The following is a 72,089-nucleotide window of genomic DNA, read 5'->3' on the forward strand; positions in this document are numbered from 1 at the left end:
AAAGTGCTTTTTGAACCAGACTGTAAACATGTTAACATGTTTGGCCAAAGAACTGCAGAGTTTTGCACTTCCACATTGGCTTCTTTCTTCAACACCGGAGGCTGCTTCTCAGCTTAGCTGCTTTGATAAAATGGGTAATTTGGTAATATGATTTGCATATGGAAAAAGCCTTTTGCCATTCTCCCGCTAACACACCCACACTCAATATCAGCAGTGTGAATCTGAACACATTAGCTCTCATCTATTTAGAGGATTAACAGCCAAGAGTTTAGACGTGATAATCAACAGCCTGGTTTTAAAGCTGTAAGTATCTTGACTTTATGACGGCCAGGGAAGACATGAGATGCAGTTTAATGATTCATGATTCATGATTTTTTATTTTTTGTCAAGACCAGGGAAAGAGGGCAAGCTTTAAATGCAAACTTTTAAAAATCCAGTCAAATGTTTTTTGTCCTAGATTGACTTAAGTGTTGACATCGAAATGTATTTTCTATTATAAAAAAAATACTCCCAGTTTGTATTCATTCATGGAATCATTTTACATTTCTAAAAACAAAAAAGACCATTTATATATGTTTTTCAGTATTTTATGTCTTACATTTACAAACTTCTATACAAGGGTGACACATGTTTTATTTATCTGTCTGAAGAATGCCGTGTATCAATCACTGCTGCTTTAACAGAAATCAGTACAATCTTAACAATCGATACTAAACTGTAAAAGTAACTGACAAATGGTCTGCATGTTGAGTGCAAATTACAAATGTTAGAGCTGCATTTTGGACAATAATTAGACATGGGGCAGTTCCTTGAATTAAGAGGTACATTGAGAGTTGCAGTTGACCAGAGGAAATGAAAGAAAGTCATGAATCACCTCCTAATCAGCAAGGCACAGAAGTATTTTGCAATTTTCAGAAAGATTCTTGTGCTGAAGAAAACAGGACCTCACAACTTTCTGCCCGTCAAAGGGAAAGGTCACTGTCGAATCCTAAATTTCTGTCTGTTGGCAAGACATTTGCTGATCTATTCTTGGTTTTTTTTACTGCCCAAAGATGACAAAAACAGTCTTGCTTCCCTTTATCAGAAGTGTGTTTTGGTTGTATCTACCAATTTTATAAACTTGAGGCAGTCTCTGAGAGCATCAAGGCGTTCAGGAGTATTGTGTGTTAGTGGAGGTTATAACTGTGTTTTCCGCATAGCGAAGAAAAGAGACACACCCTGGACGGATTAAACTACCAAGTGGAAGCATTGGACGAGGGGTTCAAGAACTGCGTCTAGGGGTAACCCACAGGTAATGACAATGATTTTACCAATGGTGACTGATGTAGTTTAATTAGATAAATACATTTTTTTTTACTTGCAAAAGAACAAGCCCATGATAACTCTGAACCATTGATAGTTCCCAGAGAACAAAAGCAAACCATCTTAAGTCTTTAGACACTGCTTGTTTTTAGTTTGATATGGTTTCTGTTGCCATTTCTATTCAGCACACGCAGCTTCAATTGTTCATGATTCATGATGTACCCACAGCTTGGGAAAAAACTAACTAAAAGTCAAAGGTACAGCTTTTCGGCAGCAATACTTAAATAACAATTTTCGCAGCATCTACCGCTTTCTGCTGCCAGTGATCATCAGCTGTTTTTGAAATTGGGTATATGTTGCACTGGGCTCATTAGCATGGAAAAATGCTAATATTAAATGTAAATTGTTCTCGATTTAAATTCATGCAAACTGCACAAGATCCCTTAGACATAATTTGCTATGCAGAGCAGTTTAGGGGAGCAATAAACCATTTACATGTTCTCTGACGATGAGCAGGGCTTTTGTTATTTGTTTAGTTGTTATTTACTCACGTTGAGCAGCCATAAATGCTTTGTCATACCTGGCAACTTAAAATAACTAAAACCTTTTTTTGATATACTGTACACATTGACCATACCAGTTATCTCCTTTTTCAGAAGTAAAGATGGATCGTTTCATGTCATTGATCTTCCTCTTCTTCGGTAAGTTCAGGGGCTTTATTTACCTAATCTAATTGTTCAGAGTAACTGATTGGTTTATTGATTTTAGATTGTCCACATATCAGCACCATGATGTCCTGTTACTTCTCAGCCAACAAGTACATCAGACTTTTGTTCAATATTACGATCAAATTTATCAATCAATTTTAATATAGCTCCAATCCATAACAAATGTTATCTCAAGACACTCAAGACATAAAAGAGCAGGTAAAAGATGCTACTCTACTCTTATATTATCTAAAAAGACCAACAACAGCCTGCTTTCGTTGGATGCTTTTAAGAGGATGTCACGTATATTGGGAAACAAGTAACTGGAACCCAATTGCAGAAAAGAAAAATACTTTTTAAAGAGGTTAATCTTTAAAATCATTAATAAAGGTTGAATAAATTAATAATTTAAAGTAGACTCTAAGTAAATTTGAGATTCTTTACATCAGGGGCGTGTCCAGACTTTTTGGACTGGGCTGGGCCAATTGGTGCACTGACTTGGGCCTGAAGTTTGTGCACACAGCTGAATGAAGAGCATTCCTTTACCCCTCCTGTCTGCACTAAATGCATCAACTTTTAAGTAACACAAGATAATATCAACATATACATCTTCTTACCTTAATTCTTCAAGGACTCAAAACAATATGTATCTCCAAAGTCACAATTTAAAGTATTGTAAATTGTTAACAAACATCTGCATACAGAAATGAGCTATGAATATGAGCCGCCTGTTGCAACACAGCCTGAAGAGAGGATCTCAACACCTCAGGAATGGCAAATAGACAATAATAGTAAAGGATTATTGTAGATACTGTAAAAACTCTCCACCTCATGTAAGTTAACCCATCTGTTACATAATGACATATTTTATCATCATGTTTATCCCTCAGCATCTTTGCACTATCCACCACTGTACTATTGTCTCATTTCACTAACAAAGACCACACCAAGAAAATATTGATTTAGAAGATTTTCTTACAATATGCATGATCGAAACGATGAGCGAGGTTGGATGATCAGAAGATTGAGGGTGGATGAATGAAGGGGATGAAGGTTAGGGTGGAGGGAAGAAGGGATGAAGGTAATGGTCGAAGGGATGGAGGTAGGTGGGGTAAGAGTTGAGGGACAAAGAGATGGAGGTCAGGGTGAAGATATGTGGGATGAGGGATTAGGGTAAAGGTAGAGGGATGAATGGATAAATGTAAGAGGCGGGAAGTAAGTTGAAGGATAATGGACTTGTAGGTACGACGTGAGGAAGCCAGAGGGGTCGAGACTCTAGGTGGTGAAGCCTTCTCTTCGTTGCTGTCTGTATGGACACTGTGGTTCCTTTATTTAGATGAAGAGAGAAGTGAAAAATCACAGAGGGGTTTGGGGGGAGGGATGTGAAATCAGCGACATAGGAATGGAAGTAATTAAGGCGTGCTCACATACATATGAAACAGAAATGGGTTGTGTTGGAGGCGTGGTCTTTGTTACTGAACCAAATTTAAAAAATCTATATTTAGTCTTGATCATATTAGTCTTTGCTTATGTTGTGTTTATTGTTTATATTTAATGTTGTACTTTTTGAAGATAGAGAGCACAGTTCACACAAGTCAAATTACTTGTGTGTGTGAGCATACCTGCCAATAAAGCTAATTCTGAATATAAGTTGTGACCTCATTGCTAACCCTGAGCAATGTTTCCTGATCCGTACTCACTGTCTGGTCAGTGGGTCAAGGATCTGTTGCAGGACACCTTCGTAAAGCTTGAGGAGAAACCCAGCATCTAAAATACAGAGTTTAACTTCTGAAACACTGCAGCGTGGTGTCTGTAACACCAAGATTGTCTGCAGACTTGTTTTTAAGGCAGTTGTTCTACAAATTATTATAACCTTTCTTTAAAACGGACAAAATATCTAATGATCATATATATGCTCTCTGTCATTATTTCCCAGGACTTTGCATTTCCTCAAACAAAGGCCTTCGTCAGTTCCATTACATCGATCTAAAGTTGAACTGGTTGGATGCTCAGCATTATTGCAGAGAGAAATACGACGACCTGGCTACCATCCAAAGCATGGAGGACATAATCCAGCTGAAAAACCAAGTTCAAGTTTCGGGACTCACATGGATCGGACTTAGAGATCACCCAAATTCTTGGTTCAAAGTCATGGGCATTGACGCCAATTCCTGGAGATGGTCGGTAACCGGTGAAACGAGCCAAAATGGTTACCAAAACTGGTTTTCCAATAAACCAAATAATATGTATTTGGAGTACTGCATTGTGATAGATGGTGCCGCAACATGGAATGATGTGAACTGTGACACGTTGCTGAGTTTCGTATGTTATACTGGTAAGAAAATGTGTTTTGTTTTTTAGTTACTCTGACCCTCTGACCTTACCAATCAATTAATCAGGTAGTCCATTTACAAGGATATTAAATAGTGATGCACTCTTAAAAAGCATCATCCAAATAATATCTGTAGAAATACTCACTTGTTATTTTCAACGTTAAAGATCCCATATCTAATTTCAATTTCACCCTTCATGTCGTCAGTCTGTGAAACCTATAGAGAAGCTTTGCATGATTTGCAGCTCAAAATAAAGGCTTTATTTATCTAATACTGGTGCCAGTAAAAACCCTCATTTTAGCCTTTGCCATAAACAGTTTGTTTCAGCCGATGTCTCTTTAAGACGCCCCTCCCATGCAACCTCCACACAGAAAAGACACGACGACCGTGCAGTACTGATTAAAGTTGATCCGCCTCAATTAATGCAACTTTCTGTCCAAATTAATGAATTATTGAACCTTATAATAGGCTAAGCCAGTGCAGGCATATGCTTACCAAGCAAAAAACTCCTCATCTACTGCTTGGATTGGTCTGTACAGAGTGCCATGGGCTTGGTCTGATAACAGCAGCAGCTCATTCACAAATTGGAATAATGGAGAACCAAATGGTAGATATGAATACTGTGCGGTTGAGATTCCTGGACATCTGTGGGGAGATTATACCTGTGCAGCTAACCTCTCTTTCATCTGCCAAGAAGGTAATAGTTCAATACATCACAAATTAGGCAATATACCTCGACAGAGAGAGATGCAGAACTTGATATCAGCTTTGACTTAGTTGTATGCAAGACCACAGGTTGAGAGCCAAATATAATCAGAACAAGCTTAAATTCAGGGCAACATTACAACTGGAGTAGGACATTGCTTTCAGAAGCATGAGTCTCGCTGGCTGTGTTGTCCGAGCTGTATAAACATGGACGGGACAGCCGGCTCCTCCCCTGGGGTATTAAAGCTGTTTTAGTCAAGGACTAAGGAGAAAAGAGAGGATAACAAAGCCTACTCACTGCTTATTTGTCACATGCGTGTAAGTGAGGGGCGTGGCTTTTGAGGGAGCACAGAGGGGAGGGGGGGTGTGTAGACGGAGCACTGAGGGAATGCTACTTTCAAAATCATGCTAGTTTTTCGAAAATTGGCAACCCATCCTTTAATAGATGTTGTATAGCTCATTTTAATGGTTTTTATCTAAATGTGCTTCTCTTTGATTTGTCATTATATGTTTGTTGATTGTCCAGATCTAGAATTTAAGTCTGTGATAGGGATGGAATTAAGGACTGCCGCTGACATGACGGATCCAGCTATCAACGCAAAGCTTCTGGCTCAGGTGAACCTCCCTTTTAGTTTCTCCAGTTTCTCTACAGTGGGTTCATCACCAGGGTTATGAAACTTCCAAATTGTCACGCTTCAATTCAATTCCTGGGTTCACGATTCAGTTCAGAATTGACTTTCACTTCAAACTGATTCCAGATTCACAATACAGTCCCTATTTGTTACAAAGAGGTTCTTATTTTAGGGTCGAATTCAGTCTGCTGTGCACTTCATTATTTGAGAGTCACATTATTATTTCAACATAAGAAGCTCAATAAAATGTGCTCAAGATATTTCAGCTATTATATCTGTTACGTTTTTATCGGCTGAACACACAGATGAGAGCCTAAAAGAAAGATAAAAAAAATGTATTTCTCACTTGCAGAATATGAATACAATCTGTGGGCTTTACACAGCTAATTAAATATCTTAAGCTTGCCAGTGACATAGTGATATTGTTGATGGCGCTACTCGAAACTTGCTTTCAATGAAAACAGGATGGACCGAATGCCCTGCTGCTCCATACTAAGTAGAGGCACTATGTTAGTATGACAAACAAAGCCATACATTACAGACGCTGAGAACTAGTTAATGTCAACAGCTCAACTGTCTAGCCAGGACCGAAACACCTCCTGCTGCATCAGTGTACCAAGGAACGTGGAGAGGGTGCACGGAGGGAAATGCTAGCAGGCGCGTTTGTTGTGCTCAAACTGGCTTATGCTGAAAACATACTTGGGACAAGCATGTTTCTGAATTTTGTTTGTTCTTCCTCAGCTGGATGTGGAATTGAAAAGGTATGGACTGCCTCAGACCAAACTGAGATGGAAGATTCAGCCCAAAAAACAGAAAAACAACAACAACAAAAAAGAACTTCAGAGCATTGGGGGTTCTTAATTTCTTTTCCCAGCCAAACACAAAGTCAGACCAAGGCCGCCCATAAGGAGGGAAAGAGGGGAAAGTTTTCTGGGGCCCAGTTACAGACTGCATACTAAGTAAAGGCAGCAGGATTTAAAAAAGTGAATAGCAAAAGAGTTTCTAAATCAAGTCAAACTTCCAAAACCATAATGACTCATAAAGAATGCTTACATTTGAATTCAAGACGTTTCCAACATCAAAAGGTTACCTCTTCTCGATACCACATTTTCATATGGAAATAGAAGCCTTAAAGAAACATCTAGATGTTGTGCTTAGTTGGTTGTTATTGTTGTTGGGTGTCTACATTTGGGCTTTGGTCTCTGTGTAGTAACGATGGTGTCTTGTAAGCCTGTTTGGGGCTGGACACATTGTTTATGAATGACACAATAATCAAATCAAATTAGAAGCTTTCCAAAAGTGAACCTGCAGATGTGATTTGTTTCCAGCATTGGGCAATGGCTGGTGATAACCATTAATAACAGAGAAATATGCAGTTTTGTTGTTTTGATTAACAATAAAATCAATCTGGTAGAGTTCACATTTACTCTTATTAAAGTTAGGAGCCCCAACTCAGAAATTTCTTCTTTTGTGGTACTTTAGATACGTTTTTGTCCCCTAACCCATTCCCCTGTTGGGTAGGTTTCCTTTGGATGATCAGTTAGATCCTAATACATCCCATTTTTTTCTGTACATATTCCTTGATGTAATTGTTTTTATTCAATGTTTTAATTCCTTCCTAAACTTGTCAAGATGTCAATGACCTATCACTTACAAATAGTTGTTTTTTAGAGTGATATCTACTATTAGCCTAAAGTAAGCACAAGCTTAGGTATTTATATATATTTAGTTTTTTTTGGGCCTTTTTGCCTGTATTGAATAGGACAGCTGAATAGAGACAGGAAATGTTGGGACGAGAGGGTACGGGATGATATGCAGCAACAGGCTGAGGCCAGATTCAAACCCATGGCGTCTGCGATAAGGACTACAGCCTCATAAGCGGCCGGCGTCAAAAGCTGCTAGGCTATCGGTGATTCAGATTGGGGACTTTGTAATGTATAATTATTTTGGTGTAGGATCTGGTGGTGGCAAAATAATTAACAGGGATTTTAAGTTTTAATGTTATTATTATATCAGATTTGCATAGCTGAATGTATAGTTTGATTTGTCAAGACCGCCCTCCTTAGTTACTGTTACTAGGTTAGACAAAATCTCTTGTCACCGGGCTCCTTCCCCTTTAAAGCGATTGAAAATACCTCAAGATTTGACCGACTCTTAATTGTTTGAAATTGATTTGATTATTTTAATCATTATAAACTTGTCCTCAGCGAAAGAATAAGGACAGAGATACATTAGGGTGTATAAGGATAACTCAAATTCTCTAAACACTTAAAAAATTATTTAAAATGTGATCAATGTCTGATGCTAGTGATGCCAGCTAACGTTTGCTGACTTACCTCTGGACTCCATCAGGGACCATTTCCGGAGCAAGGGGTCTGAAATATCCTCTATATACAGCAGCATCACTTGGTGTTAAATGCTACAGATCCATGCAGAAAAAGACAAAAGCCTCATTTTGCGTCTCTGGAAGTGTCTGCCAATGGAGCTGTCACCGGGCAGAACTGCTCATGTACTGCAGGGTAGATAACTGAATAAAGCAAACAAAATTGTTCATTATTACAGACTGTAGCTGGACGTACTTTATTTTTTAAAATATCTGTCATATAACCAATGACAAAAACAAAAATCCTTCAGGTCTAGGGGGAAAAATACTCTTGCAGACACACAGAGCACCTTTTAAAAATGTTTATTAACTGAATTAAGGTCACAATTTCACTGCATCGAAAAAGAAAAGACTCGGCCCAGTCAAAAGTTTGTCAAACCAGAAGTAGCCCAGCAACAGTTGCTATGAGAGGGAGCTCTCTGACTGGTGGTCAGCGGACCAATCAGAGAGCCGACAAAGGGTAAATTCTGTGATTGATGTTTTGCCGCAATTTGTGCTTTTGTTTGATTTCCTTTGTAGGAAGGATCTGGAGCAATCAGTACAATAAGATAATAGTTCTGTTTGCTATATATTTATCGTGTTACCTTGCTGTATTTAGTTAATGTTTTGCCAAAGTTGAATTTGTGTAGAAATAAAGCATTAAGTTGTTTTGATGTGTGTTAAACAAAATAAGTAATGGTCATACAAAAAGACAATCACTTGTTTCTTTTTTTCATTAGGTGCAATAGTGTGACAAACTGGTGACATATAGATGACAAATGAATCAAAATAAAAAACAATTTAAAAAATACTAAGACATCAACGGGCACACATCTGACAACAACCAGCAGAGACATTACAAAACTATACGAAATACCTAAAAAAAGGATACAAGAAGTGAAAGAAACAATAGAGAGAAAGGGAGACGGGGAAGGAGAGATGGTGCTTTGTAAGGGGGGCTTGAGAGGGAGAACAGAGTTGAGTAGAGTGTATGGTATGTGTTGAATATGTTGATGTTTGATCAATGTTGTGGTGTGAGAGGTGAGAGTTTGTGTAATGATTGTGTTTTAGGGGTAATTGACGGCAGCCAGAGTTTTGGGTTTGATTTGATTTGAGGGGAGGTTGGAGGGAGAGACAAAGTTATTATTTTTCTTTTCTTTGGTCGGGTCCTGCAGCAGCAGCACCCAGACCCTCAGGAGGGGACTTGTCACTGGCAGGACCCGACCTGTTCAAGAGGGTAGGGGAGGGAAGAGCCACCAATCACTTGTTTCAGCGTCTTTCTCTTCCATGACTGTCTCTAATGAGGGAGAAGCTCAAGTCATGCTGCCTCTTAAAGGCTGTTTTTTTTGTTTTGTTTTTTGCCACTGTAACTTTCCTAAATGTAGCTTAGTGTTCATCATGGATTAATGTTGGGTCTTGACTGAAAATTCTCAACGTACAAAACAAGTAAAAAAAAAACCCCAATTTGAATAGGAGTTTTCTATCTCAGGAATAAAACTGACACATTTTTTTTATGAAGCTCAAGATCTATTCTGACAGATATGAGCTTGCTTCTTTGAGAGGGGTCTTGGGGGGGAAATCTAGCTATTCTAACATTCAAATAAGGCTTTTTGGAGCAATTTGAGATTAGATAATGATAAATGAGGACCTTGTTTTGATACTAAATAAGAAGCCTACTCTGTTGTTAACTTTTAGCAGCCTAAAGTATAAATAACACAGAATTACCCTCAAACAAGTTACAGAAGTTAGAGTACAAACATATCAGACTTTAGTCTGGAGTAACAAATGAAAAACAGTTACTTTGCAAAAATTTACCTTTTACAGAATATTATTATTATTATTTTTAATGAATTAATGTGTTCCTCATTTTGTTGTCATTGCTAGAGTTGGAGTTAATCCTACTTGAGTTATTTAGACACATATAAGTGGATACCTGGTGAATTCCCAGGGCATATAATAAAGATATTTTGACAAATAGTGTATTCATCCTATTTTGCATTATAAATCTGAATCTGAGAAGTAACTAGCAAATAAATTTAAGAATTTCTATAAATTCAGTGGATTAAGAAGTATATTTTTAAGGACAAGAAGGCTTTTTTATTTTTTTTACATTTGGACAGAACTTATGCAAGTATGTATTTTATAACTTTCACCCACTCAGTCGTTAAAAGTAAACTAGTGCCAGATTGTTAAGCTAATATAACATGTAAGAATTGTGTCATCAAACGGTCCAGTTTACAGGTGATTCATGTTGCGCGGTGCTCTGTGTTGGTAATGTGCTGTATCACCTGTTGTTTACGCGCGTTCCTAAAGGAGGTTGTCCAGTAGCGGAGCACTCGGCGGCTGTCTGCTCTGCCAGCACGTAATAAAACTTTAACGGTATACTCCGTCATGTTACGGATTGTTATTTCCCTGGTATTTTTTTCTTTGGTCGGGTAAATAAATTGCACACCGGAGCCTAAAAAAAAGTGACGGGCAGTGCACGCTGATGCTCGCTACCAGAATAAAAGCCTCCTACACAGAGCGGACTTCACGTAGCAGATAAAAGTTCTGACTACATTGAAATGCCACACAGACACAAAACTACACTTGTGTTACAGGGTTCAGATAAATGCCTGACATTTAAAACAGCAGTTTGCATGTTTGTCACTAACCCACATTCTGCTCGACTTTTTTTGTTTGACTGACACTGACTGAAAATATTACAATTTTGAAATTGACGGAAATCCGTCGTAGTGACGGAGAACTTTAATCCCTGTATACAAATAAAATTAGATCAATTGATTTGTTGTTTTTTATTACGTTTTTGATCTGTGTTAAAGGAGCAATGTGTAACTCAGACACCTAGTATTTAAAATGGGTACTGCAGTCAAAATTCAAAACATTGGAGACCCCCCGGCCCCTCCTCTCTAGAGTCGATGTTCACACAGGTTGCCATGTCATGGACTTGTAAGCTTCAGTGTTTAGCCAGCTCTGCATTGGTCTGTAAACCTTTCTGCCTTCTAACCTCTCTCCATTTTTCAAAAACATCTCCAACATTGATCCTAGTTTGAGCACGTTTCTGCTCGTGGAGCTTATTAGAAACATGCAGAGGCTTTTTAGGTCGGGTACAATCACTTCTATCTGAACCAGTTCTCTTGTTCACTTCCATCGCTGCAACACCTGTTGGTTTGACTTTTTCCGACGACTCCTCCATTGTTGGGTGCATCACTGATGACGACGAGAAGGAGTACAGAGGACTGTTAGAGAGCTGTCTGCTCCCTATTCCTGTTCCCGCAGAGCGCTGTCTGCCACCAGTTCCGGCAGGGCGTCGTCTGCTCCCTATTCCTGTTCCAGCAGAGTGCTGTCTGCCCCCCGTTCCTGTTCCAGCAGAGCGCTGTCTGCCCCCCGTTCCAGCAGAGCGCTGTCTGCCCCCCGTTCTGGCCCAGCGCCGTCTGCCCCCTGTTGCGGCAGAGCACCGTCTGACTCCTGTGTCTGTGTGGGAGGTTCTGCCCACTCCCCTGTCTCTGTGGGAGGCCCTGCCCACTCCTGTTTCCTGGTTGGAGGTCCTGCCGGCCCCGCCCACTCCTGTGTCTCTGTGGGAGGCCCTGCCAACTCCTGCTTCCTTGTTGGAGGCCCTGCCAACTCCTGCTTCCTCGTTGGAGGTCCTGCCCACTTCTGTGTCTTCGTCAGAGGCCCTGGCCACTCCTGCACCCTCGTCAGAGGCCCTGGCCACTCCTGCAACCTCGTCAGAGGCCCTGCCAACTCCTGCGCCCTCTTCTGAGGCCCTGGCGACTCCTGCGCTCTCATCTGAGGCCCTGGTGACTCCTGCGCCCTCGTCGCCGTCGTCTGAAGTCCAGCTGACTCCTGCGCCCACGTCAGAGGTTCTGCTGACTCCTGCGCCCTCGTCAGAGATCCTACTAACTCTGCCCACACCTGTGTCCTCATCCGAGGTCCCTGTGGCCTGTCGGAGTCCAGAATGAAACCTCCGGCCTCCCCCCTGAACTAGTCTGCCCGTTCGGTCGGCCTCCCGGCCGTCCACCAGAGCTGTTCTGAGTTTGGTCGGCCTCCTGGCCGTCCACCTGAACTTTCCGGGCTATGTGCCCTGCCTCCCGCCTGACGGTCCGGAGGCAGATGGTCCGGTTTTCCCTTGTGTGTTTCCTAGTTTAGTCTTCAGTGTTTCCTGTGTTATTTTGTAATTTCAAATCCTTGTGACCCTCTCTGTTCTAGTGTGTCTTGATGTTTAACAGTGTCTTCAGCGTTTCATGTATTTGTCACAGTTGTCCTCAGTGTTTCTTGTCCTGCCTCTGTGTTTCCCTCCAGTGTTGATTGCCCTCATTGTCTTCACCTGTGTCGTTAGTCTCACCTGTGTCTGATTACCCCATGTCTATTTAGTCTCTGTGTTTCTTGCCCTCTGTCAGCTCATCGTTGCCCTCTGTCGTTTGTCGGTGTTGTTTGGAGTTATGTCAGATGTTAGTTTTCCTAGTGCTCCCAGTGATTCCTCGTGGCTACCTTTTATTGCATTTCGTCTTTTCAAGAAAGTAAATTTTTGTTTAAATAAATATTTTTATTTATTCATTCTGCACTTGGGTCCATTTCCTGATTTTCCACACCCGTGACAGAACTAGTTCTCTTGCCCGCTTCCATCGCTGCAACACCTGTTGGTTTGACTTGATAACTGGTCTCATATATGGCACACAGATCATTCAGGACCAGAATCTAAACTCAGAAGGAGGACATACTGGCTGCTGCATTGTTGTCAGAGAAGCCAGCACTTCAACATAGCATGTTTCTTTAACCCTCCTACAACCCTAGGATTTGTGTCACACCTTTCAACCTAACATCCCAGAGAAATGCTTGAATAAAGACTGCCATAGCAATATTATCTAGTGATGCATAATTCCAATTTTTATGGATACTATTATTAACTGCAGTCCTCATCATGCATAGCAAATATTCATTGTGTTTCTGAAAGTTAACCCCATAAATGCAAGTTTTTGATTTTAAAGTAAGACTTAAATGAGTCAGAAAACAGTGCGTAAGAATCACAGAGTGCAGAGGATCAAAAGGTCCGCTCCAGCAGAGGTTGAAGCAACACCAGCTGGTGATGAGAGGGGGGAAGATCTGGTCTGTCCAATGGGGAACAACCTGGGAGTGGAAGGCAACACGCCCAGTGCATTCTGGATGTTGAAGTATTTAAACTCTTTGGGCAGAAGGGAATTACATAACCCTTTTCTGGAATTTCTCCAGAAAAAGGCTATTCAAAACGGAAAGCAACAACTTGTAGTGTGAGCTGATAAAGAATGTAGCTGTTCCGAACAAAGTGCTTTTTGAACCAGACTGTAAACATGTTAACATGTTTGGCCAAAGAACTGCAGAGTTTTGCACTTCCACATTGGCTTCTTTCTTCAACACCGGAGGCTGCTTCTCAGCTTAGCTGCTTTGATAAAATGGGTAATTTGGTAATATGATTTGCATATGGAAAAAGCCTTTTGCCATTCTCCCGCTAACACACCCACACTCTAATCTATTTAGAGGATTTACAGCCAAGAGTTTAGACGTGATAATCAACAGCCTGGTTTTAAAGCTGTAAGTATCTTGACTTTATGACGGCCAGGGAAGACATGAGATGCAGTTTAATGATTCATGATTCATGATTTTTTATTTTTTGTCAAGACCAGGGAAAGAGGGCAAGCTTTAAATGCAAACTTTTAAAAATCCAGTCAAATGTTTTTTGTCCTAGATTGACTTAAGTGTTGACATCGAAATGTATTTTCTATTATAAAAAAAATACTCCCAGTTTGGATTCATTCATGGAATCATTCTACATTTCTAAAAACAAAAAAGACCATTTATATATGTTTTTCAGTATTTTATGTCTTACATTTACAAACTTCTATACAAGGGTGACACATGTTTTATTTATCTGTCTGAAGAATGCCGTGTATCAATCACTGCTGCTTTAACAGAAATCAGGACAATCTTAACAATCGATACTAAACTGTAAAGGTAACTGACAAATGGTCTGCATGTTGAGTGCAAATTACAAATGTTAGAGCTGCATTTTGGACAATAATTAGACATGGGGCAGTTCCTTGAATTAAGAGGTACATTGAGAGTTGCAGTTGACAAGAGGAAATGAAAGAAAGTCATGAATCACCTCCTAATCAGCAAGGCACAGAAGTATTTTGCAATTTTCAGAAAGATTCTTGTGCTGAAGAAAACAGGACCTCACAACTTTCTGCCTGTCAAAGGGAAAGGTCACTGTCGAATCCTAAATTTCTGTCTGTTGGCAAGACATTTGCTGATCTATTCTTGGTTTTTTTTACTGCCCAAAGATGACAAAAACAGTCTTGCTTCCCTTTATCAGAAGTGTGTTTTGGTTGTATCTACCAATTTTATAAACTTGAGGCAGTCTCTGAGAGAATCAAGGCGTTCAGGAGTATTGTGTGTTAGTGGAGGTTATAACTGTGTTTTCCGCATAGCGAAGAAAAGAGACACACCCTGGACGGATTAAACTACCAAGTGGAAGCATTGGACAAGGGGTTCAAGAACTGCGTCTAGGGGTAACCCACAGGTAATGACAATGATTTTACCAATGGTGACTGATGTAGTTTAATTAGATAAATACATTTTTTTTACTTGCAAAAGAACAAGCCCATGATAACTCTGAACCATTGATAGTTCCCAGAGAACAAAAGCAAACCATCTTAAGTCTTTAGACACTGCTTGATTTTAGTTTGATATGGTTTCTGTTGCCATTTCTATTCAGCACACGCAGCTTCAATTGTTCATGATTCATGATGTACCCACAGCTTGGGGAAAAAACAAACTAAAAGTCAAAGGTACAGCTTTTCGGCAGCAATACTTAAATAACAATTTTCGCAGCATCTACCGCTTTCTGCTGCCAGTGATCATCAGCTGTTATTGAAATTGGGTATATGTTGCACTGGGCTCATTAGCATGGAAAAATGCTAATATTAAATGTAAATTGTTCTCGATTTAAATTCATGCAAACTGCACAAGATCCCTTAGACATAATTTGCTATGCAGAGCAGTTTAGGGCAACAATAAACCATTTACATGAGCAGGGCTTTTGTTATTTGTTTAGGTGTTATTTACTCACGTTGAGCAGCCATAAATGCTTTGTCATACCTGGCAACTTAAAATAACTAAAACCATTTTTTGATATACTGTACACATTGACCATACCAGTTATCTCCTTTTTCAGAAGTAAAGATGGATCGTTTCATGTCATTGATCTTCCTCTTCTTCGGTAAGTTCAGGGGCTTTATTTACCTAATCTAATTGTTCAGAGTAACTGATTGGTTTATTGATTTTAGATTGTCCACATATCAGCACCATGATGTCCTGTTACTTCTCAGCCAACAAGTACATCAGACTTTTGTTCAATATTACGATCAAATTTATCAATCAATTTTAATATAGCTCCAATCCATAACAAATGTTATCTCAAGACACTCAAGACATAAAAGAGCAGGTAAAAGATGCTACTCTACTCTTATATTATCTAAAAAGACCAACAACAGCCTGCTTTCATTTGATGCTTTTAAGAGGATGTCACGTATATTGGGAAACAAGTAACTGGAACCCAATTGCAGAAAAGAAAAATACTTTTTAAAGAGGTTAATCTTTAAAATCATTAATAAAGGTTGAATAAATTAATAATTTAAAGTAGACTCCAAGTAAATTTGAGATTCTTTACATCAGGGGCGTGTCCAGACTTTTTGGACTGGGCTGGGCCAATTGGTGCACTGACTTGGGCCTGAAGTTTGTGCACACAGCTGAATGAAGAGCATTCCTTTACCCCTCCTGTCTGCACTAAATGCATCAACTTTTAAGTAACACAAGATAATATCAACATATACATCTTCTTACCTTAATTCTTCAAGGACTCAAAACAATATGTATCTCCAAGTCACAATTTAAAGTATTGTAAATTGTTAACAAACATCTGCATACAGAAATGAGCTATGAATATGAGCCGCCTGTTGCAACACAGCCTGAAGAGAGGATCTCAACACCTCAGGAATGGCAAATAGACAATAATAGTAAAGGATTATTGTAGATACTGTAAAAACTCTCCACCTCATGTAAGTTAACCCATCTGTTACATAATGACATATTTTATCATCATGTTTATCCCTCAGCATCTTTGCACTATCCACCACTGTACTATTGTCTCATTTCACTAACAAAGACCACACCAAGAAAATATTGATTTAGAAGATTTTCTTACAATATGCATGATCGAAACGATGAGCGAGGTTGGATGATCAGAAGATTGAGGGTGGATGAATGAAGGGGATGAAGGTTAGGGTGGAGGGAAGAAGGGATGAAGGTAATGGTCGAAGGGATGGAGGTAGGTGGGGTAAGAGTTGAGGGACAAAGAGATGGAGGTCAGGGTGAAGATATGTGGGATGAGGGATTAGGGTAAAGGTAGAGGGATGAATGGATAAATGTAAGAGACGGGAAGTAAGTTGAAGGATAATGGACTTGTAGGTACGACGTGAGGAAGCCAGAGGGGTCGAGACTCTAGGTGGTGAAGCCTTCTCTTCATTGCTGTCTGTATGGACACTGTGGTTCCTTTATTTAGATGAAGAGAGAAGTGAAAAATCACAGAGGGGTTTGGGGGGAGGGATGTGAAATCAGCGACATAGGAATGGAAGTAATTAAGGTGTGCTCAAATACGTTTGAAACAGAAATGGGTTGTGTTGGAGGCGTGGTCTTTGTTACTGAACCAAATTTAAAAAATCTATATTTAGTCTTGAACATATTACGGGCCATCCGTACCGTGCCAAAGCACACTTCAACCCTAAAGTCCAGTTCGTTTGGTCAATGTGACCGCTCCGTGTACATTTCCTTGGCTTTGGCACACTTCAGAGAGGTGCGCTTCGGCACGGTACACTTCATGCACGAGCACAAGCACGCGGGTACACAACGCTGATAGCCTTCATTATGGAGAAATCCGGAGTTTCATGGCTGTATCTGACTAAAATGACTTAACATAAGCTACAAAGTAGCTGTCATGTTCTCTGAGTTGTTCTCCGATGTGCGTCCTTCCTCTCTCTCTCTCTCTCCCTCTCGTCTGCTCTCTCATCTGCCTGTTTGTTAACTGAGCACACTTCATAATAATATGAAGCATGCATGCGTTGTATAACAACATTATGTACAAGAGGTAATCGTGCTTAAGCACGGATAGTCCTGTGTAGTGAAACCGCAGGCCGTGCCGGCCAGTGTGGAAAGGTACAGATGGACAGTATGACCTCGCCCTTAGTCTTTACTTATTTTGTGTTTATTGTTGATATTTAATGTGTCTTTTTGTAAAAAATGTTGTACAGAGCACAGTTCACACAAGTCAAATTGCTTGTGTGTGTGAGCATACGTGCGAATAAAGCTGATTGTGAATATAAGTTGTGACCTCTGAGCAATGTTTCCTGATCTCTACTGTCTGTCTGGTCAGTGGGTCAAGGATCTATTGCAGGACACCTTCGTAAAGCTTGAGGAGAAACCCAGCATCTAAAATACAGAGTTTAACTTCTGAAACACTGCAGCGTGGTGTCTGTAACACCAAGATTGTCTGCAGACTTCTTTCTAAGCCAATTGATCTACAAATTATTATAACCTTTATTTAAAACAGACAAAATATCTAATGATCATATATATGCTCTCTGTCATTATTTCCCAGGACTTTGCATTTCCTCAAGCAAAGTCCTACATCAGTTCCATTACATCGATCTAAAGTTGAACTGGTTGGATGCTCAGCATTATTGCAGAGAGAAATACAACGACCTGGCTACCATCCAAAGCATGGAGGACATAATCCAGCTGAAAAACCAAGTTCGAGTTTCGGGAAACGCATGGATCGGACTTAGAGATCACCCAAATTCTTGGTTCAAAGTCATGGGCATTGACGCCAATTCCTGGAGATGGTCGGTAACCGGTGAAACGAGCCAAAATGGTTACCAAAACTGGCATTACAAAGAACCAAATAATATGTATTTCGAGTACTGCGTTGACATAAATGGTGCCGCAACATGGAATGATATGAACTGTGACGCGTTGCTGAGTTTCGTATGTTATACTGGTAAGAAAATGTGTTTTGTTTTTTAGTTACTCTGACCCTCTGACCTTACCAATCAATTAATCAGGTAGTCCATTTACAAGGATATTCAATAGTGATGCACTCATCATCCAAATAATATCTGTAGAAATACTCAATTGTTATATTTAACGTTAAAGATCCCATATCTAATTTCAATTTCACCCTTCATGTCGTCAGTCTGTGAAACCTATAGAGAAGCTTTGCATGATTTGCAGCTCAAAATAAAGGCTTTATTTATCTAATACTGGTGCCAGTAAAAACCCTCATTTTAGCCTTTGCCATAAACAGTTTGTTTCAGCCGATGTCTCTTTAAGACGCCCCTCCCATGCAACCTCCACACAGAAAAGACACAATGACCGTGCAGTACTGATTAAAGTTGATCCGCCTCAATTAATGCAACTTTCTGTCCAAATTAATGAATTATTGAACCTTATAATAGGCTAAGCCAGTGCAGGCATATCTTGGTTACCAGGGTGACAACTTTTGCTCTGTAAGCCCGTCACCTTGATGGCCCAATGGCCTTTTTGAAATTTCAGATATTTTGAACTGGGAGCACTTAAATGCTTTGTGTCCTTAATAGTATCAGAGTGGAGCTTTTCATTAAACATACCTGTCAAGAAGTGGATCGCATTCAATTAAATTATTTTTATTTAACACTTGCTTCACTTTATTGCAGAGACGGGAGGATTGAAAACCTACGTGTACATCTCAACCCCGCTATCATGGCCCGATGCTCGTGACTACTGCAGAGAAAACTACAAGGACCTGGCTCTGATTGAGAGCGAAGATGAAAACACAAATGCTTACCAAGCAAAAAAATCCTCATCTACTGCTTGGATTGGTCTGTACAGAGTGCCATGGACTTGGTCTGATAACAGCAGCAGCTCATTCACAAATTGGAGAAGTGGAGAACCAAATGGTAGAAGTGAATACTGTGTGGCTGAGATTCCTGGACATCTGTGGGCAGATATTACCTGTGCTACTGAGCTCTCTTTCATCTGCCAAGAAGGTAATAGTTCAATATATCACAAATTAGGCAATATACCTCAACAGGGAGAGATGCAGAACTTGATATCAGCTTTGACTTAGTTGTATGCAAGACCACAGGTTGAGAGCCAAATATAATCAGAGCAAGCTTAAATTCAGGGCAACATTACAACTGGAGTAGGACATTGCTTTCAGAAGCATGAGTCTCGCTGGCTGTGTTGTCCGAGCTGTATAAACATGGACGGGACAGCCGGCTCCTCCCCTGGGGTATTAAAGCTGTTTTAGTCAAGGACTAAGGAGAAAAGAGAGGATAACAAAGCCTACTCACTGCTGATTTGTCACGTAAGAGTTTTTAGATCACAGTCATTCTGTGTAAATGTACAAGCAATGTGAAGCTACGAGCTAACAAAAATGTGCAAGCACAAGCCTGCTAACACAAACATGAAATTTTGTGTGTTGCATTTGATATCAGTGTTTCCAACACAATAGACGATACCTGGGCGGGCCGCCAAAGTATATTTCTGGCCACCCAAGTATATTGGCGACCTTTTTTTATTTCATTTTTCATTTATTCATAAAATTGCTGCATGAATGATAGCGCGAAAACGGGGGAGAAATAGAGAGTGCAGGAGCTTGCAATTTGCCTCACGGCTCCGAGCAACAAAACTCCTGTTAAAAAGCAAAATCACAAGAGCAGAATCCCATCACCTTCAAAGAAAGAGAGAGAGAAGGCCCACTGTCCGTACACCCTTCTTGTAAATGCAGCGATTGCTTTGCTCTGATGAAACTGTTGCATCTTATGGCTTTCTTTTAAAAATGTTCATGTACTGCTACTTGCTGCTGATGCTTGTAAATTACGGAATATCGAGTGGAACTTTTCAAAACGCGAGGTGAACTCTGATATAAATACAAACCTAAAATTAAAATATACCCTAAGAGTAGAGTAAAAAAACTAAAATATGTTGATTATGTGAGGGATGGTAATTTCCTCCAGATACACTTTTTAAGATTTTGGTTGAAATTGTCTTTTGGTTCTGACAGAAATTAATAATTAAGCTGCCCTGAAAAAAACAAAGAAAATCTGTCATCTGTAGCAATTGTAAGTCTCTAAAAATTTCGACCATTGTCTGACAAGAGGTACCAATCTGATGAACCAATCAGACGCCTCCCTGTCTCCCTGCTCGTTCTCTACCCATTGCGTGCACTATCCCACACTCAAAAGGTGTCACCGATGACGGCGTTTATACTGTGAGTTAACTTACCGCAGAATGATACATGAGATGATTTAGTTTCTGCACAATGCAAACAATAAGCTGAGGTCCACTTCTGGAGCAAGGTTGGCGCTCATGCGTGTAAGTGAGGGGCGTGGCTTTTGAGGGAGCACAGAGGGGAGGGGGGGTGTGTAGACGGGGCACTGAGGGAATGCTACTTTCAAAATCATGCTAGTTTTTCGAAAATTGCCAACCCATCCTTTAATAGATGTTGTATAGCTCATTTTAATGGTTTTTATCTAAATGTGCTTCTCTTTGATTTGTCATTATATGTTTGTTGATTGTCCAGATCCAGAAGTTAAGTCTGTGATAAGGATGGAATTTCGGACAGCCGCTGACTTGACGGATCCAGCTATCAACGCACAACTTCTGGCTCAGGTGAACCTCCCTTTTAGTTTCTCCAGTTTCTCTACAGTGGGTTCATCACCAGGGTTATGAAACTTCCAAATTGTCACGCTTCAATTCAATTCCTGGGTTCCCGATTCAGTTCAGAATTGACTTTCACTTCAAACTGATTCCAGATTCACAATACAGTCCCTATTTGTGACAAAGGGGTTCTTATTTTAGGGTCGACTTCAGTCTGCTGTGCACTTTATTATTTGAGAGTCACATTATTATTTCAACATAAGAAGCTCAATAAAATGTGCTCAAGATATTTCAGCTATTATATCTGTTACGTTTTTATCGGCTGAACACACAGATGAGAGCCTAAAAGAAAGATAAAAAAAATGTATTTGTCACTTGCAGAATATGAATACAATCTGTGGGCTTTACACAGCTAATTAAATATCTTAAGCTTGCCAGTGACATAGTGATATTGTTGATGGCGCTACTCAAAGCTTGCTTTCAATGAAAACAGGATGGACCGAATGCCCTGCTGCTCCATACTAAGTAGAGGCACTATGTTAGTATGACAAACAAAGCCATACATTACAGACGCTGAGAACTAGTTAATGTCGACAGCTCAACTGTCTAGCCAGGACCGAAACACCTCCTGCTGCATCAGTGTACCAAGGAACGTGGAGAGGGTGCACGGAGGGAAATGCTAGCAGGCGCGTTTGTTGTGCTCAAACTGGCTTATGCTGAAAACATACTTGGGACAAGCATGTTTCTGAATTTTGTTTGTTCTTCCTCAGCTGGATGTGGAATTGAAAAGGTATGGACTGCCTCAGACCAAACTGAGATGGAAGATTCAGCCCAAAAAACAGAAAAACAACAACAACAAAAAAAGAACTTTAGAGCATTGGGGGTTCTTAATTTATTTTCCCAGCCAAACACAAAGTCAGACCAAGGCCGCCCATAAGGAGGGAAAGAGGGGAAAGTTTTCTGGGGCCCAGTTACAGACTGCATACTAAGTAAAGGCAGCAGGATTTAAAAAAGTGAATAGCAAAAGAGTTTCTAAGTGAAGTCAAACTTCCAAAACCATAATAACTCATAAAGAGTGCTTACATTTGAATTCAAGACGTTTCCAACATCAAAAGGTTACCTCTTCTCGATACCACATTTTTATATGGAAATAGAAGCCTTAAAGAAACATCTAGATGTTGTGCTTAGTTGGTTGTTATTGTTGTTGGGTGTCTACATTTGAGCTTTGGTCTCTGTGTAGTAACGATGGTGTCTTGTAAGCCTGTTTGGGGCTGGACACATTGTTTATGAATGACACAATAATCAAATCAAATTAGAAGCTTTCCAAAAGTGAACCTGCAGATGTGATTTGTTTCCAGCATTGGGCAATGGCTGGTGATAACCATTAATAACAGAGAAATATGCAGTTTTGTTGTTTTGATTAACAATAAAATCAATCTGGTAGAGTTCACATTTACTCTTATTAAAGTTAGGAGCCCCAACTCAGAAATTTCTTCTTTTGTGGTACTTTAGATACGTTTTTGTCCCCTTACCCATTCCCCTGTTGGGTAGGTTTCCTTTGGATGATCAGTTAGATCCTAATACATCCCATTTTTTTCTGTACATATTCCTTGATGTAATTGTTTTTATTCAATGTTTTAATTCCTTCCTAAACTTGTCAAGATGTCAATGACCTATCACTTACAAATAGTTGTTTTTGAGTGTGATATCTACTATTAGCCTAAAGTAAGCACAAGCTTAGGTATTCATATATATTTAGTTTTTTTTGGGCCTTTTTGCCTGTATTGAATAGGACAGCTGAATAGAGACAGGAAATGTTGGGACGCGAGGGTACGGGATGATATGCAGCAACAGGCTGAGGCCAGATTCAAACCCATGGCGTCTGCGATAAGGACTACAGCCTCATAAGCGGCCGGCGTCAAAAGCTGCTAGGCTATCGGTGATTCAGATTGGGGACTTTGTAATGTATAATTATTTTGGTGTAGGATCTGGTGGTGGCAAAATAATTAACAGGGATTTTAAGTTTTAATGTTATTATTATATTAGATTTGCATAGCTGAATGTATAGTTTGATTTGTCAAGACCGCCCTCCTTAGTTACTGTTACTAGGTTAGACAAACTCTCTTGTCACCGGGCTCCTTCCCCTTTAAAGCGATTGAAAATACCTCAAGATTTGACCGACTCTTAATTGTTTGAAATTGATTTGATTATTTTAATCATTATAAACTTGTCCTCAGCGAAAGAATAAGGACAGAGATACATTAGGGTGTATAAGGATAACTCAAATTCTCTAAACACTTAAAAAATTATTTAAAATGTGATCAATGTCTGATGCTAGTGATGCCAGCTAACGTTTGCTGCCCATGGCTGCTAGCTATATCTCACCTCTACTGACTTACCTCTGGACTCCATCAGGGACCATTTCTGGAGCAAGGGGTCTGAAATATCCTCTATATACAGCAGCATCACTTGGTGTTAAATGCTACAGATCCATGCAGAAAAAGACAAAAGCCTCATTTTGTGTCTCTGGAAGTGTCTGCCAATGGAGCTGTCACCGGGCAGAACTGCTCATGTACTGCAGGGTAGATAACTGAATAAAGCAAACAAAATTGTTCATTATTACAGATTGTAGCTGGACGTACTTTATTTTTTTAAATATCTGTCATATAACCAATGACAAAAACAAAAATCCTTCAGGTCTAGGGGGAAAAATACTCTTGCAGACACACAGAGCACCTTTTAAAAATGTTTATTAACTGAATTAAGGTCACAATTTCACTGCATCGAAAAAGAAAAGACTCGGCCCAGTCAAAAGTTTGTCAAACCAGAAGTAGCCCAGCAACAGTTGCTATGAGAGGGAGCTCTCTGATTGGTGGTCAGCGGACCAATCAGAGAGCCGACAAAGGGTAAATTCTGTGATTGATGTTTTGCCGCAATTTGTGCTTTTGTTTGATTTCCTTTGTAGGAAGGATCTGGAGCAATCAGTACAATAAGATAATAGTTCTGTTTGCTATATATTTATCGTGTTACCTTGCTGTATTTAGTTAATGTTTTGCCAAAGTTGAATTTCTGTAGAAATAAAGCATTAAGTTGTTTTGATGTGTGTTAAACAAAATAAATAATGGTCATACAAGAAGACAATCACTTGTTTCTTTTTTTCATTAGGTGCAATAGTGTGACAAACTGGTGACATATAGATGACAAATGAATCAAAATAAAAAACAATTTAAAAAATACTAAGACATCAACGGGCACACATCTGACAACAACCAGCAGAGACATTACAAAACTATACGAAATACCTAAAAAAAAAAAAAAAAGGATACAAGAAGTGAAAGAAACAATAGAGAGAAAGGGGGACGGGGAAGGAGAGATGGTGCTTTGTAAGGGGGGCTTGAGAGGGAGAACAGAGTTGAGTAGAGTGTATGGTATGTGTTGAATATGTTGATGTTTGATCAATGTTGTGGTGTGAGAGGTGAGAGTTTGTGTAATGATTGTGTTTTAGGGGTAATTGACGGCAGCCAGAGTTTTGGGTTTGATTTGATTTGAGGGGAGGTTGGAGGGAGAGACAAAGTTATTATTTTTCTTTTCTTTGGTCGGGTCCTGCAGCAGCAGCACCCAGACCCTCAGGAGGGGACTTGTCACTGGCAGGACCCGACCTGTTCAAGAGGGTAGGGGAGGGAAGAGCCACCAATCACTTGTTTCAGCGTCTTTCTCTTCCATGACTGTCTCTAATGAGGGAGAAGCTCAAGTCATGCTGCCTCTTAAAGGCTTTTTTTTTTTTGTTTGTTTTTTTGCCACTGTAACTTTCCCAAATGTAGCTTAGTGTTCATCATGGATTAATGTTGGGTCTTAGATGATAATAATATCATAATGTTTAATATGATATAACAAAGACTACGGTCTAGATCTGCTCTTTTTGTCAAGTGTCACGAGATAACATGTTTTGAATTGGTGATTAAAACAGAAAAAAACATTTTGACTGAAAATTCTCAACGTACAAAACAAGTTAAAAAAACCCCAATTTGAATAGGAGTTTTCTATCTCAGGAATAAAACTGACACATTTTATTTATGAAGCTCAAGATCTGACAGATATGAGCTTGCTTCTTTGAGAGGGGTCTTGGGGGGAAAATCTAGCTAATCTAACATTCAAATAAGGCCTTTTGGAGCAATTTGAGATTAGATAATGATAAATGAGGACCTTGTTTTGATACTAAATAAGAAGCCTACTCTGTTGTTAACTTTTAGCAGCCTAAAGTATAAATAACACAGAATTACCCTCAAACAAGTTACAGAAGTTAGAGTACAAACATATCAGACTTTAGTCTGGAGTAACAAATGAAAAACAGTTACTTTGCAAAAATGTACCTTTTACAGAATATTATTATTATTATTTTTAATGAATTAATGTGTTCCTCATTTTGTTGTCATTGCTAGAGTTGGAGTTAATCCTACTTGAGTTATTTAGACACATATAAGTGGATACCTGGTGAATTCCCAGGGCATATAATAAAGATATTTTGACAAATAGTGTATTCATCCTATTTTGCATTATAAATCTGAATCTGAGAAGTAACTAGCAAATAAATTTAAGAATTTCTATAAATTCAGTGGATTAAGAAGTATATTTTTAAGGACAAGAAGGCTTCTTTTTTTTTTTTACATTTGGACAGAACTTATGCAAGTATGTATTTTATAACTTTCACCCACTCAGTCGTTAAAAGTAAACTAGTGCCAGATTGTTAAGCTAATATAACATGTAAGAATTGTGTCATCAAACGGTCCAGTTTACAGGTGATTCATGTCGCGCGGTGCTCTGTGTTGGTAATGTGCTGTATCACCTGTTGTTTACGCACGTTCCTAAAGGAGGTTGTCCAGTAGCGGAGCACTCGGCGGCTGTCTGCTCTGCCAGCACGTAATAAAACTTTAACGGTATACTCCGTCATGTTACGGATTGTTATTTCCCTGGTATTTTTTTCTTTGGTCGGGTAAATAAATTGCACACCGGAGCCTAAAAAAAAGTGACGGGCAGTGCACGCTGATGCTCGCTACCAGAATAAAAGCCTCCTACACAGAGCAGACTTCATGTAGCAGATAAAAGTTCTGACTACATTGAAATGCCACACAGACACAAAACTACACTTGTGTTACAGGGTTCAGATAAATGCCTGACATTTAAAACAGCAGTTTGCACGTTTGTCACTAACCCACATTCTGCTCGACTTTTTTTGTTTGATTGACACTGACTGAAAATATTACAATTTTGAAATTGACGGAAATCCGTCGTAGCGACGGAGAACTTTAATCCCTGTATACAAATAAAATTAGATCAATTGATTTGTTGTTTTTTATTACGTTTTTGATCTGTGTTAAAGGAGCAATGTGTAACTCAGACACCTAGTATTTAAAATGGGTACTGCAGTCAAAATTCAAAACATTGGAGACCCCCCGGCCCCTCCTCTCTAGAGTCGATGTTCACACAGGTTGCCATGTCATGGACTTGTAAGCTTCAGTGTTTAGCCAGCTCTGCATCGGTCCGTAAACCTTTCTGCCTTCTAACCTCTCTCCATTTTTCAAAAACATCTCCAACATTGATCCTAGTTTGAGCACGTTTCTGCTCGTGGAGCTTATTAGAAACATGCAGAGGCTTTTTAGGTCGGGTACAATCACTTCTATCTGAACCAGTTCTCTTGTTCACTTCCATCGCTGCAACACCTGTTGGTTTGACTTTTTCCGACGACTCCTCCATTGTTGGGTGCATCACTGATGACGACGAGAAGGAGTACAGAGGACTGTTAGAGAGCTTCGTCACATGGTGTGAAAGCAACCACCTGAAGCTCAACATCAGCAAAACAAAGGAAGTGGTAGTGGACTACCGGAAGAAGAAGAGGCCCCCCGCCCCAGTCATCATCCAGGGGGAGGAAGTGGAGAGGGTGGACTCATACAAGTACCTTGGGGTCCACTTCAACAATAAACTGGACTGGTCTCACAACTCTGGCGCCCTCTTCAGGAAGGGACAGAGCAGGATGTTCTTCCTGAGGAGACTCAGATCGTTCAGTGTCTGCAACAGACTCCTGAAGACCTTCTACCAGTCTGTGGTGGCCAGTGCCCTCTTCTTTGTTGTGGCGTGCTGGTGGGGTGGCATCAAGACTGGTGAGGCAAACAGGCTGAACAAGCTGGTGAGGAAGGCCCGCTCTGTAGTGGCTCTGGATCTGGACAGTTTGGAGACAGTGGGTGAGAGGAGGATGAAGGACAACATCTTATCCATCCTGGATAACTCCTCTCACCCTCTACATGGTGAGCTGTGGCAGATGGGCAGCTCCTTCAGCCAACGCCTCATCCCCCCCAGGTGCAAAACAGAGTGCTTCAGGCGCTCCTTTGTGCCCACTGCCATAAGACTGTACAACAACAGCAGCCTATGACAACAATAACAGTCCATCCTTGACACTAAACTTCACCCCCATAAAACACTACCCACATGACCTGCTTCATTATTAGCATTGTATTATTGTATTTTTATTATTACTTAGGTCAATATATATATATATATATATACATATATACTGTACATTCTATATATTTATTATTATACTAGTCTATATTATATAACATTTCATTATATTACACTATATTGTTCATATTGCACTACATTATATACATTACTGTATTGTATTATACTACATTATATTATATTATATTATACTACATTATATTATATTATATTATACTACATTATATTATATTGTATTATACTACATTATATTATACTACATTATATTATATAACTGCACTCTGCATTACTGTGGTACAACACTGCCTCTCTTCTCTGCTGTTTACATTACTTGCTGCTATTTATTTATCATACCAAGTCACTTTAATCACTTGTCATTTTATCTTGTCATTCTCTTCAAATACTGTTTCAATTCTCAATTCTCCCCAGTTAACTTCATCATTCATTTTGTACTGTATATACCCCCTGTTTTTATTTTTATTTTTATTTATCTTATCTATTCTGTTTCATGTGTATTTGAGCTTTCTTGTCTGTGCTGCTGTAACGCCTGAATTTCCCCTCTGGGGATCAATAAAGTATTATCCTATCCTATTATCCTATCCTATAACTGGTCTCATATCTGGCAAACCGAGGGGCGTCCAAAACGGCCGTGTGGGGGTCGCCTTAAATCCGCCTACCTTCTCTGGTCTAAACAAACACAGATCATTCAGGACCAGAATCTAAAGTCAGAAGGCATTGTTGTCAGAGAAACCAGCTCTTCAGCATAGCATGTTACCTTAACCCTCTTAAAGCCGTAGGATTTGTGTCACACCTTTCACCCTAATGACCCAGAGAAATGCTCGAATAAAGACTGCCATAGAAATATTATCTAGTAATGCATAATTCCAATTTAAATGGATAAGATTATTAACTTCAGTCCTCACCATACATAGCAAATATTCATTGTGTTTCTGAAATATAAACCTGTAAATGAAAGTTTTGATTAGAACTTTGAAATTGAGTCAAAATATGTACAGTAAAACACAATAATACAGTGCGTAATAATACAGAATCACAGTGTGCAGAGGAGCAAGAGGGCCACTCCAGCAGAGGTTGAAGCAACACCAGCTGGTGATGAGAGGGGGGAAGCTCTGCCTCAAGCGCTGGTCTGTCCAATAGAGGACAACCTGGGAGTAGTCGAGAAAGGCAACACGCCCAGTGCATTCTGGATGTTGAAGTATTTGAACTCTTTGGGCAGAATGGAATGACACGACCCTTTTCTGGAATTTCTCCAGAAAAAACCTATGCGAAACTGATTTGTAATGAAAACTGATGTTTTTTTAACCAGGCTGTAAACAAACGACATTGGGTGTGTATGTCACTTCCAGGGTGTTTGGTGAAAGAACTGCAGAGTTTTGCACTTCCACATTGGCTTCTTTCTTCAACACCGGAGGCTGCAGCTCAGCTTTGATAAAAAGGGTAATTTGGTCATGATTTGCATATGGAAAAAGCCTTTTGCCATTCACCCGCTTACACACCCAAACTCAATATCAGTAGTGCGTATCTGACCACATTAGCTCTCATCTGGTTAGAGGATTTAAAGCGAAGTTTAAACGTGAAAATCAACAGCCTGGTTTTACACCTGTAAGTATCTTGACTTTATAACAACCAGAGAAGATATGAGATGCAGTTCCGTGATTTATGAGATTTTTTTGATAAGACCAGGGAAGGGGGCAAGCTATAACTGCAAACTTTAAAAAAATTAAGTCAAATGCTTTTTGTCCTTAATTGACTTAAGTGTTGACATTGAACGATAGCTGACACTATATATTTTTTATTACGAAAAAGAATCCCTGTTTGGATTCATTTATGGAATCATTTTGTTTCTGAAAAGAAAACAACATTTATGTATGATCAGTATTTTATGTCTTACATTTACAATCTTCTATACAAGGGTGACATGTTTTATGTCTCTACCTGAAGAATACTGAGGATCATTCACTGCTTCTGAAATCAGTGCAATCTTAACAATCAATACTAAACTGTAAAGGTAACTGACAAATGGTCTGCATGTTGAGTGCAAATTACAAATGTTAGAGCTGCATTTTGGACAAGAATGAGACATGGGGCAGTTCCTTGAATTAAGAGGTATATTGAGAGTTGCAGTTGACTAGAGGAAATGAAAGAAAATCATGAATCACCTCCTAATCAGCAAAGCCCAAGAGTGTTTTACAATTTTCAGAAGATTCTTGTGCTGAAGAAGACAGGACCTCACAACGTTCTGCCTGTCAAAGGGAAAGGTCAATGTCAAATCCTAAATTTCTGTCTGATGGCAAGACATTTGCTGATCAATTGTCGAGTTTTTTTTACTGCACAAAGATGACAAAAACAGTCTTGCTTCCCTTTATCAGAAGTGTGTTTTGGTTGTGTCGACCAATTTTATAAACTTGAACGCATTGATTCTCTGAGAGAATCAATGCGTTCAGGGGTATTGTGTGTTAGTGTAGGTTCTAACTGTGTTTTCCGCATTTCAAAGAAAAGAGACACACCCTGGACGGATTAAACTACAAGGAAGCATTTGTAGGGAGAAGAGGGGTTCAAGAACTGTGCCTAGGGGTATCCCACAGGTAATGACAATGATTTTACCAATAGTGACTGATATAGTTTAATTAGATAAATACCATTTTATTTACTTGCCCATGATAACTCTGAACCATTGATAGTTCCCAGAGAACCAAAGTAAGTTTGATGTGGTTTCTGTTGCCATTTCTATTCAGCACACGCAGCTTCGACTGTTCATGATTCATGATGTACCCACAGCTTGTGAAAAAACTAACTAAAAATCAAAGGTACAGCTTGAAATGTCTGAATTAACTTATTTTACTACTTAAATAACAATTTTCGCAGCATCTACCGCTTTCTGCTGCCAGCGATCATCAGCTGTTTTTGAAATTGGGTATATGTTGCACTGGGCTCATTAGCATGGAAAATGCTAATATTAAATGTAAATTGTTCTCGATTTAAATTCATGCAAACTGCACAAGATCCCTTAGACATAATTTGCTATGCAGAGCAGTTTAGGGGAGCAATAAACCATTTACATGTTCTCTGACGATGAGCAGGGCTTTTGTTATTTGTTTAGTTGTTATTTACTCACGTTGAGCAGCCATAAATGCTTTGTCATACCTGCCAACTTAAAATAACTAAAACCATTTTTTGATATACTGTACACATTGATCATACCAGTTATCTCCTTTTTCAGAAGTAAAGATGGATCGTTTCATGTCATTGATCTTCCTCTTCTTCGGTAAGTTCAGGGGCTTTATTTACCTAATCTAATTGTTCAGAGTAACTGATTGATTTATTGATTTTAGATTGTCCACATATCAGCACCATGATGTCCTGTTACTTCTCAGCCAACAAGTACATCAGACTTTTGTTCAATATTACGATCAAATTTATCAATCAATTTTAATATAGCTCCAATCCATAACAAATGTTATCTCAAGACACTCAAGACATAAAAGAGCAGGTAAAAGATGCTACTCTACTCTTATATTATCTAAAAAGACCAACAACAGCCTGCTTTCGTTGGATGCTTTTTAAGAGGATGTCACGTATATTGGGAAACAAGTAACTGGAACCCAATTGCAGAAAAGAAAAATACTTTTTAAAGAGGTTAATCTTTAAAATCATTAATAAAGGTTGAATAAATTAATAATTTAAAGTAGAATCTAAGTAAATTTGAGATTCTTTACATCAGGGGCGTGTCCAGACTTTTTGGACTGGGCTGGGCCAATTGGTGCACTGACTTGGGCCTGAAGTTTGTGCACACAGCTGAATGAAGAGCATTCCTTTACCCCTCCTGTCTGCACTAAATGCATCAACTTTTAAGTAACACAAGATAATATCAACATATACATCTTCTTACCTTAATTCTTCAAGGACTCAAAACAATATGTATCTCCAAGTCACAATTTAAAGTATTGTAAATTGTTAACAAACATCTTCATACAGAAATGAGCTATGAATATGAGCCGCCTGTTGCAACACAGCCTGAAGAGAGGATCTCAACACCTCAGGAATGGCAAATAGACAATAATAGTAAAGGATTATTGTAGATACTGTAAAAACTCTCCACCTCATGTAAGTTAACCCATCTGTTACATAATGACATATTTTATCATCATGTTTATCCCTCAGCATCTTTGCACTATCCACCACTGTACTATTGTCTCATTTCACTAACAAAGACAACACCAAGAAAATATTGATTTAGAAGATTTTCTTATAATATGCATATCGGAGATCGAAACGATGAGCGAGGTTGGATGATCAGAAGATTGAGGGTGGATGAATGAAGGGGATGAAGGGATGAAGGATAGGGTGGAGGGAAGGAGGGATGAAGGTATGTGGGGTAAGAGTTGAGGGATGAAGAGATGTGGGTAAGGGTCAAGGGATGTGGGATGTGGGATGAAGGTAAGGGTCGAGGGATGGAGGTAGGGGGGGTAAGAGTTGAGGGACAAAGAGATGGAGGTCAGGGTGAAGATATGTGGGATGAGGGATTAGGGTAAAGGTAGAGGGATGAATGGATAAATGTAAGAGGCGGGAAGTAAGTTGAAGGATAATGGACTTGTAGGTACGACGTGAGGAAGCCAGAGGGGTCGAGACTCTAGGTGGTGAAGCCTTCTCTTCGTTGCTGTCTCTATGGACACTGTGGTTCCTTTATTTAGATGAAGAGAGAAGTGAAAAATCACAGAGGGGTTTGGGGGGAGGGATGTGAAATCAGCGACATAGGAATGGAAGTAATTAAGGCGTGCTCACATACATATGAAACAGAAATGGGTTGTGTTGGAGGCGTGGTCTTTGTTACTGAACCAAATTTAAAAAATCTATATTTAGTCTTGATCATATTAGTCTTTGCTTATGTTGTGTTTATTGTTTATATTTAATGTTGTACTTTTTGAAGATAGAGAGCACAGTTCACACAAGTCAAATTACTTGTGTGTGTGAGCATACCTGCCAATAAAGCTAATTCTGAATATAAATTGTGACCTCATTGCTAACCCTGAGCAATGTTTCCTGATCCGTACTCACTGTCTGGTCAGTGGGTCAAGGATCTGTTGCAGGACACCTTCGTAAAGCTTGAGGAGAAACCCAGCATCTAAAATACAGAGTTTAACTTCTGAAACACTGCAGCATGGTGTCTGTAACACCAAGATTGTCTGCAGACTTGTTTTTAAGGCAGTTGTTCTACAAATTATTATAACCTTTCTTTAAAATGGACAAAATATCTAATGATCATATATATGCTCTCTGTCATTATTTCCCAGGACTTTGCATTTCCTCAAACAAAGGCCTTCGTCAGTTCCATTACATCGATCTAAAGTTGAACTGGTTGGATGCTCAGCATTATTGCAGAGAGAAATACGACGACCTGGCTACCATCCAAAGCATGGGGGACATAATCCAGCTGAAAAACAAAGTTCGAGTTTCGGGAAAGGCATGGATCGGACGTAGAGATAACCCAAATTCTTGGTTCAAAGTCAAGGGCATTGACGCCAATTCCTGGAGATGGTCGGAAACCAGTGAAATGAGCCAAAATAGTTACCAAAACTGGTTTTCCACAGCACCAGATAATGTGTATTTCCAGTACTACGTTGAGATAGATGGTACCGCAACATGGAATGATATGAACTGTGACGCGTTGCTGAGTTTCGTATGTTATACTGGTAAGAAAATGTGTTTTGTTTTTTAGTTACTCTGACCCTCTGACCTTACCAATCAATTAATCAGGTAGTCCATTTACAAGGATATTAAATAGTGATGCACTCTTAAAAAGCTTCATCCAAATAATATCTGTAGAAATACTCACTTGTTATGTTTAACGTTAAAGATCCCATATCTAATTTCAATTTCACCCTTCATGTTGTCAGTCTGTGAAACCTATAGAGAAGCTTTGCATGATTTGCAGCTCAAAATAAAGGCTTTATTTATCTAATACTGGTGCCAGTAAAAACCCTCATGTTAGCCTCTGCCATAAACAGTTTGTTTCAGCCGATGTCTCTTTGAAATGAGATGAGATGAGATGAGATGAGATTCAACTTTATTGTCATTACACATATACAAGTATAGAGTAATGAAATGAGGTTTGGCATCTCATCAGAAGTGCAAATAAGCAGAAAGTGCAAGAGTCTGTGCTATGTACAGTAATTGAGTGCAAGAGTCTGTGCTATGTACAGTAATTCTGTGCTATGTACAGTAATTGCAAAATTTACAGATGTAGACAAAAAAAGTGAATTATTAGGTATATCTGGATGGCTGGATTAATGGGATGCAATAAATATAAATAAATGCTATAAATAAGTAATGCTACAAAATAAGTGTGTTCTTAGGATTATAATATACAGATTAAGGTGCAGTGAGCATGCTATACTAATAATATACAGATTAAGATGCAGTGAGCATGCTATACTAGTTTACAGATAATATAAAGAATATGGACATAATATGAACATACTATAATACAATAATACAGATGGATGAGAGATGTGTGTGTGTGACCAGGAGGAGTGGTGGGGGGATGATGGGTGTGAGGTGATATGCAGGGGAAAGGGGGGTCAGCAGGGTGCGGAGAGAGAGAGGGCGAGAGAGAGAGAGACAGAGTTCAGAGTTCGGGGGGTAGAGTTCAGTAGAGAAACAGCTCTGGGGAAAAAGCTGTTCCTCAGTCTGCTGGTTCTGGTCCGGAGGCTTCTGAAGCGCCTGCCGGAGGGCAGGAGGGTAAACAGTCTGTGGGCAGGGTGGGAGGAGTCTTTAAGGATGCCATGAGCTCGCCGCAGACAGCGTGTTCTTTGGACATCCTCAATGGCAGGAAGTGGACACCTTGTGATGCGCTGGGTGGTTTTTACCACCCGCTGTAGCGCCTTACGGTCTGCGACAGAGCAGTTTCCGTACCAGACTGAGACACTGCTGGTCAGGATGCTCTCGATCACACAGCGGTAGAAGTACAGCTGAAGACAGGTGGTGTCTCTTCAGTGTCCTCAGGAAAAAGAGGCGTTGATGAGCCTTCTTAACCAGACTGGAGGTGTTTGTGGACAAGGAGAGGTCCTCTGTGATGTGGGTCCCCAGGAACTTGAAGCTGGAGACACGTTCAACAGCCATCCCGTTGATGTGAATGGGGTTGTGCGTGCTTCCTCTTTCTCTCCTGAAGTCCACAATGATCTCCTTCGTCTTGCTGGTGTTGAGGAGCAGGTTGTTGTCAGCACACCAGGCGGCCAGATGCTGTACCTCCTCCCTGTAGGCCGTGTCATCGTTGTTGCTGATGAGGCCAATCACCGCTGTATCGTCCGCAAACTTGATGATGGTGTTGGATCCATGTACAGGTCTGCAGTCGTGGGTGAAGAGGGAGTAGAGGAATGGGCTCAGCACACAGCCCTGTGGTACGCCTGTGTTGAGTGTGATGGTGGTGGAGCAGGTGTGTCCTGACCTAACATACTGGGGTCTGTTGGTCAGAAAGTCCATTATCCAGTGACGGAGGGAGGTGTTGAAGCCCAGGTCTCCGAGTTTAGTGTTTAACTTGGAGGGGATGACAGAGTTGAATGCTGAGCTAAAATCAACAAACAGCATTCGTGCGTATGTGTTGTTATTGTCCAGATGAGTGAGCACAGAGTGCAGCGCAGTGGAGACTGCATCCTCTGTACTCCTATTGCTGCGGTAGGCAAACTGGAATGGGTCCAGTGTGGGTGGGAGGCAGTTTTTCAGGTGTGCTAGGACCAGTCGCTCAAAGCACTTCATTATGATGGGTGTAGTCGTTCAGGCCTGTCGGGCTGGAGTGTTTCGGCACTGGGACAATGGAGGTGGCTTTGAAGTATGCTGGCACAGCTGCTTGGGCGAGGGACAGGTTGAAGATGTCCGTAAAAACCCCAGTGAGCTGCTCCGCACATGCCCTAAGCACGCGCCCGGGGGTGCCGTCTGGACCAGCAGCCTTTCGAGCGTTGATCCGGCTCAGTGCAGCGTGGACGTCTGTGGAGGTGAGTGAGAGGGGCTGGTTGTCTGCAGGAGGTCTGTTCGTGGTCTGCGTCTCTCTGTTGTCTCTATCGAAACGAGCATAAAAGTGATTTAGCTCGTTCAGGAAGGAGACCTGTGGTTATCGGGGTGGAGTTTCTGGGTTTATAGTCACTGATGGCCTGGATGCCCTGCCACATGCGTCTGGGGTCGGAGTTGGAGAAGTGTTCCTCAACCTTCAGCTTGTAGCAGTGCTTGGCCTTGATGATGCCCCTCCTCAGGTTTGCCCTGGATACGCTGTAGGCCATTGCATCATCTGATCTGAAGGCGGTGTTGCGGGCCTTCAGCAGGAGACGCACCTCCTTGTTCATCCATGGCTTCTGATTTGGGTACGTGGTGATCTGCTTCCATGTTGTAACACTGTCGATGGTGGTGTTGATATAATCCAGCACAGAAGAAGTGTAGGTGTCAATGTCTGTGTGAGAGCCCAAGGTAGCCTGAGAAGCAAACATACTCCAGTCTGTGTGACTTGTCCTGAAGTACAGAGTCTGTCCCCGCTGGCCACACTTTAATCGTTGTCACTGATGGCTTCACACGTTGGATGAGTGGGGAGTACTTGGGGATGAGGAACAAAGAAAGGTGGTCTGACTGTCCCAGGTGGGGGAGGGGGGTCGTGGTGTAGGCTCCTGCGATGTTTGTGTAAACATGGTCCAGAGTTTTGTTTCCTCTTGTATTGCAGGAAACATGCTGGTGAAATTTAGGGAGCACTGTCTTTAAGTTTGAGTGATTAAAATCACCTGCAACTATAAATGCAGCCTCCGGGTGAGCAGTCTGTTGTTTACTGATAGCGGTGTAAAGTTCCTTCATAGCAGCTTTAGCATCGGCATCAGGGGGGATGTAGGCTGCAGTTACAATAGTGGAGCTGAGCTCCCTTGGCTGATAGAAAGGTCTACATTTAACCATGAGAAACTCTTTAAGACGCCCCTCCCATGCAACCTCCACACAGAAAAGACACAATGACCGTGCAGTACTGATTAAAGTTGATCCGCCTCAATTAATGCAACTTTCTGTCCAAATTAATGAATTATTGAACCTTATAATAGGCTAAGCCAGTGCAGGCATATCTTTGTTACCAGGGTGACAACTTTTGCTCTGTATGCCCGTCACCTTGATGGCCCAATGGCCTTTTTGAAATTTCAGATATTTTGAACTGGGAGCACTTAAATGCAAAAAAATCCTCACCTACTGCTTGGATTGGTCTGTACAGAGTGCCATGGACTTGGTCTGATAACAGCAGCAGCTCATTCACAAATTGGAAAAATGGAGAACCAAATGGTAGAAATGAATAGTGTGTGGTTGAGACTCCTGAACATCTGTGGGCAGATTATACCTGTGCTACTGAGCTCTCTTTCATCTGCCAAGAAGGTAATAGTTCAATACATCACAAATTAGGCAATATACCTCAACAGGGAGAGATGCAGAACTTGATATCAGCTTTGACTTAGTTGTATGTAAGACCACAGGTTGAGTGCCAAATATAATCAGAGCAAGCTTAGGGCAACATTACAACTGGAGTAGGACATTGCTTTCAGAAGCATGAGTCTCGCTGGCTGTGTTGTCCGAGCTGTATAAACATGGACGGGACAGCCGGCTCCTCCCCTGGGGTATTAAAGCTGTTTTAGTCAAGGACTAAGGAGAAAAGAGAGGATAACAAAGCCTACTCACTGCTTATTTGTCACGTAAGAGTTTTTAGATCACAGTCATTCTGTGTAAATGTACAAGCAATGTGAAGCTACGAGCTAACAAAAATGTGCGAGCACAAGCCTGCTAACACAAACATGAAATTTTGTTCCAGCAGCTTGCGCTTGTGTGTTGCATTTGATATCAGTGTTTCCAACACAATAGACGATACCTGGGCGGGCTGCCAAAGTATATTTCTGGCCACCCAAGTATATTGCCGACCTTTTTTTATTTCATTTTTCATTTATTCATAAAATTGCTGCATGAATGATAGCGCGAGAACGGGGGAGAAATAGAGCATGCAAGAGAGTGCAGGAGCTTGCAATTTGCCTCACGGCTCCGAGCAACAAAACTCCTGTTAAAAAGCAAAATCACAAGAGCAGAATCCCATCACCTTCAAAGAAAGAGAGAGAGAGAGAGAGAGAGAGAGAGAAGGCCCACTGTCCGTACACCCTTCTTGTAAATGCAGCGATTGCCTTGCTCTGATGAAACTGTTGCATCTCATGGCTTTGTTTTAAAAATGTTCATGTACTGCTACTTGCTGCTGATGCTTGTAAATTACAGAATATCGAGTGGAACTTTTCAAAACGCGAGGCGAACTCTGATATAAATACAAACCTAAACTAAAACTAAAATATGTTGATTATGTGAGGGTTGGTAATTTCCTCCAGATACACTTTTTAAGATTTTGGCTGAAATTGTCTTTTGGTTCTGACAGAAATTAATAATTAATATGCCCTGAAAAAGGAACAAAGAAAATCTGTCATCTGTAGCAACTGTAAGTCTCTAAAAATTTCGACCATTGTCTGGCAAGAGGTACCAATCTAATGAACCAATCACACGCCTCCCTGTCTCCCTCCTCCCTGTGAGTTAACTTACCGCAGAATGATACATGAGATGATTTAGTTTCTGCACAATGCAAGCAATAAGCTGAGGTCCACTTCTGGAGCAAGGTCGGCGCTCATGCGTGTAAGTGAGGGGCGTGGCTTTTGAGGGAGCACAGAGGGGAGGGGGTGTGTGTAGACGGAGCACTGAGAGAAAATTACCAACCCTTCCTTTAATAGATTTTGTATAGCTCATTTTAATGGTTTTTATCTAAATGTGCTATTTTGTATAGCTCATTTTAATGGTTTTTATCTAAATGTGCTTCTCTTTGAATTGTCATTATATGTTTGTTGATTGTCCAGATCCAGAAGTTAAGTCTGTGATAAGGATGGAATTAAGGACTGGCACTGACATGACAGATCCAGCTATCAACGCAAAGCTTCTGGCTCAGGTGAACTTCCCTTTTAGTTTCTCCAGTTTCTCTACAGTGGGTTCATCACCAGGGTTATGAAACTTCCAAATTGTCACGCTTCAATTCAATTCCTGGGTTCACGATTCAGTTCAGAATTGACTTTCACTTCAAACTGATTCCAGATTCACAATACAGTCCCTATTTGTTACAAAGAGGTTCTCATTTTAGGGTCGACTTCAGTCTGCTGTGCACTTTATTATTTTAGAGTCACATTATTATTTCAACATAAGAAGCTCAATAAAATGTGCTCAAGATATTTCAGCTATTATATCTGTGCACGCTGTTGCTCACTACCAGAATAAAAGCCTCCTACACAGAGCGGTCTTCACGTAGCAGATAAAAGTTCTGACTACATTGAAATGCCACACAGACGCAAAACTACACTTGTGTTACAGGGTTCAGATAAATGCCTGACATTTAAAAAAGCAGTTTGCACGTTTGTCACTAACCCACATTCTGACTTTTTTTGTTTGATTGACACTGACTGAAAATATTACAATTTTGAAATTGACGGTTCTCCATCGTAGCGATAATCCCTGTATACAAATAAAATTAGATCAATTGATTTGTTGTTTTTTATTATGTTTTTGATCTGTGTTTCTAGATCTCTGTTCTAGTGTGTCTTGATGTTTAACAGTGGCTGTATCTGAATTGCCAAGTACCTACTCAATCTGGCAGTAGGCAGTAGGCAGTACCTACTATCCGTGCTGTATACTGTTTAGGATCTACTATTCAGTAGGCACGCACAGTAGGCAGATATTTGTTTCTACTTCGTCTGATTCATTCAGTAAGGAAGTGACGTCATTTACGTTACCCGAACCGGCCGCATTCACCCATTTTTTTTTATTTAGCTTTCATCATTATTTAAATAGATGGGGAAAGGTTTTATAATAATGCATTTGTTTTATTTTCTGTTGTTAATTTATAGTAGTGATTTCAGTGGAAATGGATTGTTTTTCGAAAATAAATTATTTTCAGAACATTTTTCATTTTGTCCAGAAACACCGCTAAGGCCGAGCAGTCTCCTTGGACTGGGACTCGGCTGCTATTTTTAATGGAACCCGTGGAGGCCAAAGAAGAAGGACTAGAAACCACGGAACCCGTCATCCTCTCCTTCCTCCACTGCTCGGCACCCCAGAGTCTCTGCCTCAGCCTCAGCCAAAGTCTCAGCTCAGGACTCAACCCGGGCCCAGCTCAAGCCTCAGCTCAAGCATCAGCCTCCCTGTGCCTCAGAGCCACAGCCTCCCTGTGTTCCCGCAGAGTGCCGTCTGCCACCAGTTCCGGCAGGGCACTGTCTGCTCCCTATTCCTGTTCCAGCAGAGCGCTGTCTGCCACCAGTTCCGGCAGAGAGCTGTCTGCTCCCTATTCCCGCAGAGCGCTGTCTGCCACCAGTTCTGGCAGAGAGCTGTCTGCTCCCTATTCCTGTTCCCGCAGAGCGCTGTCTGCCACCAGTTCCGGCAGGGCGCCGTCTGCTCCCTATTCCTGTTCCAGCAGAGTGCTGTCTGCCCCCCGTTCCTGTTCCAGCAGAGCGCTGTCTGCCCCCCGTTCCAGCAGAGCGCTGTCTGCCCCCCGTTCTGGCCCAGCGCCGTCTGCCCCCTGTTGCGGCAGAGCACCGTCTGACTCCTGTGTCTGTGTGGGAGGTTCTGCCCACTCCCCTGTCTCTGTGGGAGGACCTGCCCACTCCTGTTTCCTGGTTGGAGGTCCTGCCAGCCCCGCCCACTCCTGTGTCTCTGTGGGAGGCCCTGCCAACTCCTGCTTCCTTGTTGGAGGCCCTGCCAACTCCTGCACCCTCGTTGGAGGTCCTGCCCACTTCTGTGTCTTCGTCAGAGGCCCTGGCCACTCCTGCATCCTCGTCAGAGGCCCTGGCCACTCCTGCATCCTCGTCAGAGGCCCTGGCCACTCCTGCACCCTCGTCAGAGGCCCTGCCGACTCCTGCGCCCTCGTCTGAGGCCCTGGCGAATCCTGCGCTCTCATCTGAGGCCCTGTTGACTCCTGCGCCCTCGTCGCCGTCGTCTGAGGTCCAGCTGACTCCTGCGCCCACGTCAGATGTTCTGCTGACTCCTGCGCCCTCGTCAGAGATCCTACTAACTCTGCCCACACCTGTGTCCTCATCCAAGGTCCCTGTGGCCTGTCGGAGTCCAGAATGAAACCTCCGGCCTCCCCCCTGAACTAGTCTGCCCGTTCGGTCGGCCTCCCGGCCGTCCACCAGAGCTGTTCTGAGTTTGGTCGGCCTCCTGGCCGTCCACCTGAACTTTCCGGGCTATGTTCCCTGCCTCCCGCCTGACAGTCCGGAGGCAGATGGTCCGGTTTTCCCTTGTGTGTTTCCTAGTTTAGTCTTCAGTGTTTCCTGTGTTATTTTGTAATTTCAAATCCTTGTGACCCTCTCTGTTCTAGTGTGTCTTGATGTTTAACAGTGTCTTCAGCGTTTCATGTATTTGTCACAGTTGTCCTCAGTGTTTCTTGTCCTGCCTCTGTGTTTCCCTCCAGTGTTGATTGCCCTCATTGTCTTCACCTGTGTCGTTAGTCTCACCTGTGTCTGATTACCCCATGTCTATTTAGTTTCTGTGTTTCTTGCCCTTTGTCAGCTCATTGTCATTTGTCGGTGTTGTTTGGAGTTATGTCAGATGTTAGTTTTCCTTGTGCTCCCAGTGATTCCTCGTGGCTACCTTTTATTGCATTTTGTCTTTTCAAGAAAGTAAGTTTTTGTTTAAATAAATATTTTTATTTATTCATTCTGCACTTGGGTCCATTTCCTGATTTTTCCACACCCGTGACAGAACTAGTTCTCTTGCTCGCTTCCATCGCTGCAACACCTGTTGGTTTGACTTGATAACTGGTCTCATATATGGCACACAGATCATTCAGGACCAGAATCTAAACTCAGAAGGAGGACATACTGGCTGCTGCATTGTTGTCAGAGAAGCCAGCACTTCAACATAGCATGTTTCTTTAACCCTCCTACAACCCTAGGATTTGTGTCACACCTTTCAACCTAACATCCCAGAGAAATGCTTGAATAAAGACTGCCATAGCAATATTATCTAGTGATGCATAATTCCAATTTTTATGGATACTATTATTAACTGCAGTCCTCATCATGCATAGCAAATATTCATTGTGTTTCTGAAAGTTAACCCCATAAATGCAAGTTTTTGATTTTAAAGTAAGACTTTGCGTAAGAATCACAGAGTGCAGAGGATCAAAAGGTCCGCTCCAGCAGAGGTTGAAGCAACACCAGCTGGTGATGAGAGGGGGGAAGATCTGGTCTGTCCAATGGGGAACAACCTGGGAGTGGAAGGCAACATGCCCAGTGCATTCTGGATGTTGAAGTATTTAAACTCTTTGGGCAGAAGGGAATTACATAACCCTTTTCTGGAATTTCTCCAGAAAAAGGCTATGCAAAACGGAAATCAACAACTTATAGTGTGAGCTGATAAAGAATGTAGCTGTTCCGAACAAAGTGCTTTTTGAACCAGACTGTAAACATGTTAACATGTTTGGCCAAAGAACTGCAGAGTTTTGCACTTCCACATTGGCTTCTTTCTTCAACACTGGAGGCTGCTTCTCAGCTTAGCTGCTTTGATAAAATGGGTAATTTGGTAATATGATTTGCATATGGAAAAAGCCTTTTGCCATTCTCCCGCTAACACACCCACACTCAATATCAGCAGTGTGAATCTGAACACATTAGCTTTCATCTATTTAGAGGATTTACAGCCAAGAGTTTAGACGTGATAATCAACAGCCTGGTTTTAAAGCTGTAAGTATCTTGACTTTATGACGGCCAGGGAAGACATGAAATGCAGTTTAATGATTCATGATTCATGATTTTTTATTTTTTGTCAAGACCAGGGAAAGAGGGCAAGCTTTAAATGCAAACTTTTAAAAATCCAGTCAAATGTTTTTTGTCCTAGATTGACTTAAGTGTTGACATCGAAATGTATTTTCTATTATAAAAAAAATACTCCCAGTTTGGATTCATTCATGGAATCATTTTACATTACTAAAAACAAAAAAGACCATTTATATATGTTTTTCAGTATTTTATGTCTTACATTTAAAAACTTCTATACAAGGGTGACACATGTTTTATTTATCTGTCTGAAGAATGCCGTGTATCAATCACTGCTGCTTTAGCAGAAATCAGTACAATCTTAACAATCGATACTAAACTGTAAAAGTAACTGACAAATGGTCTGCATGTTGAGTGCAAATTACAAATGTTAGAGCTGCATTTTGGACAATAATTAGACATGGGGCAGTTCCTTGAATTAAGAGGTACATTGAGAGTTGCAGTTGACCAGAGGAAATGAAAGAAAGTCATGAATCACCTCCTAATCAGCAAGGCACAGAAGTATTTTGCAATTTTCAGAAAGATTCTTGTGCTGAAGAAAACAGGACCTCACAACTTTCTGCCCGTCAAAGGGAAAGGTCACTGTCGAATCCTAAATTTCTGTCTGTTGGCAAGACATTTGCTGATCTATTCTTGTTTTTTTTACTGCCCAAAGATGACAAAAACAGTCTTGCTTCCCTTTATCAGAAGTGTGTTTTGGTTGTATCTACCAATTTTATAAACTTGAGGCAGTCTCTGAGAGAATCAAGGCGTTCAGGAGTATTGTGTGTTAGTGGAGGTTATAACTGTGTTTTCCGCATAGCGAAGAAAAGAGACACACCCTGGACGGATTAAACTACCAAGTGGAAGCATTGGACGAGGGGTTCAAGAACTGCGTCTAGGGGTAACCCACAGGTAATGACAATGATTTTACCAATGGTGACTGATGTAGTTTAATTAGATAAATACATTTTTTTTACTTGCAAAAGAACAAGCCCATGATAACTCTGAACCATTGATAGTTCCCAGAGAACAAAAGCAAACCATCTTAAGTCTTTAGACACTGCTTGTTTTTAGTTTGATATGGTTTCTGTTGCCATTTCTATTCAGCACACGCAGCTTCAATTGTTCATGATTCATGATGTACCCACAGCTTGGGAAAAAACTAACTAAAAGTCAAAGGTACAGCTTTTCGGCAGCAATACTTAAATAACAATTTTCGCAGCATCTACCGCTTTCTGCTGCCAGTGATCATCAGCTGTTATTGAAATTGGGTATATGTTGCACTGGGCTCATTAGCATGGAAAAATGCTAATATTAAATGTAAATTGTTCTCGATTTAAATTCATGCAAACTGCACAAGATCCCTTAGACATAATTTGCTATGCAGAGCAGTTTAGGGGAGCAATAAACCATTTACATGTTCTCTGACGATGAGCAGGGCCTTTGTTATTTGTTTAGTTGTTATTTACTCACGTTGAGCAGCCATAAATGCTTTGTCATACCTGGCAACTTAAAATAACTAAAACCTTTTTTTGATATACTGTACACATTGACCATACCAGTTATCTCCTTTTTCAGAAGTAAAGATGGATTGTTTCATGTCATTGATCTTCCTCTTCTTCGGTAAGTTCAGGGGCTTTATTTACCTAATCTAATTGTTCAGAGTAACTGATTGGTTTATTGATTTTAGATTGTCCACATATCAGCACCATGATGTCCTGTTACTTCTCAGCCAACAAGTACATCAGACTTTTGTTCAATATTACGATCAAATTTATCAATCAATTTTAATATAGCTCCAATCCATAACAAATGTTATCTCAAGACACTCAAGACATAAAAGAGCAGGTAAAAGATGCTACTCTACTCTTATATTATCTAAAAAGACCAACAACAGCCTGCTTTCGTTGGATGCTTTTAAGAGGATGTCACGTATATTGGGAAACAAGCAACTGGAACCCAATTGCAGAAAAGAAAAATACTTTTTAAAGAGGTTAATCTTTAAAATCATTAATAAAGGTTGAATAAATTAATAATTTAAAGTAGACTTTAAGTAAATTTGAGATTCTTTACATCAGGGGCGTGTCCAGACTTTTTGGACTGGGCTGGGCCAATTGGTGCACTGACTTGGGCCTGAAGTTTGTGCACACAGCTGAATGAAGAGCATTCCTTTACCCCTCCTGTCTGCACTAAATGCATCAACTTTTAAGTAACACAAGATAATATCAACATATACATCTTCTTACCTTAATTCTTCAAGGACTCAAAACAATATGTATCTCCAAGTCACAATTTAAAGTCACAATTGTAAATTGTTAACAAACATCTGCATACAGAAATGAGCTATGAATATGAGCCGCCTGTTGCAACACAGCCTGAAGAGAGGATCTCAACACCTCAGGAATGGCAAATAGACAATAATAGTAAAGGATTATTGTAGATACTGTAAAAACTCTCCACCTCATGTAAGTTAACCCATCTGTTACATAATGACATATTTTATCATCACGTTTATCCCTCAGCATCTTTGCACTATCCACCACTGTACTATTGTCTCATTTCACTAACAAAGACCACACCAAGAAAATATTGATTTAGAAGATTTTCTTACAATATGCATGATCGAAACGATGAGCGAGGTTGGATGATCAGAAGATTGAGGGTGGATGAATGAAGGGGATGAAGGTTAGGGTGGAGGGAAGAAGGGATGAAGGTAATGGTCGAAGGGATGGAGGTAGGTGGGGTAAGAGTTGAGGGACAAAGAGATGGAGGTCAGGGTGAAGATATGTGGGATGAGGGATTAGGGTAAAGGTAGAGGGATGAATGGATAAATGTAAGAGGCGGGAAGTAAGTTGAAGGATAATGGACTTGTAGGTACGACGTGAGGAAGCCAGAGGGGTTGAGACTCTAGGTGGTGAAGCCTTCTCTTCGTTGCTGTCTCTATGGACACTGTGGTTCCTTTATTTAGATGAAGAGAGAAGTGAAAAATCACAGAGGGGTTTGGGGGGAGGGATGTGAAATCAGCGACATAGGAATGGAAGTAATTAAGGCGTGCTCAAATACGTTTGAAACAGAAATGGGTTGTGTAGGAGGCGTGGTCTTTGTGACTGAACCAAATTTAAAAGATCTATATTTAGTCTTGATCATATTAGTCTTTGCTTATGTTGTGTTTATTGTTGATATTTAAGTCAAATTACTTGTGTGTGTGAGCATACCTGCCAATAAAGCTGATTCTGAATATAAGTTGTGACCTCATTGCTAACCCTGAGCAATGTTTCCTGATCTCTACTCACTGTCTGGTCAGTGGGTCAAGGATCTGTTGCAGGACACCTTCGTAAAGCTTGAGGAGAAACCCAGCATCTAAAATACAGAGTTTAACTTCTGAAACACTGCAGCGTGGTGTCTGTAACACCAAGATTGTCTGCAGACTTGTTTTTAAGGCAGTTGTTCGACAAATTATTATAACCTTTCTTTAAAACGGACAAAATATCTAATGATCATATATATGCTCTCTGTCATTATTTCCCAGGACTTTGCATTTCCTCAAACAAAGGCCTTCGTCAGTTCCATTACATCGATCTAAAGTTGAACTGGTTGGATGCTCAGCATTATTGCAGAGAGAAATACGACGACCTGGCTACCATCCAAAGCATGGAGGACATGATCCAGCTGAAAAACCAAGTTCGAGTTTCGGGAAACGCATGGATCGGATTTAGAGATGACCAAAATTCTTGGTTCAAAGTCATGGGCATTGACGCCAATTCCTGGAGATGGTCGGTAACCGGTGAAACGAGCCAAAATGGTTACCAAAACTGGTTTTCCAATGAACCAAATAATGTGTATTTCGAGTACTGCATTGCAAAAGATATTGCCGCAACATGGAATGATGTGAACTGTGACACGTTGCTGAGTTTCGTATGTTATACTGGTAAGAAAATGTGTTTTGTTTTTTAGTTACTCTGACCCTCTGACCTTACCAATCAATTAATCAGGTAGTCCATTTACAAGGATATTAAATAGTGATGCACTCTTAAAAAAGCTTCATCCAAATGAAGCATGATTTGCAGCTCAAAATAAAGGCTTTATTTATCTAATACTGGTGCCAGTAAAAACCCTCATTTTAGCCTTTGCCATAAACAGTTTGTTTCAGCCGATGTCTCTTTAAGACGCCCCTCCCATGCAACCTCCACACAGAAAAGACACGACAACCGTGCAGTACTGATTAAAGTTGATCCGCCTCAATTAATGCAACTTTCTGTCCAAATTAATGAATTATTGAACCTTATAATAGGCTAAGCCAGTGCAGGCATATCTTGGTTACCAGGGTGACAACTTTTGCTCTGTATGCCCGTCACCTTGATGGCCCAATGGCCTTTTTGAAATTTCAGATATTTTGAACTGGGAGCACTTAAATGCTTTGTGTCCTTAATAGTATCAGTGTGGAGCTTTTCATTAAACATACCTGTCAAGAAGTGGATTGCATTCAATTAAATTATTTTTATTTAACACTTGCTTCACTTTATTGCAGAGACGGGAGGATTGAAAACCTACGTGTACATCTCAACCCCGCTATCATGGCCCGATGCTCGTGACTACTGCAGAGAAAACTACAAGGACCTGGCTCTGATTGAGAGCGAAGATGAAAACACAAATGTTAACCGAGCAACAAAATCCTCACCTGCTGCTTGGATTGGTCTGTACAGAGTGCCATGGACTTGGTCTGATAACAGCAGCAGCTCATTCACAAATTGGAAAAGTGGAGAACCAAATGGTAGAAATGAATACTGTGTGGCTGAGATTCCTGGACATCTGTGGGCAGATTATACCTGTGCAGCTAACCTCTCTTTCATCTGCCAAGAAGGTAATAGTTCAATACATCACAAATTAGGCAATATACCTCGACAGAGAGAGATGCAGAACTTGATATCAGCTTTGACTTAGTTGTATGCAAGACCACAGGTTGAGTGCCAAATATAATCAGAGCAAACTTAAATTCAGGGCAACATTACAACTGGAGTAGGACATTGCTTTCAGAAGCATGAGTCTCGCTGGCTATGTTGTCCGAGCTGTATAAACATGGACGGGACAGCCGGCTCCTCCCCTGGGGTATTAAAGCTGTTTTAGTCAAGGACTAAGGAGAAAAGAGAGGATAACAAAGCCTACTCACTGCTTATTTGTCACATGCGTGTAAGTGAGGGGCGTGGCTTTTGAGGGAGCACAGAGGGGAGGGGGTGTGTGTAGACGGAGCACTGAGGGAATGCTACTTTCAAAATCATGCTAGTTTTTTGAAAATTGCCAACCCATCCTTTAATAGATGTTGTATAGCTCATTTTAATGGTTTTTATCTAAATGTGCTTCTCTTTGATTTGTCATTATATGTTTGTTGATTGTCCAGATCTAGAATTTAAGTCTGTGATAGGGATGGAATTAAGGACTGGCGCTGACATGACGGATCCAGCTATCAACGCACAGCTTCTGGCTCAGGTGAACCTCCCTTTTAGTTTCTCCAGTTTCTCTACAGTGGGTTCATCACCAGGGTTATGAAACTTCCAAATTGTCACGCTTCAATTCAATTCCTGGGTTTACGATTCAGTTCAAAATTGACTTTCACTTCAAACTGATTCCAGATTCACAATACAGTCCCTATTTGTGACAAAGAGGTTCTTATTTTAGGGTCGACTTCAGTCTGCTGTGCACTTTATTATTTGAGAGTCACATTATTATTTCAACATAAGAAGCTCAATAAAATGTGCTCAAGATATTTCAGCTACTATATCTGTTACGTTTTTATCGGCTGAACACACAGATGAGAGCCTAAAAGAAAGATTAAAAAAATGTATTTGTCACTTGCAGAATATGAATACAATCTGTGGGCTTTACACAGCTAATTAAATATCTTAAGCTTGCCAGTGACATAGTGATATTGTTGATGGCGCTACTCGAAGCTTGCTTTCAATGAAAACAGGATGGACCGAATGCCCTGCTGCTCCATACTAAGTAGAGGCACTATGTTAGTATGACAAACAAAGCCATACATTACAGACGCTGAGAACTAGTTAATGTCAACAGCTCAACTGTCTAGCCAGGACCGAAACACCTCCTGCTGCATCAGTGTACCAAGGAACGTGGAGAGGGTGCACGGAGGGAAATGCTAGCAGGCGCGTTTGTTGTGCTCAAACTGGCTTATGCTGAAAACATACTTGGGACAAGCATGTTTCTGAATTTTGTTTGTTCTTCCTCAGCTGGATGTGGAATTGAAAAGGTATGGACTGCCTCAGACCAAACTGAGATGGAAGATTCAGCCCAAAAAACAGAAAAACAACAACAACAAAAAAGAACTTCAGAGCATTGGGGGTTCTTAATTTCTTTTCCCAGCCAAACACAAAGTCAGACCAAGGCCGCCCATAAGGAGGGAAAGAGGGGAAAGTTTTCTGGGGCCCAGTTACAGACTGCATACTAAGTAAAGGCAGCAGGATTTTAAAAAGTGAATAGCAAAAGAGTTTCTAAGTGAAGTCAAACTTCCAAAACCATAATAACTCATAAAGAGTGCTTACATTTGAATTCAAGACGTTTCCAACATCAAAAGGTTACCTCTTCTCGATACCACATTTTCATATGGAAATAGAAGCCTTAAAGAAACATCTAGATGTTGTGCTTAGTTGGTTGTTATTGTTGTTGGGTGTCTACATTTGGGCTTTGGTCTCTGTGTAGTAACGATGGTGTCTTGTAAGCCTGTTTGGGGCTGGACACATTGTTTATGAATGACACAATAATCAAATCAAATTAGAAGCTTTCCAAAAGTGAACCTGCAGATGTGATTTGTTTCCAGCATTGGGCAATGGCTGGTGATAACCATTAATAACAGAGAAATATGCAGTTTTGTTGTTTTGATTAACAATAAAATCAATCTGGTAGAGTTCACATTTACTCTTATTAAAGTTAGGAGCCCCAACTCAGAAATTTCTTCTTTTGTGGTACTTTAGATAAGTTTTTTGTCCCCTAACCCATTCCCCTGTTGGGTAGGTTTCCTTTGGATGATCAGTTAAATCCTAATACATCCCATTTTTTTCTGTACATATTCCTTGATGTAATTGTTTTTATTCCAATCAATGTTTTAATTCCTTCCTAAACTTGTCAAGATGTCAATGACCTATCACTTACAAATAGTTGTTTTTGAGAGTGATATCTACTATTAGCCTAAAGTAAGCACAAGCTTAGGTATTCATATATATTTAGGTTTTTTTGGGCCTTTTTGCCTGTATTGAATAGGACAGCTGAATAGAGACAGGAAATGTTGGGACGAGAGGGTACGGGATGATATGCAGCAACAGGCTGAGGCCAGATTCAAACCCATGGCGTCTGCGATAAGGACTACAGCCTCATAAGCGGCCGGCGTCAAAAGCTGCTAGGCTATCGGTGATTCAGATTGGGGACTTTGTAATGTATAATTATTTTGGTGTAGGATCTGGTGGTGGCAAAATAATTAACAGGGATTTTAAGTTTTAATGTTATTATTATATTAGATTTGCATAGCTGAATGTATAGTTTGATTTGTCAAGACCGCCCTCCTTAGTTACTGTTACTAGGTTAGACAAAATCTCTTGTCACCGGGCTCCTTCCCCTTTAAAGCGATTGAAAATACCTCAAGATTTGACCGACTCTTAATTGTTTGAAATTGATTTGATTATTTTAATCATTATAAACTTGTCCTCAGCGAAAGAATAAGGACAGAGATACATTAGGGTGTATAAGGATAACTCAAATTCTCTAAACACTTAAAAAATTATTTAAAATGTGATCAATGTCTGATGCTAGTGATGCCAGCTAACGTTTGCTGCCCATGGCTGCTAGCTATATCTCACCTCTACTGACTTACCTCTGGACTCCATCAGGGACCATTTCTGGAGCAAGGGGTCTGAAATATCCTCTATATACAGCAGCATCACTTGGTGTTAAATGCTACAGATCCATGCAGAAAAAGACAAAAGCCTCATTTTGTGTCTCTGGAAGTGTCTGCCAATGGAGCTGTCACCGGGCAGAACTGCTCATGTACTGCAGGGTAGATAACTGAATAAAGCAAACAAAATTGTTCATTATTACAGATTGTAGCTGGACGTACTTTATTTTTTAAAATATCTGTCATATAACCAATGACAAAAACAAAAATCCTTCAGGTCTAGGGGGAAAAATACTCTTGCAGACACACAGAGCACCTTTTAAAAATGTTTATTAACTGAATTAAGGTCACAATTTCACTGCATCGAAAAAGAAAAGACTCGGCCCAGTCAAAAGTTTGTCAAACCAGAAGTAGCCCAGCAACAGTTGCTATGAGAGGGAGCTCTCTGATTGGTGGTCAGCGGACCAATCAGAGAGCCGACAAAGGGTAAATTCTGTGATTGATGTTTTGCCGCAGTTTGTGCTTTTGTTTGATTTCCTTTGTAGGAAGGATCTGGAGCAATCAGTACAATAAGATAATAGTTCTGTTTGCTATATATTTATCGTGTTACCTTGCTGTATTTAGTTAATGTTTTGCCAAAGTTGAATTTGTGTAGAAATAAAGCATTAAGTTGTTTTGATGTGTGTTAAACAAAATAAATAATGGTCATACAAGAAGACAATCACTTGTTTCTTTTTTTCATTAGGTGCAATAGTGTGACAAACTGGTGACATATAGATGACAAATGAATCAAAATAAAAAACAATTTAAAAAATACTAAGACATCAACGGGCACACATCTGACAACAACCAGCAGAGACATTACAAAACTATACGAAATACCTAAAAAAAAAAAAAAAAAAGGATACAAGAAGTGAAAGAAACAATAGAGAGAAAGGGAGACGGGGAAGGAGAGATGGTGCTTTGTAAGGGGGGCTTGAGAGGGAGAACAGAGGGTTTGATTTGATTTGAGGGGAGGTTGGAGGGAGAGACAAAGTTATTATTTTTCTTTTCTTTGGTCGGGTCCTGCAGCAGCAGCACCCAGACCCTCAGGAGGGGACTTGTCACTGGCAGGACCCGACCTGTTCAAGAGGGTAGGGGAGGGAAGAGCCACCAATCACTTGTTTCAGCGTCTTTCTCTTCCATGACTGTCTCTAATGAGGGAGAAGCTCAAGTCATGCTGCCTCTTAAAGGCTGTTTTTTTTTTGTTTTGTTTTTTGCCACTGTAACTTTCCCAAATGTAGCTTAGTGTTCATCATGGATTAATGTTGGGTCTTAGATGATAATAATATCATAATGTTTAATATGATATAACAAAGACTACGGTCTAGATCTGCTCTTTTTGTCAAGTGTCACGAGATAACATGTTTTGAATTGGTGATTAAAACAGAAAAAAACATTTTGACTGAAAATTCTCAACGTACAAAACAAGTTAAAAAAAACCCAATTTGAATAGGAGTTTTCTGTCTCAGGAATAAAACTGACACATTTTATTTATGAAGCTCAAGATCTATTCTGACAGATATGAGCTTGCTTCTTTGAGAGGGGTCTTGGGGGGAAAATCTAGCTATTCTAACATTCAAATAAGGCTTTTTGGAGCAATTTGAGATTAGATAATGATAAATGAGGACCTTGTTTTGATACTAAATAAGAAGCCTACTCTGTTGTTAACTTTTAGCAGCCTAAAGTATAAATAACACAGAATTACCCTCAAACAAGTTACAGAAGTTAGAGTACAAACATATCAGACTTTAGTCTGGAGTAACAAATGAAAAACAGTTACTTTGCAAAAATTTACCTTTTACAGAATATTATTATTATTATTTTTAATGAATTAATGTGTTCCTCATTTTGTTGTCATTGCTAGAGTTGGAGTTAATCCTACTTGAGTTATTTAGACACATATAAGTGGATACCTGGTGAATTCCCAGGGCATATAATAAAGATATTTTGACAAATAGTGTATTCATCCTATTTTGCATTATAAATCTGAATCTGAGAAGTAACTAGCAAATAAATTTAAGAATTTCTATAAATTCAGTGGATTAAGAAGTATATTTTTAAGGACAAGAAGGCTTTTTTTTTTTTTTACATTTGGACAGAACTTATGCAAGTATGTATTTTATAACTTTCACCCACTCAGTCGTTAAAAGTAAACTAGTGCCAGATTGTTAAGCTAATATAACATGTAAGAACTGTGTCATCAAACGGTCCAGTTAACAGGTGATTCATGTCGCGCGGTGCTCTGTGTTGGTAATGTGCTGTATCACCTGTTGTTTACGCGCGTTCCTAAAGGAGGTTGTCCGGTAGCGGAGCACTCGGCGGCTGTCTGCTCTGCCAGCACGTAATAAAACTTTAACGGTATACTCCGTCATGTTACGGATTGTTATTTCCCTGGTATTTTTTTCTTTGGTCGGGTAAATAAATTGCACACCGGAGCCTAAAAAAAAGTGACGGGCAGTGCACGCTGATGCTCGCTACCAGAATAAAAGCCTCCTACACAGAGCGGACTTCACGTAGCAGATAAAAGTTCTGACTACATTGAAATGCCACACAGACACAAAACTACACTTGTGTTACAGGGTTCAGATAAATGCCTGACATTTAAAACAGCAGTTTGCATGTTTGTCACTAACCCACATTCTGCTCGACTTTTTTTGTTTGACTGACACTGACTGAAAATATTACAATTTTGAAATTGACGGAAATCCGTCGAAAACTTTAATCCCTGTATACAAATAAAATTAGATCAATTAATTTGTTGTTTTTTATTACGTTTTTGATCTGTGTTAAAGGAGCAATGTGTAACTCAGACACCTAGTATTTAAAATGGGTACTGCAGTCAAAATTCAAAACATTGGAGACCCCCCGGCCCCTCCTCTCTAGAGTCGATGTTCACACAGGTTGCCATGTCATGGACTTGTAAGCTTCAGTGTTTAGCCAGCTCTGCATTGGTCTGTAAACCTTTCTGCCTTCTAACCTCTCTCCATTTTTCAAAAACATCTCCAACATTGATCCTAGTTTGAGCACGTTTCTGCTCGTGGAGCTTATTAGAAACATGCAGAGGCTTTTTAGGTCGGGTACAATCACTTCTATCTGAACCAGTTCTCTTGTTCACTTCCATCGCTGCAACACCTGTTGGTTTGACTTTTTCCGACGACTCCTCCATTGTTGGGTGCATCACTGATGACGACGAGAAGGAGTACAGAGGACTGTTAGAGAGCTTCGTCACATGGTGTGAAAGCAACCACCTGAAGCTCAACATCAGCAAAACAAAGGAAGTGGTAGTGGACTACCGGAAGAAGAAGAGGCCCCCCGCCCCAGTCATCATCCAGGGGGAGGAAGTGGAGAGGGTGGACTCATACAAGTACCTTGGGGTCCACTTCAACAATAAACTGGACTGGTCTCACAACTCTGGCGCCCTCTTCAGGAAGGGACAGAGCAGGATGTTCTTCCTGAGGAGACTCAGATCGTTCAGTGTCTGCAACACACTCCTGAAGACCTTCTACCAGTCTGTGGTGGCCAGTGCCCTCTTCTTTGCTGTGGCGTGCTGGTGGGGTGGCATCAAGACTGGTGAGGCAAACAGGCTGAACAAGCTGGTGAGGAAGGCCCGCTCTGTAGTGGCTCTGGATCTGGACAGTTTGGAGACAGTGGGTGAGAGGAGGATGAAGGACAACATCTAATCCATCCTGGATAACTCCTCTCACCCTCTACATGGTGAGCTGTGGCAGATGGGCAGCTCCTTCAGCCAACGCCTCATCCCCCCCAGGTGCAAAACAGAGCGCTTCAGGCGCTCCTTTGTGCCCACTGCCATAAGACTGTACAACAGCAGCAGCCTATGACAACAATAACAGTCCATCCTTGACACTAAACTTCACCCCCATAAAACACTACCCACATGACCTGCTTCATTATTAGCATTGTATTGTTGTATTTGTATTATTACTTAGGTCAATATATATATATATATATATATATATACATATATACTGTACATTCTATATATTTATTATTATACTAGTCTATATTATATAACATTTCATTATATTACACTATATTGTTCATATTGCACTACATTATATCATATTATACTACATTATATTATATTATTTTGTATTATACTACATTATATTATACTACATTATATTATATTATATTATACTACATTATATTATATTATACTACATTATATTATATTATATTATATTATACTACATTATATTATATTGTATTATACTACATTATATTATACTACATTATATTATATAACTGCACTCTGCATTACTGTGGTACAACACTGCCTCTCTTCTCTGCTGTTTACATTACTTGCTGCTATTTATTTATCATACCAAGTCACTTTAATCACTTGTCATTTTATCTTGTCATTCTCTTCAAATACTGTTTCAATTCTCAATTCCTCCCAGTTAACTTCATCATTCATTTTGTACTGTATATACCCCCTGTTTTTATTTTTATTTTTATTTATCTTATCTATTCTGTTTCATGTGTATTTGAGCTTTCTTGTCTGTGCTGCTGTAACGCCTGAATTTCCCCTCTGGGGATCAATAAAGTATTATCCTATCCTATTATCCCATCCTATAACTGGTCTCATATCTGGCAAACCGAGGGGCGTCCAAAACGGCCGTGTGGGGGTCGCCTTAAATCCGCCTACCTTCTCTGGTCCGAACAAACACAGATCATTCAGGACCAGAATCTAAAGTCAGAAGGAGGACATACTGGCTGCTGCATTGTTGTCAGAGAAACCAGCTCTTCAGCATAGCATGTTTCCTTAACCCTCTTAAAGCCGGAGGAAAATATGTACAGTAAAACACAATAATACAGTGCGTAATAATACAGAATCACAGTGTGCAGAGGAGCAAGAGGGCCGCTCCAGCAGAGGTTGAAGCAACACCAGCTGGTGATGAGAGGGAGGAAGCTCTGCCTCAAGCGCTGGTCTGTCCAATAGAGGACAACCTGGGAGTAGTCGAGAAAGGCAACACGCCCAGTGCATTCTGGATGTTGAAGTATTTGAACTCTTTGGGCAGAATGGAATGACACGACCCTTTTCTGGAATTTCTCCAGAAAAAACCTATGCGAAACTGATTTGTAATGAAAACTGATGTTTTTTTAACCAGGCTGTAAACAAACGACATTGGGTGTGTATGTCACTTCCAGGGTGTTTGGTCAAAGAACTGCAGAGTTTTGCACTTCCACATTGGCTTCTTTCTTCAACACCGGAGGCTGCAGCTCAGCTTTGATAAAAAGGGTAATTTGGTCATGATTTGCATATGGAAAAAGCCTTTTGCCATTCACCCGCTTACACACCCAAACTTAATATCAGTAGTGCGTATCTGACCACATTAGCTCTCATCTGGTTAGAGGATTTAAAGCGAAGTTTAAACGTGAAAATCAACAGCCTGGTTTTACACCTGTAAGTATCTTGACTTTATAACAACCAGAGAAGATATGAGATGCAGTTCCGTGATTTATGAGATTTTTTTGATAAGACCAGGGAAGGGGGCAAGCTATAACTGCAAACTTTAAAAAAATTAAGTCAAAAGCTTTTTGTCCTTAATTGACTTAAGTGTTGACATTGAACGATAGCTGACACTATATATTTTTTATTACGAAAAAAGAATCCCTGTTTGGATTCATTTATGGAATCATTTTGTTTCTGAAAAGAAAACAACATTTATGTATGATCAGTATTTTATGTCTTACATTTACAATCTTCTATACAAGGGTGACATGTTTTATGTCTCTACCTGAAGAATACTGAGGATCATTCACTGCTTCTGAAATCAGTGCAATCTTAACAATCAATACTAAACTGTAAAGGTAACTGACAAATGGTCTGCATGTTGAGTGCAAATTACAAATGTTAGAGCTGCATTTTGGACAATAATTAGACATGGGGCAGTTCCTTGAATTAAGAGGTATATTGAGAGTTGCAGTTGACTAGAGGAAATGAAAGAAAATCATGAATCACCTCCTAATCAGCAAAGCCCAAGAGTGTTTTACAATTTTCAGAAGATTCTTGTGCTGAAGAAGACAGGACCTCACAACGTTCTGCCTGTCAAAGGGAAAGGTCACTGTCAAATCCTAAATTTCTGTCTGATGGCAAGACATTTGCTGATCAATTGTCGAGTTTTTTTTACTGCCCAAAGATGACAAAAACAGTCTTGCTTCCCTTTATCAGAAGTGTGTTTTGGTTGTATCGACCAATTTTATAAACTTGAACGTTCAGGGGTATTGTGTGTTAGTGTAGGTTCTAACTGTGTTTTCCGCATTTCAAAGAAAAGAGACACACCCTGGACGGATTAAACTACCAGGAAGCATTTGTAGGGAGAAGAAGAGGGGTTCAAGAACTGTGCCTAGGGGTATCCCACAGGTAATGACAATGATTTTACCAATAGTGACTGATATAGTTTAATTAGATAAATACCATTTTATTTACTTGCCCATGATAACTCTGAACCATTGATAGTTCCCAGAGAACCAAAGTAAGTTTGATGTGGTTTCTGTTGCCATTTCTATTCAGCACACGCAGCTTCAACTGTTCATGATTCATGATGTACCCACAGCTTGTGAAAAAACGAACTAAAAATCAAAGGTACAGCTTGAAATGTCTGAATTAACTTATTTTACTACTTAAATAACAATTTTTGCAGCATCTACCGCTTTCTGCTGCCAGCGATCATCAGCTGTTTTTGAAATTGGGTATATGTTGCACTGGGCTCATTAGCATGGAAAATGCTAATATTAAATGTAAATTGTTCTCGATTTAAATTCATGCAAACTGCACAAGATTACTTAGACATAATTTGCTATGCAGAGCAGTTTAGGGGAGCAATAAACCATTTACATGTTCTCTGACGATGAGCAGGGCTTTTGTTATTTGTTTAGGTGTTATTTACTCACGTTGAGCAGCCATAAATGCTTTGTCATACCTGCCAACTTAAAATAACTAAAACCTTTTTTTGATATACTGTACACATTGACCATACTAGTTATCTCCTTTTTCAGAAGTAAAGATGGATCGTTTCATGTCATTGATCTTCCTCTTCTTCGGTAAGTTCAGGGGCTTTATTTACCTAATCTAATTGTTCAGAGAAACTGATTGGTTTATTGATTTTAGATTGTCCACATATCAGCACCATGATGTCCTGTTACTTCTCAGCCAACAAGTACATCAGACTTTTGTTCAATATTACGATCAAATTTATCAATCAATTTTAATATAGCTCCAATCCATAACAAATGTTATCTCAAGACACTCAAGACATAAAAGAGCAGGTAAAAGATGCTACTCTACTCTTATATTATCTAAAAAGACCAACAACAGCCTGCTTTCGTTGGATGCTTTTAAGAGGATGTCACGTATATTGGGAAACAAGTAACTGGAACCCAATTGCAGAAAAGAAAAATACTTTTTAAAGAGGTTAATCTTTAAAATCATTAATAAAGGTTGAATAAATTAATAATTTAAAGTAGACTCTAAGTAAATTTGAGATTCTTTACATCAGGGGCGTGTCCAGACTTTTTGGACTGGGCTGGGCCAATTGGTGCACTGACTTGGGCCTGAAGTTTGTGCACACAGCTGAATGAAGAGCATTCCTTTACCCCTCCTGTCTGCACTAAATGCATCAACTTTTAAGTAACACAAGATAATATCAACATATACATCTTCTTACCTTAATTCTTCAAGGACTCAAAACAATATGTATCTCCAAAGTCACAATTTAAAGTATTGTAAATTGTTAACAAACATCTTCATACAGAAATGAGCTATGAATATGAGCCGCCTGTTGCAACACAGCCTGAAGAGAGGATCTCAACACCTCAGGAATGGCAAATAGACAATAATAGTAAAGGATTATAGTAGATACTGTAAAAACTCTCCACCTCATGTAAGTTAACCCATCTGTTACATAATGACATATTTTATCATCATGTTTATCCCTCAGCATCTTTGCACTATCCACCACTGTACTATTGTCTCATTTCACTAACAAAGACAACACCAGGAAAGATATTGATTTAGAAGATTTTCTTATAATATGCATGATCGAAACGATGAGCGAGGTTGGATGATCAGAAGATTGAGGGTGGATGAATGAAGGGGATGAAGGGATGAAGGTTAGGGTGGAGGGAAGGAGGGATGAAGGTATGTGGGGTAAGAGTTGAGGGATGAAGAGATGTGGGTAAGGGTCAAGGGATGTGGGATGAAGGTAAGGGTCGAGGGATGGAGGTAGGGGGGGTAAGAGTTGAGGGACAAAGAGATGGAGGTCAGGGTGAAGATATGTGGGATGAGGGATTAGGGTAAAGGTAGAGGGATGAATGGATAAATGTAAGAGGCGGGAAGTAAGTTGAAGGATAATGGACTTGTAGGTACGACGTGAGGAAGCCAGAGGGGTCGAGACTCTAGGTGGTGAAGCCTTCTCTTCATTGCTGTCTCTATGGACACTGTGGTTCCTTTATTTAGATGAAGAGAGAAGTGAAAAATCACAGAGGGGTTTGGGGGGAGGGATGTGAAATCAGCGACATAGGAATGGAAGTAATTAAGGCGTGCTCAAATACGTTTGAAACAGAAATGGGTTGTGTAGGAGGCGTGGTCTTTGTTGCTGAACCAAATTTAAAAAATCTATATTTAGTCTTGATCATATTAGTCTTTGCTTATGTTGTGTTTATTGTTGATATTTAAGTCAAATTACTTGTGTGTGAGCATACCTGCCAATAAAGCTGATTCTGAATATAAGTTGTGACCTCATTGCTAACCCTGAGCAATGTTTCCTGATCCGTACTCACTGTCTGGTCAGTGGGTCAAGGATCTGTTGCAGGACACCTTCGTAAAGCTTGAGGAGAAACCCAGCATCTAAAATACAGAGTTTAACTTCTGAAACACTGCAGCGTGGTGTCTGTAACACCAAGACTGTCTGCAGACTTGTTTTTAAGCCAATTGATCTACAAATTATTATAACCTTTCTTTAAAACGGACAAAATATCTAATGATCATATATATGCTCTCTGTCATTATTTCCCAGGACTTTGCATTTCCTCAAGCAAAGTCCTTCGTCAGTTCCATTACATCGATCTAAAGTTGAACTGGTTGGATGCTCAGCATTATTGCAGAGAGAAATACGACGACCTGGCTACCATCCAAAGCATGGAGGACATAATCCAGCTGAAAAACAAAGTTCAAGTTTCTGCATGGATAGCTGCATGGATCGGACTTAGAGATGACCCAAATTCTTGGTTCAAAGTCATGGGCATTGACGCCAATTCCTGGAGATGGTCGGTAACCAGTGAAATGAGCCAAAATGGTTACCAAAACTGGTTTTCCATAGCACCAGATAATGTGTATTTCGAGTACTGCATTGGGTTAGATGGTGCCGCAACATGGAATGATCTGAACTGTGACGCGTTGCTGAGTTTCGTATGTTATACTGGTAAGAAAATGTGTTTTGTTTTTTAGTTACTCTGACCCTCTGACCTTACCAATCAATTAATCAGGTAGTCCATTTACAAGGATATTAAATAGTGATGCACTCTTAAAAAGCATCATCCAAATAATATCTGTAGAAAAACTTGCTTGTTATTTTCAACGTTAAAGATCCCATATCTAATTTCAATTTCACCCTTCATGTCGTCAGTCTGTGAAACCTATAGAGAAGCTTTGCATGATTTGCAGCTCAAAATAAAGGCTTTATTTATCTAATACTGGTGCCAGTAAAAACCCTCATTTTAGCCTCTGCCATAAACAGTTTGTTTCAGCCGATGTCTCTTTAAGACGCCCCTCCCATGCAACCTCCACACAGAAAAGACACGACGACCGTGCAGTACTGATTAAAGTTGATCCGCCTCAATTAATGCAACTTTCTGTCCAAATTAATGAATTATTGAACCTTATAATAGGCTAAGCCAGTGCAGGCATATCTTGGTTACCAGGGTGACAACTTTTGCTCTGTAAGCCCGTCACCTTGATGGCCCAATGGCCTTTTTGAAATTTCAGATATTTTGAACTGGGAGCACTTAAATGCTTTGTGTCCTTAATAGTATCAGAGTGGAGCTTTTCATTAAACATACCTGTCAAGAAGTGGATTGCATTCAATTAAATTATTTTTATGTAACACTTGCTTCACTTTATTGCAGAGACGGGAGGATTGAAAACCTACGTGCACATCTCAACCCCGCTATCATGGCCCGATGCTCGTGACTACTGCAGAGAAAACTACAAGGACCTGGCTCTGATTGAGAGCGAAGATGAAAACACAAATGCTTACCAAGCAAAAAACTCCTCATCTACTGCTTGGATTGGTCTGTACAGAGTGCCATGGGCTTGGTCTGATAACAGCAGCAGCTCATTCACAAATTGGAGAAGTGTAGAACCAAATGGTCTAAATGAATACTGTGTGGCTGAGATTCCTGGACATCTGTGGGCAGATATTACCTGTGCTACTGAGCTCTCTTTCATCTGCCAAGAAGGTAATAGTTCAATATATCACAAATTAGGCAATATACCTCAACAGGGAGAGATGCAGAACTTGATATCAGCTTTGACTTAGTTGTATGCAAGACCACAGGTTGAGAGCCAAATATAATCAGAGCAAGCTTAAATTCAGGGCAACATTACAACTGGAGTAGGACATTGCTTTCAGAAGCATGAGTCTCGCTGGCTGTGTTGTCCGAGCTGTATAAACATGGACGGGACAGCCGGCTCCTCCCCTGGGGTATTAAAGCTGTTTTAGTCAAGGACTAAGGAGAAAAGAGAGGATAACAAAGCCTACTCACTGCTTATTTGTCACGTAAGAGTTTTTAGATCATAGTCATTCTGTGTAAATGTACAAGCAATGTGAAGCTACGAGCTAACAAAAATGTGCGAGCACAAGCCTGCTAACACAAACATGAAATTTTGTTCCAGCAGCTTGTGCTTGTGTGTTGCATTTGATATCAGTGTTTCCAACACAATAGACGATACCTGGGCGGGCCGCCAAAGTATATTTCTGGCCACCCAAGTATATTGGCCTTTTTTTATTTCATTTTTCATTTATTCATAAAATTGCTGCATGAATGATAGCGCGAGAACGGGGGAGAAATAGAGCGTGCAAGAGCGTGCAGGAGCTTGCAATTTGCCTCACGGCTCCGAGCAACAAAACTCCTGTTAAAAAGCAAAATCACAAGAGCAGAATCCCATCACCTTCAAAGAAAGAGAGAGAGAGAGAGAGAGAGAGAGAGAGAGAGAGAGAAGGCCGACTGTCCGTACACCCTTCTTGTAAATGCAGCGATTGCTTTGCTCTGATGAAACTGTTGCATCTCATGGCTTTGTTTTAAAAATGTTCATGTACTGCTACTTGCTGCTGATGCTTGTAAATTACGGAATATCGAGTGGAACTTTTCAAAACGCGAGGCGAACTCTGATATAAATACAAACCTAAAATTAAAATATGCCTTAAGAGTAGAGTAAAAAACCTAAAATATGTTGATTATGTGAGGGATGGCAATTTCCTCCAGATACACTTTTTAAGATTTTGGTTGAAATTGTCTTTTGGTTCTGACAGAAATGAATAATTAAGCTGCCCTGAAAAAAACAAAGAAAATCTGTCATCTGTAGCAATTGTAAGTCTCTAAAAATTTCGACCATTGTCTGACAAGAGGTACCAATCTGATGAACCAATCACACGCCTTCCTGTCTCCCTGCTCGTTCTCTACCCATTGCGTGCACTATCCCACACTCAAAAGGTGTCACCGATGACGGCGTTTATACTGTGAGTTAACTTACCGCAGAATGATATATGAGATGATTTAGTTTCTGCACAATGCAAGCAATAAGCTGAGGTCCACTTCTGGAGCAAGGTCGGCGCTCATGCGTGTAAGTGAGGGGCGTGGCTTTTGAGGGAGCACAGAGGGGAGAGGGTGGGTGTAGACGGAGCACTGAGAGAAAATTACCAACCCTTCCTTTAATAGATGTTGTATAGCTCATTTTATTGTTTTTTATCTAAATGTGCTTCTCTTTGATTTGTCATTATATGTTTGTTGATTGTCCAGATCCAGAATTTAAGTCTGTGATAAGGATGGAATTAAGGACTGCCGCTGACTTGACGGATCCAGCTATCAATGCAAAGCTTCTGGCTCAGGTGAACCTCCCTTTTAGTTTCTCCAGTTTCTCTACAGTGGGTTCATCACCAGGGTTATGAAACTTCCAAATTGTCACGCTTCAATTCAATTCCTGGGTTCCCGATTCAGTTCAGAATTGACTTTCACTTCAAACTGATTCCAGATTCACAATACAGTCCCTATTTGTTACGAAGAGGTTCTTATTTTAGGGTCGACTTCAGTCTGCTGTGCACTTTATTATTTGAGAGTCACATTATTATTTCAACATAAGAAGCTCAATAAAATGTGCTCAAGATATTTCAGCTATTATATCTGTTACGTTTTTATCGGCTGAACACACAGATGAGAGCCTAAAAGAAAGATTAAAAAAATGTATTTGTCACTTGCAGAATATGAATACAATCTGTGGGCTTTACACAGCTAATTAAATATCTTAAGCTTGCCAGTGACATAGTGATATTGTTGATATGACTCGAAGCTTGCTTTCAATGAAAACAGGATGGACCGAATGCCCTGCTGCTCCATACTAAGTAGAGGCACTATGTTAGTATGACAAACAAAGCCATACATTACAGACGCTGAGAACTAGTTAATGTCAACAGCTCAACTGTCTAGCCAGGACCGAAACACCTCCTGCTGCATCAGTGTACCAAGGAACGTGGAGAGGGTGCACGGAGGGAAATGCTAGCAGGCGCGTTTGTTGTGCTCAAACTGGCTTATGCTGAAAACATACTTGGGACAAGCATGTTTCTGAATTTTATTTGTTCTTCCTCAGCTGGATGTGGAATTGAAAAGGTATGGACTGCCTCAGACCAAACTGAGATGGAAGATTCAGCCCAAAAAACAGAAAAACAACAACAACAAAAAAAGAACTTTAGAGCATTGGGGGTTCTTAATTTATTTTCCCAGCCAAACACAAAGTCAGACCAAGGCCGCCCATAAGGAGGGAAAGAGGGGAACGTTTTCTGGGGCCCAGTTACAGACTGCATACTAAGTAAAGGCAGCAGGATTTAAAAAAGTGAATAGCAAAAGAGTTTCTAAATCAAGTCAAACTTCCAAAACCATAATGACTCATAAAGAGTGCTTACATTTGAATTCAAGACGTTTCCAACATCAAAAGGTTACCTCTTCTCGATACCACATTTTTATATGGAAATAGAAGCCTTAAAGAAACATCTAGATGTTGTGCTTAGTTGGTTGTTATTGTTGTTGGGTGTCTACATTTGAGCTTTGGTCTCTGTGTAGTAACGATGGTGTCTTGTAAGCCTGTTTGGGGCTGGACACATTGTTTATGAATGACACAATAATCAAATCAAATTAGAAGCTTTCCAAAAGTGAACCTGCAGATGTGATTTGTTTCCAGCATTGGGCAATGGCTGGTGATAACCATTAATAACAGAGAAATATGCAGTTTTGTTGTTTTGATTAACAATAAAATCAATCTGGTAGAGTTCACATTTACTCTTATTAAAGTTAGGAGCCCCAACTCAGAAATTTCTTCTTTTGTGGTACTTTAGATACGTTTTTGTCCCCTTACCCATTCCCCTGTTGGGTAGGTTTCCTTTGGATGATCAGTTAGATCCTAATACATCCCATTTTTTTCTGTACATATTCCTTGATGTAATTGTTTTTATTCAATGTTTTAATTCCTTCCTAAACTTGTCAAGATGTCAATGACCTATCACTTACAAATAGTTGTTTTTGAGTGTGATATCTACTATTAGCCTAAAGTAAGCACAAGCTTAGGTATTCATATATATTTAGTTTTTTTGGGCCTTTTTGCCTGTATTGAATAGGACAGCTGAATAGAGACAGGAAATGTTGGGACGCGAGGGTACGGGATGATATGCAGCAACAGGCTGAGGCCAGATTCAAACCCATGGCGTCTGCGATAAGGACTACAGCCTCATAAGCGGCCGGCGTCAAAAGCTGCTAGGCTATCGGTGATTCAGATTGGGGACTTTGTAATGTATAATTATTTTGGTGTAGGATCTGGTGGTGGCAAAATAATTAACAGGGATTTTAAGTTTTAATGTTATTATTATATTAGATTTGCATAGCTGAATGTATAGTTTGATTTGTCAAGACCGCCCTCCTTAGTTACTGTTACTAGGTTAGACAAACTCTCTTGTCACCGGGCTCCTTCCCCTTTAAAGCGATTGAAAATACCTCAAGATTTGACCGACTCTTAATTGTTTGAAATTGATTTGATTATTTTAATCATTATAAACTTGTCCTCAGTGAAAGAATAAGGACAGAGATACATTAGGGTGTATAAGGATAACTCAAATTCTCTAAACACTTAAAAAATTATTTAAAATGTGATCAATGTCTGATGCTAGTGATGCCAGCTAACGTTTGCTGCCCATGGCTGCTAGCTATATCTCACCTCTACTGACTTACCTCTGGACTCCATCAGGGACCATTTCTGGAGCAAGGGGTCTGAAATATCCTCTATATACAGCAGCATCACTTGGTGTTAAATGCTACAGATCCATGCAGAAAAAGACAAAAGCCTCATTTTGTGTCTCTGGAAGTGTCTGCCAATGGAGCTGTCACTGGGCAGAACTGCTCATGTACTGCAGGGTAGATAACTGAATAAAGCAAACAAAATTGTTCATTATTACAGATTGTAGCTGGACGTACTTTATTTTTTAAAATATCTGTCATATAACCAATGACAAAAACAAAAATCCTTCAGGTCTAGGGGGAAAAATACTCTTGCAGACACACAGAGCACCTTTTAAAAATGTTTATTAACTGAATTAAGGTCACAATTTCACTGCATCGAAAAAGAAAAGACTCGGCCCAGTCAAAAGTTTGTCAAACCAGAAGTAGCCCAGCAACAGTTGCTATGAGAGGGAGCTCTCTGATTGGTGGTCAGCGGACCAATCAGAGAGCCGACAAAGGGTAAATTCTGTGATTGATGTTTTGCCGCAATTTGTGCTTTTGTTTGATTTCCTTTGTAGGAAGGATCTGGAGCAATCAGTACAATAAGATAATAGTTCTGTTTGCTATATATTTATCGTGTTACCTTGCTGTATTTAGTTAATGTTTTGCCAAAGTTGAATTTGTGTAGAAATAAAGCATTAAGTTGTTTTGATGTGTGTTAAACAAAATAAATAATGGTCATACAAGAAGACAATCACTTGTTTCTTTTTTTCATTAGGTGCAATAGTGTGACAAACTGGTGACATATAGATGACAAATGAATCAAAATAAAAAACAATTTAAAAAATACTAAGACATCAACGGGCACACATCTGACAACAACCAGCAGAGACATTACAAAACTATACGAAATACCTAAAAAAAAAAAAAAAAGGATACAAGAAGTGAAAGAAACAATAGAGAGAAAGGGAGACGGGGAAGGAGAGATGGTGCTTTGTAAGGGGGGCTTGAGAGGGAGAACAGAGTTGAGTAGAGTGTATGGTATGTGTTGAATATGTTGATGTTTGATCAATGTTGTGGTGTGAGAGGTGAGAGTTTGTGTAATGATTGTGTTTTAGGGGTAATTGACGGCAGCCAGAGTTTTGGGTTTGATTTGATTTGAGGGGAGGTTGGAGGGAGAGACAAAGTTATTATTTTTCTTTTCTTTGGTCGGGTCCTGCAGCAGCAGCACCCAGACCCTCAGGAGGGGACTTGTCACTGGCAGGACCCGACCTGTTCAAGAGGGTAGGGGAGGGAAGAGCCACCAATCACTTGTTTCAGCGTCTTTCTCTTCCATGACTGTCTCTAATGAGGGAGAAGCTCAAGTCATGCTGCCTCTTAAAGGCTGTTTTTTTTTTTTTTTTTTGCCACTGTAACTTTCCCAAATGTAGCTTAGTGTTCATCATGGATTAATGTTGGGTCTTAGATGATAATAATATCATAATGTTTAATATGATATAACAAAGACTACGGTCTAGATCTGCTCTTTTTGTCAAGTGTCACGAGATAACATGTTTTGAATTGGTGATTAAAACAGAAAAAAACATTTTGACTGAAAATTCTCAACGTACAAAACAAGTAAAAAAAAAACCCCAATTTGAATAGGAGTTTTCTATCTCAGGAATAAAACTGACACATTTTATTTATGAAGCTCAAGATCTATTCTGACAGATATGAGCTTGCTTCTTTGAGAGGGGTCTTGGGGGGGAAATCTAGCTATTCTAACATTCAAATAAGGCTTTTTGGAGCAATTTGAGATTAGATAATGATAAATGAGGACCTTGTTTTGATACTAAATAAGAAGCCTACTCTGTTGTTAACTTTTAGCAGCCTAAAGTATAAATAACACAGAATTACCCTCAAACAAGTTACAGAAGTTAGAGTACAAACATATCAGACTTTAGTCTGGAGTAACAAATGAAAAACAGTTACTTTGCAAAAATTTACCTTTTACAGAATATTATTATTTTTTTTTTTAATGAATTAATGTGTTTCTCATTTTGTTGTCATTGCTAGAGTTGGAGTTAATCCTACTTGAGTTATTTAGACACATATAAGTGGATACCTGGTGAATTCCCAGGGCATATAATAAAGATATTTTGACAAATAGTGTATTCATCCTATTTTGCATTATAAATCTGAATCTGAGAAGTAACTAGCAAACAAATTTAAGAATTTCTATAAATTCAGTGGATTAAGAAGTATATTTTTAAGGACAAGAAGGCTTTTTTTTTTTTTTACATTTGGACAGAACTTACGCAAGTATGTATTTTATAACTTTCACCCACTCAGTCGTTAAAAGTAAACTAGTGCCAGATTGTTAAGCTAATATAACATGTAAGAATTGTGTCATCAAATGGTCCAGTTTACAGGTGATTCATGTCGCGCGGTGCTCTGTGTTGGTAATGTGCTGTATCACCTGTTGTTTACGCGCGTTCCTAAAGGAGGTTGTCCAGTAGCGGAGCACTCGGCGGCTGTCTGCTCTGCCAGCACGTAATAAAACTTTAACGGTATACTCCGTCATGTTACGGATTGTTATTTCCCTGGTATTTTTTTCTTTGGTCGGGTAAATAAATTGCACACCGGAGCCTAAAAAAAAGTGACGGGCAGTGCACGCTGATGCTCGCTACCAGAATAAAAGCCTCCTACACAGAGCGGACTTCACGTAGCAGATAAAAGTTCTGACTACATTGAAATGCCACACAGACACAAAACTACACTTGTGTTACAGGGTTCAGATAAATGCCTGACATTTAAAACAGCAGTTTGCACGTTTGTCACTAACCCACATTCTGCTCGACTTTTTTTGTTTGATTGACACTGACTGAAAATATTACAATTTTGAAATTGACGGAAATCCGTTGTAGCGACGGAGAACTTTAATCCCTGTATACAAATAAAATTAGATCAATTGATTTGTTGTTTTTTATTACGTTTTTGATCTGTGTTAAAGGAGCAATGTGTAACTCAGACACCTAGTATTTAAAATGGGTACTGCAGTCAAAATTCAAAACATTGGAGACCCCCCGGCCCCTCCTCTCTAGAGTCGATGTTCACACAGGTTGCCATGTCATGGACTTGTAAGCTTCAGTGTTTAGCCAGCTCTGCATCGGTCTGTAAACCTTTCTGCCTTCTAACCTCTCTCCATTTTTCAAAAACATCTCCAACATTGATCCTAGTTTGAGCACGTTTCTGCTCGTGGAGCTTATTAGAAACATGCAGAGGCTTTTTAGGTCGGGTACAATCACTTCTATCTGAACCAGTTCTCTTGTTCACTTCCATCGCTGCAACACCTGTTGGTTTGACTTTTTCCGACGACTCCTCCATTGTTGGGTGCATCACTGATGACGACGAGAAGGAGTACAGAGGACTGTTAGAGAGCTTCGTCACATGGTGTGAAAGCAACCACCTGAAGCTCAACATCAGCAAAACAAAGGAAGTGGTAGTGGACTACCGGAAGAAGAAGAGGCCCCCCGCCCCAGTCATCATCCAGGGGGAGGAAGTGGAGAGGGTGGACTCATACAAGTACCTTGGGGTCCACTTCAACAATAAACTGGACTGGTCTCACAACTCTGGCGCCCTCTTCAGGAAGGGACAGAGCAGGATGTTCTTCCTGAGGAGACTCAGATCGTTCAGTGTCTGCAACACACTCCTGAAGACCTTCTACCAGTCTGTGGTGGCCAGTGCCCTCTTCTTTGCTGTGGCGTGCTGGTGGGGTGGCATCAAGACTGGTGAGGCAAACAGGCTGAACAAGCTGGTGAGGAAGGCCCGCTCTGTAGTGGCTCTGGATCTGAACAGTTTGGAGACAGTGGGTGAGAGGAGGATGAAGGACAACATCTTATCCATCCTGGATAACTCCTCTCACACTCTACATCAGGGGTGTCAAACGTACGGCCCGCGGGCCGAACGGGTTTAATCCGGCCCGCGAGATGATTTTGTGAAGTACAGTATTGTAAAAAAAAATATATATATATATTTTTTTTTTTTTTGTAAAAATCCTTCCTAGCATTACATGGATTGCATTGACTGGCACTGATTAATTTGTCGTACATTGAACTACTGGACAATTGTGTGTAACTGGAAGTCGCTTTGGAATGTAATGTAAAATGAGCTGCTATTTTTCAATGAAAGAAACTGCTGTTCTAAATGTGTCCACTAGATGTCGCAATAGCAATTATGTTAAGCAAGCAAACTTTATACCGGGGCTGAGCAGGGAGCAAGTATAAACAGGTAGTACAGCTTGCCTGGAGCTACCTTGTCGTTCTGCCTTATACTTTCAACATTATGCGCTTTGGCACTCTCATTGCCCCAAAATGTCTCTGTCAAAAAGACGAAAAGTGGACACAGAGTGCAGAGTTTTCCAGGAAAAATGGTCATCGTCCTTTTTATTCACGGAAGTAAATGGGAAACCTGTGTGTTTGGTGTGCTCACAGCATGTTTCAGTGCTGAAAGAATACAACCTTCGGCGCCACTATGAGACCCTTCATGCTGACAAATACCACCACTTGCAAGGACAACAGAGAATAAATAAAGTTAATGAACTGTTGGCCTGTCTGAAGAAACAGCAGTCTGTGTTTAGTCACAGCAGAGACATCAATGATGCTGCAGTGAAAGCCAGCTACCTTATTGCTTATGAAAATTGCAACGACTTCAAAACCATTTTGTGATGGTGAATTTGTGAAGACATGCATGCTGAAGGCTGCAGAGCTCGTGTGCCCTGAAAAGCGGCAGGCTTTTGCAAATATCAGCCTGACAAGAAACACAATTGCAGACAGGATTTCTGATCTTTCGGCGGATTTGGACAGCCAATTGAAGCACAAAGTAAAATCATTTATTGCGTTTTCAGTTGCAATTGATGAAAGCACGGACATTACAGATGTTGCGCAACTGGCCATATTCATTCGCGGAGTTGATGACACTTTGACCGTCACAGAGGAGTTTGTGGAGTTGGTGCCAATGATGGATACCACAACAGCGGCTGATATTTTCACCGCCCTCATCGGAGCATTGGACAGGGTCGGAGTGGACTGGTCCCGCGCTCTCAGCCTGGCTACAGATGGTGCGCCGTCAATGATTGGGAAAAAAGCGGGTGTTGTGACAAAATTCAAAGAGAAAGTGCAGACTGCAAATGGAGGACGTGATTTTTGGACTATTCACTGTATTTTGCATCAGGAGGCATTGTGTTGCAAGTCATTAAAGATGGATAACGTCATGAAGGTGGTCGTCCAAACTGTTAATTTCATCCGATCGAGAGGCCTGAATCACCGTCAGTTTGACAGCCTTCTCAGAGAGAACGACCACAACCATGGCCTGCCATACCACACCGAGGTAAAATGGTTAAGCCGAGGTGCTGTGCTGAGGCGTTTCTTTGATTTACGATATGCGCGACCCAACATGCTGCACAACCCAACATGCTGCACACATGAAGCGGTTCAAAGACAAAATAACAGGACTATTGCGGGAGTTTGAACAACGCTTTCAGATTTTTGGTGAACTGGAAAAAGACTTCAAAGTTTTTTGCTCACCATTCACCGCGAATGCCGCAGATCTGCCCGTCAACATTCAACTTGAAATAATAGACTTGCAGTGTGATTCAGATTTGAAGGGCAAATTTGCCGCAGCTGGCTTGGACACATTTTATCAGAATCTCTTGCAAGGTTACCCCAACTTGACAGCCCTTGCTGCAAAGGTGTTGTGCATGTTTGGAACCACATATCTTTGTGAGCAAGTGTTCTCTGTAATGAGCATCAATAAAACAAAGCTGCGCTCAAAGCTCACGCACAAGCACTTGAATGAAATTCTGAAATTGGCTGCCACTCAGGATGTGACGCCTGATATTGATGCACTTGTGAAAGCTAAAAGATGCCAGGTTTCAGGAGTAAAATAAACAGTGAGTAACCCCACTTAAAAATGCTGCATGAGACACTGCACCCTGATATAGATGTGAACATGAATGTCTTCTGTGGAGATTTAATGAAAGTGAATCGTGTGGGATTTACTATAATAATGTCAGTCACTTCAGTTCATTAGTTTGGTTGATTGACATTTTTCATGCATTGCACAGCTTTTATTTTTCTATCAATAAATAGTGTAGCCTACAAGGCAAGGAGTAACTCAACCTTATTGAATAGTTTCTACCTCAGTTTGTATGGTTTGGTTAGCCCAGGATTAATATGTGGAAATGACAAAATTAAGTATTTGATACCTAGAAGAGATGTTTGTATTTTGTTCAATCTCAGATAGGCTGAGACTCAAAGTTGTGTGCCTTTGTAGATACACTGAGACGAAGTTTAAGTTCCAATCGCTGAGGTATTGTTCTTGAAATTGCACACTTTGCACAATTTTCAACTTATTTGAAGTGTTTTTGCAATAGGATTATTTGTGATGTATACATTTTCTGAATGTGCTTGTACTATTTTGTACCAAATTAAAACAAAGAAAACAATCTGAAATTGTCGTTATTTTTAATTATGCCATATTTTTACCGGTCCGGCCCACTTGGGAATAGATTATCCTCCATGTGGCCCCTGAGCTAAAATGAGTTTGACACCCCTGCTCTACATGGTGAGCTGTGGCAGATGGGCAGCTCCTTCAGCCAACGCCTCATCCCCCCCAGGTGCAAAACAGAGCGCTTCAGGCGCTCCTTTGTGCCCACTGCCATAAGACTGTACAACAGCAGCAGCCTATGACAACAATAACAGTCCATCCTTGACACTAAACTTCACCCCCATAAAACACTACCCACATGACCTGCTTCATTATTAGCATTGTATTGTTGTATTTTTATTATTACTTAGGTCAATATATATATATATACATATATACTGTACATTCTATATATTTATTATTATACTAGTCTATATTATATGACATTTCATTATATTACACTATATTGTTCATATTGCACTACATTATATCATATTATACTACATTATATTATATTATATTGCATTATACTACATTATATTATACTACATTATATTATATTATATTGCATTATACTACATTATATTATACTACATTATATTATATAACTGCACTCTGCATTACTGTGGTACAACTCTCTTCTCTGCTGTTTACATTACTTGCTGCTATTTATTTATCATACCAAGTCACTTTAATCACTTGTCATTTTATCTTGTCATTCTCTTCAAATACTGTTTCAATTCTCAATTCCCCCCAGTTAACTTCATCATTCATTTTGTACTGTATATACCCCCTGTTTTTATTTTTATTTTTATTTATCTTATCTATTCTGTTTCATGTGTATTTGAGCTTTCTTGTCTGTGCTGCTGTAACACCCGAATTTCCCCTCTGGAGATCAATAAAGTATTATCCTATCCTATTATCCTATCCTATAACTGGTCTCATATCTGGCAAACCGAGGGGCGTCCAAAACGGCCGTGTGGGGGTCGCCTTAAATCCGCCTACCTTCTCTGGTCCAAACAAACACAGATCATTCAGGACCAGA

The sequence above is a fragment of the Labrus bergylta genome, chromosome 8 (assembly GCF_963930695.1).
Source record: "Labrus bergylta chromosome 8, fLabBer1.1, whole genome shotgun sequence".
Classification (NCBI taxonomy): Eukaryota; Metazoa; Chordata; class Actinopteri; order Labriformes; family Labridae; genus Labrus; species Labrus bergylta.